Source organism: Fringilla coelebs (genome assembly GCF_963513975.1).
Source record: "Fringilla coelebs genome assembly, chromosome: 2".
Taxonomy (NCBI): domain Eukaryota; kingdom Metazoa; phylum Chordata; class Aves; order Passeriformes; family Fringillidae; genus Fringilla; species Fringilla coelebs.
The window spans coordinates 75,470,309-75,542,397 of record NC_140029.1 but is presented as its reverse complement, the minus strand read 5'-3'; the positions used below and the strand labels follow the sequence as shown (position 1 = coordinate 75,542,397).

At 38.1% G+C, this 72,089-nt stretch overlaps 3 protein-coding genes across 3 annotated transcripts; 1 reads left to right on the top strand and 2 right to left on the bottom strand.

Annotated features, from left to right (window-relative positions):
• Positions 1-3,356: 3,356 nt before the first annotated feature.
• On the bottom strand, positions 3,357-11,503 carry MSANTD4 (Myb/SANT DNA binding domain containing 4 with coiled-coils). The gene is made up of 3 exons (XM_084226291.1): positions 11,471-11,503; positions 7,043-7,671; positions 3,357-5,293 (listed from the first exon to the last, which is right to left on the bottom strand). Exons 2-3 carry the CDS (start codon positions 7,502-7,504, stop codon positions 4,718-4,720), a joined length of 1,038 nt encoding a protein of 345 aa, XP_084082417.1. The 5' UTR covers positions 7,505-7,671; positions 11,471-11,503; the 3' UTR covers positions 3,357-4,717.
• A 6,483-nt stretch (positions 11,504-17,986) lies between these two features.
• Positions 17,987-24,055, bottom strand: KBTBD3 (kelch repeat and BTB domain containing 3; the record flags this gene model as incomplete). The annotated part of the gene is made up of 3 exons (XM_084200976.1): positions 23,921-24,055; positions 22,348-22,589; positions 17,987-19,607 (listed from the first exon to the last, which is right to left on the bottom strand). The coding sequence occupies exons 2-3, from the start codon at positions 22,569-22,571 to the stop codon at positions 17,987-17,989; spliced, it is 1,845 nt and encodes a 614-aa protein (XP_084057102.1). The 5' UTR covers positions 22,572-22,589; positions 23,921-24,055.
• Positions 24,056-31,638: 7,583 nt separating this feature from the next.
• On the top strand, positions 31,639-61,529 carry AASDHPPT (aminoadipate-semialdehyde dehydrogenase-phosphopantetheinyl transferase). Its single transcript, XM_084227089.1, has 6 exons — positions 31,639-31,796; positions 32,612-32,837; positions 45,905-46,026; positions 46,767-46,928; positions 53,453-53,530; positions 57,706-61,529. Exons 1-6 carry the CDS (start codon positions 31,653-31,655, stop codon positions 57,874-57,876), a joined length of 903 nt encoding a protein of 300 aa, XP_084083215.1. The 5' UTR covers positions 31,639-31,652; the 3' UTR covers positions 57,877-61,529.
• Positions 61,530-72,089: the final 10,560 nt, after the last annotated feature.

Sequence of the window (72,089 nt, the reverse complement as noted above, 5' to 3'; positions counted from 1 at the left end):
TTGCCCCCAGGCCAATACTAAAGGTGTGCTTTGCTCCTTGTATTTGCTTGAAGCATGCATCTTCCAATAAGCTGATTATCTGGAAACAAATAAAAAACAGGTGGGAATATATTAAAAAATGCAATAATTTTTCTTTTCTTCTCTTTTTTCTTTCTTTTTTTTTTAACTTGGATTAAAATCTTTCCATAGTCCTAATACCAACTAGAAACATTCTGAGCCCCTGATGCAAAACAAACTCACTATCCTACAGAATAATCCAGCCTACTCATATTTCATCTTAATGTTAGCTGCAAACTTCAATAGTGTCTGAGTGATGCAGGTATTCAGACTTACAGTGATACACAGAAAAGAAAATTAAAAAGATAACAAAAAGAGAAAAAAAAGAAAAGAAAAAGGAAAAAGAGAAAAAAGGTGAATACTATTGCATGTGGTGACATTTTCTGACACAGTCTGGTTTAAATTCACTAATTAATTTCAGCAACAACAGAGAAAAATTAGTCTTTCCTCCTCCCTCTTCTCCCACCTATCACTTCTGTCAAGGCTCCTGACTGACAGAGAGTAGGATTTTTGAGGGTATTTTTGTATTTGTAAAATATCAGCCCTAGGTCTGACTCCACCTCCTTGGAGCACTCTGTGCCTTTCTGCAGGGAGCTTTTGGGGGCGAATGAGCCAGAGAGGGTACTCATCACTGATGCTCTTTTGTGGTAACTGCATGAATAGTTCTGTGAAAAGGTGAAGAAATCTAAATTACAGCCTTCTGTTCCCACTTGCAAGGGGGCATTTAGAAACTCCTCCTCTCCTGGTTGATAATTCTCTGGCTAGTAAAAATACCTTGAGGTGATAAGGATACAAATGCTTATGAAATCCTAACCATCTCTCGTTTATCTTAATAAACTAATATTGTATACCTTGTGTACTTTGCTTGCAGCACATCTTTATGCACAATGAAAGTTGCTCAAAATGTCCTAGAAATAACATAAGACCACTGACTCAGGGAAAGGAAGTTGTCTTTGAATCCTCCTGTGCTTTGTCAGCTGTGTCCCGTTGGGATGCTGCTCATCCTGGCCTGATCACAGGTTGGTAAATCAAGCAATTAAAGTTTAAGGGATTGCAGGTTAGTAATTAAATATATGACATTTTAATACAAATTATCACAAAATTACTGCATTTTCATTATTAAAAAAGCAAGCTATAAAATAGATGCATTAAACTCCGTAAATTTCTCTAAATTTTATACTGAAACTGTATTTTCAATGATTTATCTCAATACTTTATTTCATCATTCAGTATTTTCCAAGACATTTTCTATAACCAAATGATGCATCATTTCCCTAGGAGGCTGAACAGTTGTTAGGAAAAGTATTTGTTTACATACAGCTCTATTAACATTTGGAAAAGTGTTCAAATTTCTGAAACAATTAAGAATTCAGAGATGGTTCAGATTTATCTACCTATTTTTCCCTAAAACCTTTAATGCTCTTGGGGTACAATTCTGAAGACATTAAATGTAAAATACAAATCATTATCCTAATGGATAAATGGAGTAATTCACGAAGACAGAGGTGCTGGGATCAAGCAGCAGCTCAACTACCTGTCAAAACAGGAGCCAGAATCCACATCTGCTCTCTCCTGGCAAGACACGTCTTCCAGATAGGATTGTAGGAATGTTCTCTCTCCCCTGGTTCAGTCCTTCTGGTCACTATCTCTTGCAGAGCTGACTATGTTGCCCCTTGTTCCTACTCTGACCTTCTTTGGCAGTCAGGATAGTTTTCTAGAAAGTTGGTCACCTCAGGGCACACAGTCATAAAATCCATGCTAACACACTGCCATGGTCAATGTCCTATGCACTAGACACCTGACTAACTCCGTGAATTCTGCCTCTTTCATGCTTTAAAAGGAAAAGGTTTTCTCCAAATCACAGGAAGTTAATTTTTATATCAATTTGCATGATGCATAGCATGGAGTTGCCAATTTGTCCCTTTCTTTTGGCGTATTGGATTTGTGAAGTAATGTAGCAGGAGGAGCTACAGGGGTGGTTTCTGAGAGAAGCTGCCAGAAGTTGCCCACATGTCCAACACAGCCAATCCCTGGGGGCTCTAAGATGGACCTGCCCCTGGCCATGGCCAAGTCCATCAGTGGATGGTGCTAGTGACACTGGGATAATGTATTTAACAAGGGGAAAAAGCACAGAAGCAAATGCAGCCAGAGAAGAATGACAGCATCCAAGCAAAAAAGCCCCAGACACCAAGGTGAGTGAGTGCACAAGGAGGGGCAGGAGGTGCCCCAAGTGCTGGAGCTGAGGTCATCCTGCAGCCCATGGTGCAGACCATGGCAAGGCAGCTGTGCCCTTACAGCCCATGGGGGAGCAGAGATCCACCTGCAGCCCGTAAAAGAGCCCACCTTGGAGCATGTGGAAGCATCTGAAGGAGGCTATGACCCTGGGGGAAGCCTGCACTGGAGCAGGCTCCCAGCAGGACCTGTGGAGAGAGGAGCACACATTGGAGCAGGTTTGCTAGCAGGACTTGAGACTCCACAGGGCACCCACATTGGAACAGCCCGTTCCTCAAGGACGGCACCCTGTGGGAACCACACCGGAACACTTCAGTAATAGCTGCTGCCTGTGGGAAGGACTCCTGTTACAAAACTCCATGGAGGACTGTCTCCCATGCGAAGAACCCCATGCTGGAGCAGGGGAAGAGTGTGAGGACTCCTCCCCTTGAGGAAGGAGGGGAAGAGACAGTGTGTGCTGAAGTGACTGCAGTCTGCAGTCCCCATTCCCCATCCTCCTGCACCCCTTTCAGGGAGAGGTAGAGCAAATCAGGAGTGAAGTTAAACCAGGGAAGAAGGAAATGCTGGGAAAGGTGGTAAAGATTTGGTTTCATTTTTCATTACTCTACCCTTAACTGATTGATAGCAAACTAATTTCCCCAAGTCGAGCCAGGTTTGCCCATTGTTGTAATTACGGAGTGATCCCTCCGGGCTCTTATCTCCACCCATGGACCTTTTGTTACATTGTGTCTCCCCTGTCCAGCTGAAGAGTGACACAGCAATATTGGTGTGCACCTGGCATCCCATTGAGGTCAGCCCACCACACTTAGGAACAAAAAAACTCAGGGAAACCTTCCCCAGGGCATTTTTATCTAAGTGGTTGGTATCTCCTTCCTTTTTCCCTTCTCAAGTCCAGGTGGTTTACGTCCAGCTCTGAGGTGCCTCATCTTTCTGACTCACTACACAGGGAATACAGGCACCAGCAACTCTGGGGTGCTGCAGTGTTCGGTATCCAGGTTTCTCTTCAGATGTAGCCTCGTTTCTCTGTGAAGAAAGCCTCAAGAGCCATTTTGGAGTGTAGTAGTCAAATTTATTTCCACTGTAGAATCACACTTGTTTCAGTAATAAAAAAATAATCTTTGCAGAATAAAAGTAAACCTGTAGTGGTATAAATATTATTTACTGGCACACGAATTCACCTAAGTCACTCAACATATATTTAGACTTAGTATTCCCACAGTTCTACATTTCCAATGGAGTTAACAAGACAGTTACTTGCAGAAAGATGAGAAAGGTGAAGTCTGGCTCAGTTGCGATTTAAACATATATGAAATAATAGAAAGCTTCCTTCCTTGGCTTTTTTTTTTTTTTTGCTATATGTCTACATTGCCTATGAAAAATACTAACAGCCTTCAGCACTGACCCATTTCTGTTTGTCTAATTAAAATATATTACATAGAGAGCCACAGAAGCTTCTTCTGGCTGCCTTGCAGCCAGACCTTGGCACTGGCCAGGCAGAACCAGCAATGAGTGCAGAAGTGTTCAAGCTCAGAGGCTCTTAGGCTGTGCTCAGTCTCCATTTCTGAGATTCCTATCACCAGCTACTGCCTTCCAAGATCAAACAAGGTCTAGCAATTTCCTTCAGGGGGTCATCACAGACTCATTAGACAGCATGCCTGATCAATCAGTAAATCCCCATGCTATGCTAACACAGGTGCTTTACCCCATACAGCATTATTCATGGCGAGGTGAAACCAACAGGCCAGCTCACAGTATGTATGACTGATGTGCAACTTTGCCTAATATGAATACATCACCCAAAAGAAAAAAAAAAAACACCACAAAAACTCAAACCTATTTTCTGCAGTCCCATTCAGTTCAAGCCATGGAACAACAGTAAACACAACTGCAACAAATTTAACTTGCACTTTAACTTCTAGGCAACTTGTCAACTGTTTTTCCCAATTATGGGTGTGGAGAAAAAAAGGGGGGGAGGGAATAAAATTTAATGAATCGCTCTCTTTATTCCTGTGTTCTGCCGAAATTATACTTCTTTTCCATATAGGCTATTGTCAGCACCATGTCCTCACAGCAAGCTGATTTATTCTGATCCTTCCTTCCTGTTAGTACAGTGACAAAAGTACAAGGTTCAGCCTGGGTTCTTCTCAAGGCCTCTATGAGAGGAGGACACCGAACTAATACAGCACAATACTGAAGACAAGAGAACATAACACTTAAGTTCTGATACACTGAAAAGCAATTTCACACGTAAGATCATTTATGTAGGCACACTGACATATTGAGCACCATTTTTTTTTTCAATTTAACATCAACATTCAACTCTGAACAGAAGAATGTTAAGCCTCTAGGACAGTTTCAGTATCAAGGAAAGAACTACTTCTAATTTAGAAACATCAAAACACTAATGTTGACACCTTAGCTGAGATGTTCACTGCAAGTGACCCTCTCTCTGAATTCGAAGGCGCTCCTTCTCCACTTGCAAGCGCTCCTTCTCAATCTGCAGCTTTTCTGACTCAAACTTTAGGAACTGCAGCCTCTCTTTCTCTAACTGCAAGCGTTCCTTTTCAAGTTTTAACTTTTCAGTTTCTAGATCCAGAGGCTGCATGATGGGTTTTTCAGTTTGGGTGAGGTCATTTTCCAGGGCAGGTTTTTCAGCATGCAGAGTCTCTAGCCTGAGTTTCTCCCACTCTATCTGAAGTCGCTCCTTCTCAATCTGCAGGCGCTCACGCTCCAAGTCAACGTGGCGCAACCGCTCCTTCTCAATCTGCAGGCGCTCCTTCTCCACTTGCAACCTTTCGGCTTCGATGTCCAGTCGCTGCTTCTCCAGCTCCACCTTTTGCTTCTCCAGATTAATAAGCAAGTGAGAATCTTCATAGGCTAGCCTAGCTTGAGCAGAGCTCAGATTTCCAAACTCTTCAATGTGGGGGAAGTCTGGTAGGTCATTTTCCTTTTTTGAATCTGGCAGAACTGATGACAATATTTCTTCTTCTTCCTCAATAGGAAACTGCAGAGAGGAATGCAACAGACAAGAATTACATTCCAGTCTTCATGCCAGAACAAATTTGTTACGTACAACTTGACAGAAAAAAAATACTGCATTTTTTTCATCATCTTTAAAGCAATTCAGAAGTGTTTAACTTATATTTTGTGAAATAACCATGCTACGTCAGAAGATTTTTTTATCATTACACAGGAAGAGAAACAGGCTTTATCTGCAAGTTAGTATCTGGTAAGGAAAAATGGAAAATCTTGTCAGTGAACATACAAAAACATCCAGAAAATACACCAGAGTAGTTATTACAGATAATTCAGAACAACTGATAAAAAACTGGATCTACAAGACCATATGTTGTTCTTACCTTTCATAGAGCTGAGTGACATTTATGTAAGCCACCAGGCATTTGTTGTGACTAATTATTTATCAGAGCAGATGGATCCATAGGCTATGTGTTATGTAAGCTAGCCTAACCTTCAATAACTTGGGCTCTTCCATTCCTAAAAAACATTTAACACTGACATTTTTCACATGCTCCTAACTCTTCCAACTATATTAAGTGGGTCAACAAGCAGGACTTGTTTAACCATTTTGTATTATCACATTTGCTATAAAGCTATTTGTGACACATTATGAGGTGGTTAGGACCACTGCTCTCAGCAGACTGCAACATTTTGTGTAGTACCACAGTCCTTACAAATTCATAGTACAAAAGAGATAAATTGTCTCCCAATATGCATGCTGCAAGAGAAAGGCAAACTGAGGAAGGCAAGCATTCAGAAAAGTGTTAGGACTAGGAGAGCCACTGCCAGTCCTCTAGCATAGAGAAGACACACACTGCTCTTCAGCACTGTCTGACAGCAGTTCTCACTACCATCTAACAGCTTACACTGGTTTTCTCCCAGTATACATCTCAAAGGAGTTAAGACAGGATTTGCTTCCCTGCTCCTCTGACTCAAAGAAAAAAAAAAAACACCTCAACAAAAAATCTCCCCCACAAAAAACCCAAAGCAATAAAATATCCCAAACAAAATTGTCTGAGTACCCCTTTTGGAAAAGACAACCATGTATTTAAAGAAGAACAGCAAAACTATCCCTACATTTGACTGCACTCCAGCTGGTTGACTATCCCAGGACAGTCACAGTACTACTAGGAGTATCAACTTGTCTCCAGAATCTACTACTGCTTGCCAAATTCACGAGAAAATTCTGACAGAGAGGAAAGACTGAGTGACTAATTTAAGTAATGTTTTCATCTCCTGTAGGTTCATTTCAAGAAATGCAAGCAGTATCATATTTCTTTCTGCATCATATTTCTTTCTGTATTCTATTTCTTTCTGTAGCTGCAGGTAACATTTACTTTCATTTGTTAAAGATGGGCACTTCTGTTCATCCATCGAGGCACTCTGAATACCAGCTCTGACCAGTTTCCTTCAACAGCATATTTTCCTTCCATTGACTCAACTAACTCTTATCTGTGGCACACACAAATGGAAAATACACGTGTAAAGACATACTCAAAGTTTAGGGATTTCAATTAGTAATCAACATCCAAGACCTTACAGACAATTCCAAGTTGCTAGATTTGAATACCATGTCTCTGAATTATATTTACTTCGACAGTTTAATTCACACGTTCAGAAAAAAACAGAAACAGATGCTATGAAGAAAGACAGTAAAAAGCCTTATGCTTTTGTAAAGCAAAGCAAATGAAGCAAAGGCCATATTGCATACAGCTCATGTATATCAGTCACTCACTTCAAAATTCTGTGGGTCTTCCTCCTCTTCTTCCACTTTGATTTCTGTTAAAGATCCCCCAGCTTCTCTGAAGTCAGTGATATTTTGCCACTCAAAACTAGATTCAATTGCAAATCCCATTTTCTCATCCATGTCTTCATTGAGAGAGTCATCTAAATTGGATGAAGGAAGGTGAAACCCAGCACCTACTACTTTGATGTTTGCATTCAGACGTTTTCTCTTCATGAGCGCTCTCCAGTCAAGGTATCGCCTTTTCACTTCTGTCCCTGTTCTCTGCTCTCCTTCACCTACAGCATTGACACACTCTGCTATTTCCTCCCAAGCTTTCCGTTTCATCTCATTAATTGTTGTATTAAGTTGCTTTGAAAAGAGTACTTCTCTCCTTTTTCTGATTTCCTTAAGGAGAGTTTGAGTTTCCTGAACACTAAAATTGCTTTTTCTTTTTCTTTTTAACTGTTTCATTTTTTCCAGGCTTAACCTAGTAATTTCACCACAGCAGACTACAGAGATGATCTGACACTAATCAGCTACTAATAAAAATAAATTTAAAAGCAAATGAAAGCAGAGCTCAGTTCTCATGAAGTAAATTTTCTCTTCACTTTGTTGTATTTTTCTATTTGTCAGGCTTCCTAAGAGAAAAAGAGCAAACAAGATAAATCTCCAAGATATACACCAGATATTTTCATTTATCAACTTGACTCCTAAGTCATCATTTAAGGAATGCATATTTTGAACTAACTGTTTATTTGATAAAGGAAAACCATTTTGCTAAACTTTCAATACAAAGTAGTCATAGATACTTCCTCTAATCTCCTATAAATTATACAACCATGGATATATTAATATATCCATGTCACAAACTGTAAAGGTTGATTTGGTACTTCCATTACAAAACTACATATACTTTTTTTCAGCTCTTAAGAGTTTTGTCAGTCGGGATTTCCTTAAGACTGAAATTTGACATTTCAGTTTGAATACTCAACTATTTACAAAAGAAGCTGCAATTGTTATATCATTACTTCAAAAACATGAAATGTTTAGGGGACTGAACATTTTAAATAAGAAACCATTTTCATTAAAAAAAAGTAAATTAATATGAAAAGTTGACATTTTTGAGGCTCTTCTAACTTAACATAATCATAAAAAAAAGAACTGGAGCAATCCTGTTGAATGTCATAAAATAACTACTAGTTAAAACAGATGTCATTCATTAGAGACATTTTAACAGAAACAGATTTAAGTCACTATATGCCCATGGTAAAACCCTCCCGTGTCCTTCTCAGGCTGCTGAACATTCCTGTCAAATACCATGGCAGCATTACAGTTCATCCAGTGCTCTACCCTCAGCACCAGCTGGTCCTGTGCCTGATGCTGAGGAGAACACGAACCCCCTAACTCACCTGACAGACTGTGCGCAACTCTGCAGAGAAGTGGAGACTGAGTGGGAGGAACAGGGGACTATTAACACAGTAATGAATATTATTACTGCATTAATAACAGATCATATTACCAAAAAAGACCCCAAACAACCCATCAAATCCTGAAAGCAAAGACTAAGAATCAAAAATGGCTCTTGCTCTCTTGCTTGGCAATAGGTTCAATTTAGGATTATTTTGAACAGTCTTTTGTACCACATTACCTACCACTGCAGGTAGCTTTAAAAGTCAAGTGGGCCAGGGATTCAATATACACTACAGGCAGCTTCAAGGTCCTGTTTGTTCACTGTTCATGCAGTAGAGACATTGGTCCACCTCAAGGGAAATGGCTTCCAGATTATAGATTCAATTGTTACCAAGTAATGGACTTAATTATTAAATAACTCCCTCCCAGCTATACAGGATTCTTAAATCATTAAGTATTTTTCCTCCTATTGCTCTCCCTAAACTTGATTAAAGCATACACAACAGCACACCGCACTATAACTCCCCACCTGGGGAATAAGGTCTAGTAGTTTAGACATTGTGCTTCATCTCTGATACACTACTGACTGTAAATAAGTGGCTCACTTGCAGTTTTCCACGTCCATGTTTTCTTTCACAGCCAACAAGCACAGAAAAACAAACAAAAAATAAACTGTGTTTCCAAATCAAATTTTCATCATCTTCCACATACAATTCTACATCAACATGGAAATGCTAACAGGTAAGCTTTCTCCTTAGCTCTGAAGAGGGCTGAAAGTTAAAACATAAAAATGTCAGGCCACCCTGTGGGCTAGCCCACTGCTCCTCGCACCAGTGCCCTGCATCACCTGACTGATGTCCCCAGCCATGCTTTGTTAAATGTCTATTCTGTTTTGGATTTTATGCCATAAGCCAGAGATATGTCCTTTAAGAACTACAATACTAACTTGGAAACTATTGGCATCCAATTCCTTTACTAGGTGAAGTTTTCTTTTAGACTTTTATTTAAAACTTTTGCTAGAACACATCTGACACAAGCCCCTAACTTTCCCAGTGAAACATCAGCAAAATATATATATTTTAAAACTCATGACTACCAACTTCCAATTGGTAAGGACATTGTGCCTCTTTAACTCTTCCCTTTTTGAAAGCACATTGCTTTGTTAAGGACAATTCCTTTCTAATTACTATAAATGGAGTTAGTGAATTGTCTTAACTTTGTGTTTACTCCCAAAGATGGCTCTGTGTGCCTACCTGATATATTAACTAAAAAACATTATTATCTAACAAAAGCTGAGGTTTGGGATATTTGGTTCTTAGCCATTGCCAGATGGTCTCCAGGATATTACTCCTTAATGAGGAAAAATGAGCTGTTACATACTCAAAGCATCTAAGAGATGGGAATGTAAATAAGCTAGGATTTGTACACCTTGTAGATAGCCACGTGAAAAAAAACTAATATTCCAAACCTCAGCAGCTGGGATAGCATTAATGCTCATCCTAGTAGCTAGGACAATGCTGTGTTGTTACCATAATGCTGGCAACACACCAACGTGGTGGTTGTGGTTAAGTAGTGCTTACTTTAAACCAAGGACTTTTCAGTTTCCCATGCTCTGCCAGTGAGGAGGTGCACAACAAGCTGGGAAGAACTGCAATGCAGAATGCATACTTTGACAGTTTGGGTAGAAACATGAAGTGCTGGCTAAAAAACCCCAATTCTGATGACATCATGAAGACTTCAAGGTCTTCCAGAAAAGATGGCAACATGGAGCTTCAATTTTGGGCCTGTCAGGCCAAAAGCAACCTGTGATCAAGAAGGCTCTCATCACTGCACAAAAGAAATACAAACTGTTGGGGCTGAAAAGAAACAAGCACTGTAAAACTAAGCTGGAAACTCCAAAAGCAGAATATGCATACACTGAGTCCGTCTGGCATAATTATTGACAGAAGCATCCTCATTCTGCCTCTTATCTGTCTCTTTTGTCTGACCACATGTTGGACCAACAAAAAAAAATTAGCAAATGCACCAAACAAACAGTGAAGGAAACAAAAAGATCCATGCATTCACCAGGAGTGGAAGACTGTTGCTAGCATCAAACTTGAATTTTACAAAAATCATTACTCTTTACAAAAGATGATGTCTTGATTTTATTTTAGAAAAAACTTTTAGGGGTCATGCTTGAATTAAAAAACAAAATTCAAATTAGAAGGACCTACTACCTCTTAGTTTTCTGAAACAAAATTAGAGCCTTGAATATCTTTTACCTAAGGCTTTCTAGAAGACTTTTTTGTGATTCCTAAGAGATACCTACATCGGTTTGGAGCAACTTTATGCTTTTGTACAAAGGTTTTTACTGCAGGAGGATCTGAGCGCTCAACACATCAGCCCTGCAAGAAGCCTGCGGTTTACACAAACTAAAAAGCAGGCACAGAAGGGAACCAACAGCACCTAAAAGGATAATTCAACGAAGCAGGGAGAAAGCGTGGAAGATGGGAAGCAGCTGAGGATTCAGGCAATTGAAGGCACAGACTAATCAGGCCGAAGCCCCCGTTTCCCTGGGCGAGTCACAACCACGAAGGGGAGCAGAAGGCCCCATCCCCGCGCGGGAAGCGCACCGGGAGCCGCGGCTCGGGGCTCCGCGCGGTCCCACCCGGAGCGCCGCAGGGAAAGCAAGGAGGCAACAAAGGGAGGCGGGGGCACGGCGGGCTGCCCGGCCAGCACAGCCCAAGGCCCGCGGAGCAGATGGGCCCGTGGGCCCTGCCGCAATCCAGGGCCTCTCCGGCCGGCGGGGCCCTGCGACTCTCCCGGGAGGAGGAGAAATAGGAACGGGACCTCGCCGTGGGGAGATAAGACGGCGGGCAATCGCCTCATCACCCCCAGGGGCCGAGGGCGGCGGAGCCCCACGGCTGTACTCCCGCGGGGACGGCGGGGGCTGCCCACACGCCGCGGGGGGAGCGGCCGCCCCATCCCCGGGCCGGTCCCGCCGCCCGCCCCGCCCGGTCCCCGGGGGCCGCGCGCACGACTCACCTGCGCCCGGCGCTCCCCTCCGGGCCGCCGGCCCTTTAACGGCCACCGCCCTCCCATTGGGCGAGCCGCCTGCCTGTCACTCTTCTCCGCACGCCTATTGGTGCTCCGTGTCTGCCGCTTCCACCGCCCCGCCCTGCCGCGCCAGGCGGGCCGGAATTCCCATCGCTCCTCCGCCGGCGGGGCCGCGCCGCGCGCACCCGCCGGGCAGCCATTGGCTGCAGCCGCCGCTTGTCTTCCCTAGACGTGCCGGTGATTGGCTGCAAGCTGGGGCGGCCCGCCCCCCTCGGCGAGGGACCCTCCGCGGGGTGGGCGCGGCGCTGCCGCTTCACCGGAGGGCGCGGCGCGGGGTGGGGCCGGTGCCTCCGGGCGGCAGCTTGCGAGCGAGGCCGAAGCAGGGGCAGCCCGAACGAGCGGGATGGCCGTGCTTAAACCACCGGTGTGGCCGCCAGGGTTTTGATGCTACTACCCAGAGCGAGCGCACGGTAACCGGCTGTTCGTCCTGAACTTCGCGGTTTATGATTAAAAATAGAGAAATGACGTCTATCACATCCTGTAGTGAAAGAAATAAAAGTATTTTTCGGGAAGAGCTGCCCCACGCCACTGATGTGGGTGAATATACACGTAAAACGCTTTCCTGGAGCTTTCCGGCTTGGGGCTCCTCGTCCCTTCCGCCACACAAGATGTGTCTGGTCCTTGCCTTCTGTGTTACATCCTGGTTCCTCGATGATGTAACCCTGCTTTTTCGAAGTTCGGTACCTCTAGGCTGCCGAACCTGATGTGTGCATTTAGTACTTCACATATTGGTTAACAGTTACTTGCTCAGTCTTTCCAAGTTTTCACTGGATGGGTAGTTATTTGATTAATACAGCTTTAAGCAATCATAACTGTGATGAAACTACAAATCTCCCTAAAATGGTATTTTCCAGTTTCAGCCGACCATTCATTTACCAGTTTGCTAACTGGTAAATGATAGTGATAGTTTTGCTGCCATGCTTGCCCACTGTCTACTGAAAATCCAGTTAAAAAGGAAAACGGTGAGGAGTAGTGTAGCAAGACCATGCCACATTGCTGACAAATACAACACTGGGGTATTTCTTACTGAGACCTGTGCATGAACTCGGCTTTACATTATTACCAGTATTTAACTGGTAATAATTTTCTGGTGTTCAGAAGTAAGATTCAAGCACACCATAAAGGTCTTGCAAGCTAGTTCCAACTAGATTCAGGTGCAAGTTGGAGGACAAATGATGGAAAGGGGAGGTCATTAACAGTCTGATCCTCTACTAGTCTGCAAAAATAATTAGTCCTATTGAATATCCTTCTTTTATTGTGACGGACAAACCCACTAAATATGATTAGTATCCATTAGAATAATTTTAACTAGGAATCACATGATTTCCTAGAGTAGCTGTCCACATAAACCTAAATAGCTCTACTTCCTCCCAGAATTGTTACTCTACTTTTATGGAGGTTGATCACTGGTGAAAAATTCTGGTATGTACCAGATTCCTCCAACAAAAATCCTTGGACCTCCATCATTTATGTGAACTGACTTGATTTTATGTGTAATGTATGTGTATTTTAATCATTAAATCTAGATGCTTTCTTGCTTGGTTTTGATGACAGGAAGAAAATCCCTACCATATGGTCTCCTTCAGATGCAAACTGTTTAAGTCCATGGTGATTTCCCTGGATCTGTAGAACATACATATACAGTTTCCTTTTGATTGTGCACAGGGTTATTCAACTTAAGCTCTCAGATTTTGTCTGTGAATCCCTTCCTCGTTCAATATAAGCTTTTAATATTGTGAATGCTGCTGGAATGCTTTGCACATGTCTCCAAAAGGCTTTTGCTAGCTGAAAGGCTTTTGGTGCAAAGGCCTTGGAGTGTTGGACAGTTAATTTGTATTGCCGTACAAAACAATACAACTCTAATCCATCTATAGAGGAGTCTCGGGGTTACAGCATTTTAAGTTTTGGAAGGATATAAGACAACACTGGGCTCCATCACTTTGTATTGATGCCATTTCTGCAAGCTTTGGCATGCAAATTTTGGACTCTGTAGCTTTTATCTCCTTCTAGATAAAGCTCCTTCTACTAGTATGGAAGGTCCATTTCAGTAACAACAAACACCCAATCATTTGAAATACTTTAACTCTTTAAAAAACATGTATATCAATCTAATTTTAAAAAATTATACCAATTTAAATGAGTATCTTACAATGGTAAACTTAAGAACTTTTCAGCAGACAATTAAAATTAACATGGGAACAGTAATTCAGTGTGCAAAGGAAATACAAATACAAGGTCCAAGGTTAATTATAACCCCCCCCCCCCCACTGCACTTTTTCATCCATGCTAACTGCATTCTTGGTTGTGGCATTCAGAATGTTCTCCAATTGAAGAAAAAAAAAACAAAACAAAACAACAAACACCAAAAGATATTACCTACATTAGAAACGCTGTAGAGTCTCTGCCGTTTAAAACTCACTGGAAAAAAAAAAAAAAAGAGAGAGAGACCCAAGAAGGATTCAGTTGCTCGGTGCTTTATTTCACAAAAGAATGAACATCTCAGCAAATGTGTAGTATCGTACTTTCCACATACCAGCAGAGCCCAGGCAGCAGCGAAATGTTACTGTTCTCTATGCTTTACTGGGTGTTAGAAGGAAAAAAGTAAATTGAGCATAATGTTCAACTATAAATATTGTCAAATACATCCCTGTTTTCAGTCTGTTTTAATTAAAATAGATCTTATGCTGCCTCCTGTTGGCCACCTACAAACAGAAGCATCTAAAACTAATCTCCACATTAGGAACTGCAGTCAGCACATTCTATAGCCTATACCTTACCTACTACCCTATACAAACCAGAGGAGGTAAACAGTTTTCTTCACAGAGTAACACCATAAATAAATCTGACCCAGAAAATCTACTCCATTTTGTGAACAAATTTTTAACAGCAGTAAACTGACTTACTACAAATGTGTTTAGCGTATAGAAAACAAATTAAATTAGTCCTTAAATAATAATCATCAGGTCTGTGCAAACATAAGCAATAGAACACCTGAATAATTGATATTTATTATAACAACTAAACCAGTATCATAACATTACCAAAGTGTCATAACGTTTTGATAGCATTCTTTAAAAATTAGGATTATCCAATATAATCATCACTGGATATTAAAATCCCACATACAATATATATTATCTTAGTGTATATTATATTGGTCATGCTTATAATGTATTTCGTGACATAAAATAGAATACTATTAGAAATGTTTTGGTTACATAATTTCAGTGCAAATAGTAGATTATAATCTTACATGCATTTTGTATGTTTAAACATCACTCTATTTCAGTGAGAACATATGTAATCATTAATCTAGTTACTATTTTTAGAGGAAGGTACTTTTTCATAAAGCTTTGATTCAAAGAGCCTTGAAAAGTCATAAAAGATATTAGAAAAAAATCACTTTGCATTAATTTTGTGACTTTTGTTTTTAGTTGCATAAATGCTCTGTAGACTGAAAAATCTGTTTGATCCAGACTACAAGTTACTCATGCAAGTAAGATTTTTTTTTTTTTTTGTGTAGTCCACTGAGATTTCTTACATCTTTAACAATTAATCACAGGGTTTGGAACATAGGTCCTTTCTTCTATGATAAAGCCTTGTTTTTAAACATGACTTTCTAACACTTCTGCTTCTTCTGCATTCAGTTCTACCAGATTTAATACTTTGTATGTGGAAATGTAGCAAATGATCCTTTTTCCTTCTGTGAGAGCTGTAGTACAGGTTTACCTGCATAACTGCAGAAAATCAGTACCATTTCACGGTAACTTTTCTGTAAGCAATGCTAGAAACTAACTGACATTACTACATTATTTCCTGATCACTGAGTAAGAGCTCAACTCCCTGTGAAATCCATGAATGATTTTTCAGACTGGAACTGACATTAATTCCTGCACAAGTATAGTGTAGTATATTAAAGAAGCATGTCTATTTTTCCAATTCAGCTTCAGTCAGTTTTCACTGTCTATAATTCCTCTGTACTGAGGAATTTCTCACATACGTTCATTGCTCTGTCTGATGTCAGATGCCAGAGTCTTATAGCAAGTAGCTGGGTGGAAGACTGCCAAAAAGATTTGCTGCAGGGAAAAACTTAGAGGAAAGAGCATCACCTGAATGACTAACTCGCTTGCTGTTTATGTGACCCAGCAATCTGGTCATGACAGTGGCAATTAAAATACCCTTGCAATTCTCTAGTCTCTTCCAATTTGCATAGCTATTTATACCCATGTACTATGGGCATAATATGTTACTTTTCTCAATGCATAAATGTGTACTCATATTACTCAGGTATAAACACAACACAAATACATAAGCAAAGGTGAATTGGGCCTTGTATTCCAATGATGTGACAAGTAGCAATAATTAATGGTTAATGAAGTCTCTATGCTATCCTGAGTAGCTTCATTAAAACTAAAACTACCATTTTCCTATGTGTTTGGTTTTTTCCTATTGTTTCAGTAACTAGGAATAGTATTCTTCCTCTCTCTACTCAGTACATTATCTTTGCACTAACAAAAAGTAGTTGTGTCCCAATATAAAAATACTTGCATTTCTGCAAGGTGATTGTAGGAGTCACCTAGCTACATTTTGTTAAAATATGATTTGGAGAGTTATTATAAAAAAAAACAAAATAAATGTGGAAGTTGCCTGAAATACTGTAGCAAGCTACTTACTTCTACAGAACTGACACATATATTAATATACAGAAATTACTTAGTGGAAGGGTCTTGCTCTATTAACATCTTCTCCAAATGTACACAATTTTATTTTACATACATATGAAAATTGTTATGACGAATGTTATCTAAATTTGTAAAGGCATCTCATAACAAATTACAGAGTCAGTCACAGAATCAGAACCTTCCATTGTTTACTGTTTAAAACAGAAGCCTGTTCTAGGCAATATTAAGCTTTAAGCATTAATATTCAGTTTGGGTTTTACAAAAAGTACATGCAGTAGTGATCTGATAATGAACTTAACACAGTTGTCTCAAGACACATGAAAGATGTCTCTGAAGCCTCGCTAAATTTTATTCATTATTTAAACTGCTTGAAAAGATGTGATTAAATGTTTAGAACCATTATTCTGTCTGGCAGAAGACAACCTTACCGCTTTCACAATACTTATTTGGAACATAAGGGCTCTCAGTGTCTTATCTCGATACCTGGTAAGAAAGGAAGTTCTCAGGCTGTGGAAGATTACAAATTAATTTATGAAACCTAGCTAATTTCAGGGTCCTCCTGTCAGAAAGAAGACTGACTTTGTAAGCATGAGATCAAATTTACTTCAGAATGTATGGCTAGACTAATATTAGCACTAAAAGTCCATTACAATTTTAACATTATCATAGCTGACTACTTAGTTTATCAAGCAATATATTTACTGCGTAATATTTTAACATCTAAAATACAGTGAAGTTGAAGATAACGTGTTTTAATTAATCTAAACCACAAGAGATGATTTCTCGCCTCAGAAATACTATTTACTATTGACTTTTAATATGGGGGTGTAGTTTTGTAACTTTGTATTTGATGTATGACAAGATAACAAACTTTTCCCATAATTAACGGAAGCAACAGCTACGATTCAGTTTACAGCTTGCTGCTATAAGCAGCCTAGTGACTGCTTAGTAGGTAGCACTGAAGACTTCAGAGATGAAGACTTCTGTTAGAAAACATCCTGAAGTGTTTTTTCTTTAGTTAGCAACATGACTGAAGCAAAGATATCACATGAATCATTTGTCCTGTAGAAATCTTACCTACCCTGCAGCATGTTATTGAATTTTACTTTGCCACAGTTAATGACATGGAAACAGAAAATAAAGCTACTACTAAGGCACAAGGATGGAGAAAAACTGGTAAAACTGAAGAGCTGAAGTAAGATGACAGGAATTATCAATCTCTTCAAGTTAGATACCTGGTTTTAATACTGTGAAGGTCACTTTGGCTCTTGTCCTTGCTAAGGTCATTGTGGTAAGATAAAGCTGACAATGAACTCCTCTTACAGGTTTATGAACATAGAAAATCTAAATAACACTAATGAAAATGTCTTTTAAACTTCAGTTACATAGGGAAAACAGTATCACAGTCAGTTTTCTCATTTAGCAATCTGTCTGTTGGGACAACTGTGAATATTACAGAAATAATGACACATATTACACAACTAATTCCTCATTAATATTCTTTTTGGAAAATTAATATTATTTTGAAAACTATTTTGATAATTACAGAGAAGAGTTGTATATAAAATAAGGTATATAATACTGTCTGTATAACAACTAGCATGAATGACATTTTAATGGAGTCTTTCAAAAGCAATCCTACAGCATTTAATCTAACCTGAAAATTTAAACAAACGAGTATATATTTCTCCATCTGTAAACCAATACTTAAAAACTGTTCTACAACTTGTGCATTTAAATAGACTCTTCTGACTTGGGAGTTTCAAAATTCTCCAGAGCAAATTGTCAGTACAGGTGACCAGGGGTCCCTATATTTATTAAACTGAATGACCTGACAGTAAAATTCAGTTAAGGCTCTTGGCATTGGTGAGACTTCTTCCCACTCAGACCTACTACTGTGGTAGACTTGAACTTCATCTGTGATTTCTTCTGGAGCATAATCACCACCTAGTATATAAATTTTGTCTTCTGTCCCAACTGCCCCTGCATTAAAGCCAGCGCATTCAAAAGATCCTTCCCCTTTCCAAACACAGGTTTCTGGGCAAAAACTGTAAACCTTGTAGGTGGAGAGATCACATATGTACAATGTACAGTTCACTGGAACAGCTTTGATTAGAGTTGCGTGGAAAAACTGCCCAAATTCTGCAACAAGCTCAGACCACTGATCAGTCATAGCGTTATACTTAAAGAAACAGTCAAGGGACGGATTAAAGGCATCAGTAATCTCTACTTCTGAGCCAAGGACATAAATTATATTCTGGCATGCACTTGCTTCTGGATAGTAGATACCTCTTGGTAACTGGCTTACAGATTTCCAGTCTTTGGAAAGAGGGTTATAGGATTCTACATCCAAAAGACTCCGAGTTTCTTGAGCTCCTCTGGTCTTTCCACCTATTACAAAGAGCTGATTTAAGGTTACAACAGATGTGTGCATTGTCCTCGGTTTTTTCATAGCTGACACTATGGAGAATTCATTGCTGACGGGACAGTAGCACCAGGTTTGGTCAGTGGCATCATGAAACGGTTCAGCAATATGAAGCCTGACAGTCCTATAACAATTACCCTTGCATCCTCCAGTTATAAATATTTTTTCTCCATAGCTAGACAAACTTGACCCTGGCAGATCAATCATGTGTGTATGTGGTAGTTCTTTCCATTTATCTGTTTTGATGTTGTAGCAGAACGTATGTCTGTTTTCTCCATCTTCATCAGTTTTATGGACAAAAATATATTTTTCTGTTGTTGAAGGACGTGCATCTGGAAACAATCCACTGAAGTTCTGCACACTTTTAACTGCATCATTGATTATTACTGAGCAATTAGCACTCTTAAGTAAGTGTTCTTCAGAATGCAGAAAGTCCTGCAAAGTCTTTTCAGGTAACTGATGTAATCTCACTTTTTTAATCAAATTAGGCAGGTATTTCTGCCGTGTTTCTAAGTTGTGTTTGGTCCATTGGAGGACAGCTTTCAACACTGATTCTTCCTCAGGGACATCTAGTTCATCAGCCTCAAGACATTTTTGTAATATCTCAAAATTCATCTCCAAGAAGTCACTCGATCTGAGCAGCAATGAAAAGTGGTGTTGTACAAAATCTAGTGCATGATCAAACAAGCGGACAGACCCATAACTTTCTGATAGAGAAAGCAACTGTAAGCAATTCACAAGATCAATACTTTTTATTAGGAAGTCACTACAAGCTTTGGAAAGGAGTGAAACTTGAAGAAATGACGACAGTTGGAAGAGCATTTCCACATTATCATTGGTTATCTCTGTTTTTCCTGTGTAAGCATAATCAAGAAAAGCTTTCACTGCCTTGGGTGATAGGTTACTAATAGTAACATTGCCATCATCCCGTTCTTTCATATTAACTTCAAACATGGCTCTGTGAATAGAATACAGAAGATATACACACAAATTAAAGATTCAGCAAACAGATGAAAACACTGATGTGGAAGGAGACAATCAGGGCATGTAATAATGTGGCTGGTCTAAAATATGGAAGTTCTTATATGACCAATGAATTTACTTGGTGTGTTTGAAGAAAAAAATGATTGGCGATAAGAACATATTCAAAGTGATGGTTTAACAAAATCATAGCAGCACCTGTGTTTTGTGGATTTTCACAAACCATTATGAAGTCTGCAGCTCTCAGCGTGAGAGAAAATGTGAAATTTTTCAGGACAGCATCAGTTTCAACTTTGGCAAAAAAAGCCTGATTTAAAAAAATACATAGTAAAAAAGCCCCATGAGTTAGGTCATGCAATGTGGATGGGTACATAAAATTATGTGAGGAAAAAACCCCCTTCCAAATTGCAGGCTGAGCAAATGGCCAGACAGACGATGGGTGTAGTCCTCAGAAATAAAAGTAGGTAAGGAGTAAATGAGGAGAAAAAACAGAAGGAAACTTAATTCTTGCTTTAGCGTTGACAGGGAGATGTATGAGTGCAGGCCAATGTCAGAGAAAAAATGAGATTTTGATATGATTGCATGACACGATGAAACTGTGCAGAAAGTAGATTGTGACTGAAAACAAAGGTGATGGCTGAAATTGTGGAATGAACTATTGACCAGAAGATTTGTAGAAATTTTATTACAACTTTACCTGCTTTATTCTAACTATGTAGTAACATTTAACCCTTTCACACAATCTAACATGGCAAGATAAAATAATTAAGGTTTTACAAGTGGGTAAGTGCTAGCAACAGAACAGTACTGCAATATCCCTTGCCCTACCCTCCGAGAGACTAAGCCTCAAGCTAGGATAGCAGTGGCTTCTGAATATGACACAAGATAATAGTGGAGGAAGAGCTGAACAAATCACCAAATGCGAAGTAGAGAATCTGGATATTAATACATCATAGTTAATTCATATTAAAAAAAAAGTGTTATAGTTCAGTTATACACTTAGTAGCTCTGTTGTATGGGATTTTTAAAATCTCACTCTTTTCTGAAGCCAAAGAGGAAAAAAAAACCATCCCTGTGTATACCACATACTCTTTGGGATGGGAACATCTGTTAAAGCAGGACCTTGTCTGACTTCCCGAACAAGAACATAAAATTACAATAAGACACTTGTGTCCCGAAGACCTCTTTGCATACTAAGTCATGACCTTTATAATCCTTTCCTCATTAACCTAGGAGCTATGAAATCTCTAATTAGGGAGTAAAATAGCAACTGAACAATACTAGTAGAAGAAGAGCAATATAGGCAAAGGCTTTGACTCTGAAAGCTAACAAGTGAGAATCAAAATGTTGCTGATTGTTCGGTTTACACAATGAAGCCAAAACTAAGAGAAGTCCAAAGGCCAAGTAAGACAAAAGGTGTTCCATTTCAAAATGTTTGTAGTGGACCTAGGTGCTTTTTACTCCATGAAGGTAAAAAATGGGCCTTGCATTGCAGGACAATTTATGAACCTGATGGCTGCTATTATCCAGCACATCAACTGTTAGGAACAGGGAGAGATCTCTCCTGCCAGATTTTAATCTGAAGAGTCTGTAGGTAATGAAAAGGACTCATGTGTTTCCACGTGCTTAACTTCAGTTCTAAAAATTACCACTGGAACCTATTTCATTCTAGTATTTCCTTCTACCATATCATCTTGGTACTGTCAAGCCAAATGAAAGTGGTCCTGTATGTCAGAGAAAAAACCAAATCTGCTCCTACAGTGGAGAAAGTGCTCATTTCATCTGCATTTCTTTTTTTCAGTAATTCTTAGAACACATCTAGCTATCTTCTGTCATATATCGCAGATTCACTTAGACCATGGGATGTTCCAGGACATATGAAAAATAACACTCACCTATGTATGGGCAACCAAATTGAGACTATTAACTCATTCCCAAGAGTCCATTTTTTCATTGTTAGGGTCTTAGCTTTGTTTTTAGTAAACTCTATTCAGAAATACTTTCAGTGTGGAACTGCAAGTTTGAACCTAATAAAAAGGTTAGCAAGGCTTATTTAGAAGTTAATATTCTGTGTGAATGAAGTCTGTCGTTTAAGAATACATAGCTTTAAGCACAAGAAGGAAGATCTATTTCATGCCGAAAGGCTGCAATCTGTAGTTTAGGAAAAGTTTAAATACCTCTGAAGACAATTTCTATTATACTGACCACTCTTCTTGGACAAACAAAAACCAGTTCAATTCCAAAGTCATGTACAATTTATCCACAATTGCTCAGTACAAGATGTATTTGTAATCAATCGTTTCACAACATAAATGTGTCAAAGTACATAGACTATTATATAAAAAGTCAAAAAATATCCTTGCGGAACTTCAAGTACTGATACGAGGAACAGGCAACTCTTAGACATACGTAACATGTGTCAGTTCAACCTAACAGCAGAACCACACATTTATGATTTGAAACTTGTATTACAGTTTCAACTGCTGTTGGAATCTGATTCATAAAGTCCTCATGGCTTTCTGAAAATACAAAGAACCATAACTGGCATACCCTAAAACAATGTTTGAATGCTGTGCTCAAAAATCTGCAGATATATGTAAATTGTGATCATTTTTTTAATGTTTGGATTGTTTCTTTTTTTTTAATTCTATTCCCTCCCTCCCTCCCAGAGAACTTAGAATCTATTTCCTGCAAACTCACACCAAAATTAGGTTTACCTGAAAAAGTCACTGCATGCTGCCAGTACACAACGATGACAGGGAATTATTTCATCTTTCACACGAATTTTAAAATCAAAAAATATATTTTGTTCTCTGAACTTTTGTAGTACTTTTAGAATTTGTTGTCCATGACCTTCAGCCACTAAGGAATTGATTTTATTTTCAGGAACAGAAATTCCATTGCAAATAGGTCTGCTAATGTAATCCCGTTGATTGGCCATGTTTTCTTCAATCTATTCCTGAAATGGAAAAATAAGTAGTTGATTCTACAGTCTTATTATTAAAAAAACCAAACAAAATCAATACACCATAAAACAAACAAAGAAGTTCCCAGCATTGAATTTAGTTTGTATATCATATGCACAGTTAAAAATTTGTGTTACAAGTGATTTTACACTGAATTTGATAATGCTACTACTTTGTAGAATTTATTCACGTGGCAAATTTTGTAAAGTAGATTATCTGCCACATATCAGAGAACAATTCTACAGATAATACCCACCTGTAGGATTTTTTTTAATAAAGTCCACAGGAAGCACATCAAGGAGTGTGTTTAACTGTCATTAAGAGAAAGGACTAGTCCTAGGCTTACCCTCAAAAAACCCCAAATTCTTATAATTTTGTGTAAAATTAAGATGGAAAAAGAAAACTTTGTTACATATTTTACATTCCAAAAGGCTGATCACTCTACATCTTGTAGTGGAAGGAAGACACAGGCTATTAGACTGCATCCTAAGTGGATTCCCATCAGGCACTCTGGACTGCAATAATGGAATACAAAACACCAAGAGCCTGGCTGAATAACGCTGAATAACAGGATTGCTGGGGCTTACCAAACAGGGTCCTTTAGAGACAGTTTGGTGACAGTACACCTTTGAGTGCTTAAGTCACTTGATACTGATTTTGTCATGTACCTCTAGTCTTGTTAGGAAGCTTTGTGTTTGCCCACTCTAAGTTTCATTTACAGTGGTGTAAATTATCTGGTTTTAGAACACATTTAAATTTAAGACCATCTCCCTTTCAGCAGCCAAGTTTTTCTTCTGGTGAAAATACCTACACTGAAGTGAGGTTTTTTTCTATGGTAAATTGGTTTGAAATGTTTTTTACAATTAAAATATTTTATACCACTTTGTCAATATAAAGAAACTTTAAACATGAGTATATTTTATTAATACCTATTTAAAGAACTATTTATATATTGCACATGCATAAACTGCCCTTACTGCAAATCAAATCTGAGTCAAGAATGCCTATTTTAAAGCTTAAAGAAACGTTGCAATTTTTTTTTTATTTCAGGATTTTGCTTCCACAATTCCAATTAAAATCAGCAACAGATAATGGCCCACCTGAATTGACAGGGGACAAAATATTCCAAACAAAACCCAGAAACAAGAAAATACTGGTTTTGGTTTTTAATTTTCTGAAAAGGCTCATCTGATGACACGATATATTCACGGTATATTTAGCAAATGAAACCATCAGGCAGTCTTCTTCATGTAAGGTACTTTCACACTGATCAGCAGACTGATCTATACTTTATCTAGTCAGGTAGCTCCAACCACAAATAGACCTCCATGTCTCCTGGAAGAGAAGAGATCCAGTGATCTTGCTGCCAGCACTGGCACCCTTGGAGCAGGCATCTTCTCCTTCCCATGGCCAGACAATCTCAACGTATTCACTCTTTCCATTCTAAGCCTGAGGAACTAGGAAAATACAGAAGAACAAGACCACCATTTATTCTGATAATGTATGGCCTCATAAACCCCAACTTCCATAAATCATGAAACTTTTTCGTATGTCAGAATTCTCTAGAATACCCTTTTCTTATGAATTTAAAAGCCTGCTCCTTAAAAGACTGAATCTGCAAAAGCAGAGTTGCTTCAATAACATTAGTTTCACACATTTGAATGAAACTTTTTTTAAATAGTAAGTGAATTTCAAGGTTTATTTGGCATCACTTCAAATAACCCTTCTAAAGGAAACATAAACCTTTCTGCAAAATTCTGGAACTGACAATTGATACTAGACATCTTTCTCCACTTACATGTAATTTCTATGGCAAGCTTCAACCTACAATGTGCTTTCTGATAATAAAATTACCAATTTCAGTAATATGCGCATTTGTATTATGAAGATGGAAACATCTACTGTAATCAAGTTGAACTATGCTATTTTAGGCAAGACACCATATGATCACTTTCGCACAAGCAATCAATGTTTCAGAAAGTTTTCTTTTACCACACTATTACCACAAAAACTCTATTCCAGTACATTGGTGTAGAGACTGTAAACCTCTAAATTACACATCAATTTATTAATGCTTACATCTATCTGTTCTTCTGTTAAAATTGTTATTTGACTTAATTTTCCTTTGTGTATTTCCTTTTCCTTTGTGTATTTATTCATTCTTACAATTATCAACACTGTTGATATCCTCTCTCAGCTTTCATTAGAATGAATAATTGTCAAACTTTCTAAGGTCCACTAATAAGGCTGAGTTTCTGGTTTTCCTTATTATTGCTTGCAGTTTTCTCTTTACTCTGGTTTGATCCTAAATTTCTTTCACTGATACAAGATTTGTTGTACAATGTTACGGTTCAGACCTCATCATTGTCTCACTACACCAATTTCCAAGTCATCTAGTGCATTCTAATCCTAATCTCTAATAGCAGTATCTTCTTATTTTCTTAAAAGCAAAATTCAGCAGTGTATCTTTAATGTTTTTTGTCCACGATGAAGGAATGTACTAATGAACACTGTGCAATGACTTAGCCTAATTCACCCTTCTCTCCATTAAAAAAATACATATTAATAAATTCAATTTCCAGCTGTCTTGTAGCCAATTCCTGACTTACTTTATATTTTTGGTATTAATGTACCACTTCACAGAATCTGTTGATGATTTTAGAGCCCTCCAAACCCTCTTAACAATTCAGCTAAAACTTGGTGTGTTAAACAAGGCATTTATAATTATTTCATACATTCTTCTACAAAGCCATATTAATTATCAGTAGGGGTTTTTATAAATATCTGATCAACCCTGACAAAAGGGTAAGAAACGTAGGGGGTGCAGATATATGTTGAAGAGGCTTGCAGCTCAGGAATGCAGGGGAACACCCCTCCTTTTATTTGCTCCATAAACTCCCTCAGGATTCCAATTATAAAGCCTGTCTTCATGTGGATTACCAAGAACCAAGCTACAGTAAATGGTTCATTAGAACTGGGATCTCTTACTTTTGCTTTTTAAGACACGTCTGTGAGAAACAGCTACTCGCTTTTCACAGCTTAGGAAGGTTTATCAAACCTTATCAAAAATACAAGAGAAGACTGAGTAGAGAAAAAAGACCAGGGCGCCAGGAGCGAAAGATTTCCCCCACCATGTGCTCTCTATCTCTCACTATGGAGGTTTCCCCTTTTAACCCTTTAACCCCTCCCAAAGTTCTGTCCATCAACCCCTTCTTTGCTGTCCAGTGGTGGAGATCTCTTCCTCAAATCCTGACTGGAGGTCAGATGTCTCCACAGTGACAAGCTGGACCTCCCAGATGTCCCAACTCCAGCTGTCCCTCGATAACCCCGCCAGGGGGTAGAACATAACTATAAATCTATAAAACTTTTCTTAACCTATGTACATGATATTTGTCCATTAATTGTGAGAGTCAATCATCACATTACTCATCTATCACACGTCTGTGTGCTGTTCAGCAACTGGCCTTGCAGCCTCTCCTGGAACATGACACACGTACTGCTGAACGTGATCCAATCTCTCACCACTTGACAAAACCTCCCTACTTGCGTACTAGACCTTTACAGTCTCACACTGGCAAATGCCCCCTTAGCTATTAGCCTGCTTTTCTGAAAAAAAAACCAAACAAAATAACAAAACAACAATTGGTTGACAAAGACAACTGAAATCAATTCCAAAACTAAACTCTCCTAAAGTTAAAATTTAAATATTTGCCCTGGCTTATTTTTATTGTAAGACATCTCAATCACAAGGTCAGTTGGCTACTACAGTGAAAACTCTTACAAATATCACAGTTATTAAGGCCAACCCCATATAACACGTGTAGGGTACATATATGTACCTCTCAAAACTATCTGTACAGGTGTCCAGTTCAGGGGCCAGGCATTCTGCATGCCTGACAGTCAAGTGGCAAGCAATGGCCAGTCTGTGTAGGGCCACAGAGCAGCCAGTAGTTGAACTGAAGGCTGGGGGTAGTAAGCAACTTTTGGTCATTATGGTGGATGAAATAAGGGACCCCCTGAGATCTCAGAGTGTAATAGCATTCTTATGATCTGTCACAAAATCTAGTAATAAGGGCCCAGACCTCATTAGCTGTGCTGTTTATAAGACCCCTCTATTGTAGAAGCATAGGTTTGGGTTGGAAGGGCCATTAGGGATCACCTAGTTACAACCATTTGCCAGTTTTAACGCTGTCCTTTTCTCAGGACACTAAGGGACAGAACAGTCTAGAACATAATGAGCTTATTGACCCAGATGCCAGGTAACCACATCGAGAACTCTGATAAGACCATAGACAAAATATGAGATACACACACATTCCTCTTAGTATCTAAGCATTTGTAAAAAGCTACAAGAAAGTGTTTAACTGATCTTGATTCCATGCAAACAACTGCCAAAACCTCACTGAATTTCTAGTGGAACTTTCCACTTCACCAGTGCTAATGCTTCCTTTCCAAAGATATATGGAGGATGTAACATATTTATGATTGTCTTTTAGTTAGCACCATCAACAATCCTTCTTAAGTGTTCCTATACTTCGTACCTAGAAGACACTGAAACGTGTAATTTATTTTCTTATACTTTTCCTTTGGGAAGTTCAAATGACCTTTAGACATGAATTTAATAACCTGGATATATGTTGAATCCTAGATACTATACTGGGAGACTATAAACACAGCATACCGTTAAACTCATAAAGGAGACCAAAAACATCCAGGACAGACATTTTCAGAGCATTCAGGCATACACTAAAATCATAACCACTGCAATAGACATCCAAGAAATGACTTTCACATTCATTCCACCAGATCAGAAACAGTAAAGCAAACAGAACTGTGAGGTGACCTTTGAGCAGAGATGAACTTTTGTTTGTGCAGAATCTATTGTAGTTCCTACCAAAGCACTGATGGGAACATACTCACATAATGTACGTATATTAATAAACACTTTTGTTGAAAACATTTTGCTAACCCAACAGTCTAAATAGCCTTGGGCTATTTATCATTTTATTACAACTGATAAATAAAATGGTTACAGAATTTTAAATATGCTAATGAAGTTGAAAATGGTGGAAGATGTGCAATTATTTCTTGGTGAATAACCAAGGAAAAGATACCAAACTGCGGAGAGGATGTGTAATAACAGTGAAGGATGAACAGCCGAATGAGGGTCCAGGAAGACAGTGGCAAAGACATCAAACTGTTTGATCACTTTATAATAGTGAGATAAAAATATACATACAAATAAGTGTGACTTTGAAATAGCCTAGGGAATTCTGTTCTGTGGAAGCACTGAGCACACATAAGTATCACACATAGCTCAGCTTGTTCTTTGCCAGGAAAAGGCCCTTAAGGCTGTGTCTGCCTGACAATAAGCAGGATCAAAGCCTTGGAATGGGACTGAGGCTCCAGACTGTACCCGGCACAAGGGATTGGCCATTCATAAATTACAAGTACCACTGTGCAGGTAGACATGCATGCATGAAAGAGTTCTCTCCTCTTCCAACACAGCTGGCAAAACCAGTCTAAACTCAACCCTGATTTGGTACTTTATTATTTACAACCAGTTGTAAAACAATCTATCAGCTTTTATCTGAAAGCACAATACAGCTGTGCGAGAGCACTTGCCAATTAAAAAAAAAATTAAATCTTCATACTTCATAGCAGGTAACTTATGAGAAATAAATTGTTCTTCAATGGAACATGGCCTTCTCCCAGCTTTGATAGTACATCTTACTAAGGACCAGGATTTTAGAAAAGGGAAATCTAAGAGCTGGTATTTTACAGAACACTTTATGTACCTAGGATGAAAGAATTAAGCACAGTGAAGATGAAGTAATTGTATCGATTTCTCTAGAGAACTTTCAGGGGGTGTTTTCCATACAAAATATAACGGTGCATTAATATATGTTTTGAAAAGGTGAAGATCAGCATTATAAGATCTAATATTTAAAGTATTATATTATTGAGTGTACTGTATACCCATCAAGATGATTTGCTATTTTCATTCCTTGTCCATTCAAAAGGAGAGAAATTAATGACTTGTTAATAAGTTTTAAAGACGCCACTCTACCCTATGTATCTTATTTAACATTCAGTAAGATGAGTATGAGCGGATCACATATCTGTAGAATTTGGTGACACTTCTAATGAACTAAAAAGACTGACTAAAAAGACAAGAGTCTTTGAAAATGTAATTAAACTATAAATACCAAGTACAAGTTCTGTGCTTTTATAGTCCATTAATGTGTTGATTGTCACTAATTGCCTAAGATTGAAAACACGAAGAAAATTCCAAGTTCCTGCCTGGAAATTTCAATGCAACTGAGTCTCACAGGTTTTTCATAAATAACTGAACTTCAAAGGAAAATAATATTCAGTCAATCATTTTAGCAAGCAAAAAAAAAAAGAGGACAGGACCTGTTGAGACATTTAATCCACAAAAATGACATTTATCAATAATAAATGTTGGGATATTATTCTTAGATTAAAAGGTGACACAGAGACTTTAAAGCTTTGTGTTCTTTAGAAGTGATATAAAAAATTCAACATGGAAAAAAACCTAGCATGGTATCAGTAGGAAGTAAGGAAATCACAGTAATTCCTGGAGGCATTTCCAAAGTGGAAGATTCCCACTCTGCAAGCAGTGATTATTAAGTGCATGTTCCCTGATAAACACACGAACCCATTAAAATAAAGCAGTAATCCCTTAAAAGAAGTAAAACTGGCTGGATTTTCTCTTAAAATTAAATTTCTCCAATTCATCAAGTTACTTTGCAAATTATTTCCTTAGCTAAAAAAGATCAAGTAATGTAATTTTAATTTTCAGGAAAAAATGGAATTAAAATGACACACTGTACTTCTAATTCTGCTGAAAATAACTGCAATTTCTGTAAAAGAAAATGACAGCTTTTAGTGGCTTCTGTAGTCTGTCACTTTTGCATGTGATTAAAATGTGGGTTTTATCAAAACACACATGAAATATTGAGCATCTTTAGAGATTAATTTAGCATACCTTATTATAATAGCATGTTTTACTTAAAAATGTGTTTTTATATTGAATACATCCATAATTATATTACGTATTATACAATGCATTTTGAGCTTCAGATTGCACTTACACACGAAGCTCATTTTAAAAAAAACATTCATCCACTAGTGAAAAAAAGTGTTTAAATCTCTTAAGTAGAGAACATGAAAAAGCCAAACCTATCAATCAAACCAGAGGGTTTTTTTTTTTTTGGAACCAGGAAAGATCCACAATTCATTACTATTATAATCTATCAGTAACTTAATATACAAACTGCCACAATTTTCTCTTCAAAGTGCACCAAATACAATGTTTGAAATGTAAGCCTCAGCTACAGTTTGATAATCAGTGAAGAGAATTTTCCTGGGATTTTTTCTTGACCGAGTTAAATCCTCCTTTGCTGTCAGATAACTTTGTCTATGGCTTTGGATAATGCATAAGGTTATGCCATTCCTTGCTTTATTAAATCATGGAGAAAATAGGAATAATATTTTGAAATAAATCAAGTACCCAACTGATTCCTTGATTAAACACTTTTTTATTCAATGTTACTTCTGTGTTTAAAATATTTTGCAAAGACCAATCTATACTCAGCTATAACTGAGACTTATCCTGGACAGAAAGACCTTCTGGCCTGTGCAGAAACAGCAGTTTTCCACATTAACAGTGAGCTAGCAATGGTGAATAGCAAAAAGGAGGATTGTAACAAATACCTGCAATAATACAATTTTCAGCATGCTTACATCATTTGTACATGGTCAGTAGAGGATGGATGACATGTAAGTATTTCTAAAGGCAAGCAACAAAAACAGACGGGTTGTAAATTTTCAAATAGGCCCTAGTTTTTTAGCTATGGCTCAACTCCAGAACCAAAGGGCAAACAAATTTATTGCCTTTTGAGGATTTACAGATGGCCTAAAATTGAGAATAAAGGGGAATCCAGTTGACAACCACTGGCATTCTTAACAGAACAATGAGCACGGGATACAAGAGGCTTTTGTTTGCAGAGATCCTTAGGAGCCAGAACCCTGCTAGGGTGATGCAGCGCGCTGCATCTGCTCTCGGGACAATCAGCTCCTCTTCATAGTCAATAAAAGGTACAGAGAGCCCAGCCCGCAGCGACAGCTCTGCCAGGGGCCCGGACGGCTCTCCAGCAGGATGGATGCGCTGGCACCTCAGCAGGATGCACTGCTGGCAGAGATGGGCCGCGCATCACCTGTCCGCAGCGGGGCGCGCTGCCACTAAGGACCACCTCCCCCGGACCCCCTCGAGTGCCAGTGCCGCACAGGGCCGAGGGAGGCGGAATTTAGCGGACACCTACGCTCCTTGTGCCACGGCCACGGTTATCGGCTGCCCCCAGAGCGACAGCAGCGACCGCCATCGCCCCCGCCCCGCCCGGCGGGGAGGGCAGCGCCGTCAGCGCCCCTACTGCGCACGCTCAGGCGCCCGCGCCTGCGCCCCGCGGCGGCTCCGTTCATTCTAAGGGAGGACTAATTCCGGCAGGACGGGCGGGATGGGGCAAAGGGACCCCCTTCCCTCACAGCGCGACCCGGCCGCGGCATGCGCCGCTCCCCGCCACTGCCGCCTCTCCGCAGGCGGCTAGGCGCCAGTCTCCCCTGAACGTTCCCTCCGAGCAGCGCACACCCACCTGCAGCCAACACCCGCAGCTCACCGACCGGTCTGGCCCACCCTCCGCAGCAGCCACGCCGGCAGATTGGCTCCTTCCGGCGTCATTCTCCTGCTCCTTGCTCTCGGAATGGCTCCGCCGGCCGCCACTCCAGGTGAGAGCCCGCCTATCTGTCCTCTCTGACGACACCGCGGGTGCAGCTCCGCCGCAGGCACCGCCTTTCCCCTGATAGGTCGCTTCCTGGCGCATTCCGCTGTCACTCACAGAGCGCTCTGACACCAGGTTGGTTATTACTCTCAGGGGCGGGGCCCTCCGCGCTTTCTTGACGCCGATAGGCTCCCGCTAGGCCTGAGGGGGCGGGCTGTGGCGGCGCGGGCCGGGCGCCGGGAGCGCGGCCGGGCCATGGGCAGCGTGCGCTGGGCCTTCCCGTGCGGCGCATGGCGGCCCCGCCGCCGCGAGTGGCTGCTGGCCGCGCAGCTGGTGCAGCCCGAGGAGAAGGAGCGCATCGGCCAGTTTGTCTTTGCCCGCGATGCCAAAGCCGCCTTGGTACCTGGGGAGCCGGGGCGCGGTTGTCTCTCTGCACAGTCAGCGTTGCCCAAATTCCTGATTTGTCGTAGGAAAACGTGCCGTGCCAGGGAGTTTCAGGGATGTAAAGCTAAAGGATAAGGCTTGTATAAGAGTATGAAGTTCCGTCTCACTGCGGAGCCAGGAGGGACGGCAGGCTGCTGTCAGTAGTTACTCTGAAAGACTTCACAACTTCTAAGTCGCCATACCAAGTCAGGAGACAAAATCAGCGTACCCTGAGGGACTCTACGTAGGACATCGGGGTAACGACTGGGAGAATAAAGCTGTTTTACAAGATCCAGGCCCTAAAATCTCACCTAATAACATAGTAATACATGCCTGCTGATTAGTCTGAAAGGAGTTACTCATCACTCTTAGCTGCTGAGCATTTAATTTACCTAGGTAAATTTCACCTAGGTGAATTAATTTACCTAGGAAGTAAATGGATGTACTAAAAGGAAGGCTATTGAGATAATTTCACTGTTTAGCGTGGTGTAAAAAGTATTTATTTGTGCCATAAAGTATCATAAATAAGTTACTAAGGTAGAGAAAGGAGCTACTGCGATTTGTCTGGGCTGGGACTTAATGTTAGTTGTGCTAATAGTGACCATGCGTTTGATACTCTGATGGACTCTTCTGCTTAACCTTACTTGACACAGCTTTTATAAAAGGGAGGAATTTAAATTATTTGGCTAAAATACACTAATTGATATCGACAGTAATAAACCAACATTTTTTAGATGAGGGGTTTTCTAGCACAACAGATCTGTATGAATTACTTCCATTTTATTTCATAGGCTGGTCGCCTGCTGATGCGGAAATTAATTGCAGAGGAGCTGTGCATACCTTGGAATGAAGTACGCTTGCAAAGGACACCAAAAGGAAAGCCTTTCCTTGCCAATAACTTACTCACTATCAACTCAAATTACAACTTCAATGTCTCTCATCAAGGAGATTATGCAGTCCTTGCGGCTGAGCCTGAGCTTCAAGTTGGCATTGATATTATGAAGACCGATTTACCAGGTAATTCATTGTGGTGACTAAAGCAGATTCTGCAGTGTTTGAGTACTGAACATTTTCACATTTCCCAAAGAACCAATCTGTGTCCTAGAAATGTAGTGCAGTTAGCAGAGAGTGTGTGAATGTATTGTGTATTGGGATTTTTAGCTGTTAAATGCACTCCTCGTTGTTTATTTTGGTGTGCCTTGTAGGACAGATACAGATATATTTCTCATTTAGAGAAGCAGAACTGTGGGAAAATAAGATTATTAATCCTTCTGTCGTATGGCCAGCATCTGCAGATACTTTAATTATGGATTTGCTCTGTGTGAGGCAGAAGGAGGAACATCTTTCCAAATAGGGACAATGGGATCCATCCCCATGAGAACTTCATAGCCTGTGTTACTCAGTTGTCCCATATGTGTGGAATTTTATGTGTCAGCCAACTGGCAACACAGATTTGCTGTGAATGTGCAGTAATCAATCCTCAGTGAGAGGGGATCATGAGGAGGGAGCACATGAGATGGTCTTGGAAAAAGACTAGACTTTACAAACTTTAGCTATTGGCCTGTTTATTAGTATGAAATAACTGTATAAGTTAGTGAACTTCAGGATCCAAATTAGGATTGTAGCAAAGTGTATTTTTAAATACAGTTTTATGGAGATGATTTAGTTTGCAAATGTTCATCAGCACATAGTCATGGGTTAAAGAAGAAACATACTGGGATTTATGATTCACTGGAATTCTTTTTTTTTTAGAATCTTCCTTAAACATTTAACCAGATATGCAAGTAGTAGTTGTGTTCTTAGAGAATCTTTCTCTACAGTTTTTGGAGTTGCCTGGCATTTTATGCTGCAAAATATGTTGTGTTGTAAGGGAGAGATTCAGGTAAACCCTAACTAGATAACTTTCTGTCTGATCACTTTACACCTTTTTAATGACGACTACCAGTGTACATTTTTGATTGTCACGTTTAGCTAGGATGCACAGAAGCTTTGCTGCATTCTGAAGTTCATTCCTGTGACTCACACCTGCTGTAGACCCTCACTCTGAACACAGTGGTCATCAGGTGAGGCCCCAGGACAGCCTTTGGAGCACCCTCACCAGAGTTGTTGTGTGTTTTGTGACAGGAGTTGTGTCCAGTGGGTAAGGCTGCTTTGGTACAGGGGCATACCTGACAGGACTGCAGGTAACACAGGGCCCAAATAACCAGATTAAGCTTGAAGTTGGTGCTTTTATCATAGCTCTGTCAGGCAAAGCAAGCATGGCGGTGTCCCAGCCGTGTCTCCTCACACCATCTTGCACATCCTCATCCTGTTGTTTGCTGGGGGAGCAGAGTTACAGAGAAGGCCTTGATGCTGTGGAAACACTGCTGATATTGGTGTGGTATCAACACAGGGTTAGGCATGGACCTAAAACACAGCACTCCACAGGCTGCCAGGGAAAAGGTAACAACTGGACCCAGTACCCTTGGAAACACTCTGGTTGGGCTGCCACTGGCCTTACCACAGGACTCACTAATTTTAATTCCTCATTCCAAAAAGTTTCTAGTTTCAGCAGGTAAATAGTGAAAATCAAAACATTCAAGCACTTGTATTTGAAGCTTTTCTTGGGAACTGCAAAATTCAAATTTATACAGAAAAATTAAAAAAAATTATATGTGGAAGTCGGGATATATTCCATCCTCTGCTGGTATTTTATGCAGATGTAAATGTAGCTGGCATTTTAAAGGCATGTTGTCAATGTCCAGCTGACAAGTTTTATGAAGCATGTTAAACTTTATTTCTGAAGTCTAAAGGCTAAGTAATACTTGGAGATCTGATACAGACAGACTTTAGTGTTTTTGGGAGATGCTGGTGATTCCAAAAACTGAACAGTGAAAAATGACTCATGGATCTTCCTTTTTGTAATTATAATTTGTATTTTTGAAAAAGAAATAAGATATTAAGGGAAATGTAATAATTGTATGTTGAAAATAGAGCCAGTACATAAGTAATATTAAGGTTAAAACTTCATATTACAGAAACTATAATTTACAGCTGGCCATCTTATCACCTGGAATTATTCTGAGGAAGATTTTTGTCTTCGTAGAATCGCCTGCAACTCTTTTTTGTTGCTGGGCTATGAATAAGTAGCACTGACTTTACCAGTATTATTTTCTCTGATAGTTCCACTGAGTGGTGCTCTTGTTCTGCACTTGCTAAGCACATTCTATTCCTGAAAGTGGATCCACTATAAATCTCTTTCCTTGGAACAGCTACAAGGACAAAGAGTTCCCTATGAACAAAGTACGTTTCAGTAGGTTTGTTTGTTTTCTTCAAACACTTGTTTAAAAACAAAGTTCTTCATCTTATGATGTTATTATCCAACAGCATCGTGATTGAAGTCTGTAGTATTGTAGCTCCTATATTGCTTTATTGTTCAACCAGTGAGCATGCAAAATCTGCAGTGCAGAGATACAAGAGTATCATGCAGCTGAAAGTTTTGAGAAGTCTGCTGTTTGTGTGCTACTATGTAACAAGGAGTCCTAGTGCACATAGATTTTTTATGTCACTTCTTAATCCCCCCTATGTATTTTTGTTTTACTTATTGCTCTTAAAAAGCTGTCTCTTTCCATATTACTTGTGCTTTCTTATTAAAATCTGAGAAATGAAGCTGCTACAGCACATAGCCTTCTTCAAAGGTGAAGGCAGGGCACACTAGAAGCTATTCTTACCCCTGCAAAAAGCAGCAGTTCCACAGATGTGCAACAGTTTATCACCTTTTTTCCTCTATTCTGATACTGAAGTAAATACTGTAGTGATGGTAGAAAAGGAAAATATCCTCTTCAGGTAGTGTGTGTTGCTGCCTTTTGGTTATCTGGCAGGTCATTGTAGATTTAAATAAATCTTTCAGTTTAATTGTTTTTGAGGAATTACTGAGATCAATGGTTATTTTTCTTCTCTTTAGATCAGTTTAACATGAACTCTTGAGTCATTTGGAAAAATGCACACTGTCCTGTAAATTTGTTTGTAGAAGTGTCTGTGGACATTATTTGGCCAGGTAATGCATATGAGTTTATTTTAAACTTTTTCAAAAAAGAAATGAGAAAGATTCTCACAGTACTGTTAACTCCTGTGGAAAAAACTGAGCTTGTGTTTGACTTTTTAGCTTATGGAAAAGAAATTTTGCAACAAGTGTCAGCTTGGTTTGAGTGGTGTGTGGGATGTTGATTGACCAGTCACTTAAGCTCTGTAAAGTAGAACGTTTTCAGTGACTTAGGAAATAATTATAGCTTGATAAAGATTGCCTTGAGCATTTGAAAAAAGTTTAGATCTTAGGCTCAAGAGCTTTCCTGCTGTGCAAGTGAATTTCACTAATGCAATTTTTTAGCTTTGATGGATTTGCAAAGATAAATAAATTAACAGTTCATTCCATATCTTTGAAAATCAGCCTGCAATCTTTCTTACATATCCCACTGTATTTACTTTGATCCAGATGTCTCCAATCTCAGTTTTATTCTAGAATTAAATATTTGACATGCAGTAAAATTAGCTTTTCTCATTAATATTTTGATTTTATGCTAGGCTTGCTTGTTAAAAGACACAAAAGGGTAAATTATCTGCATGTGAATTTCACAGAAAAATTAATTTGATCTAAAAATACTCAAATAAATGCTTTTTTAAGAAAGTAGGCTATTATGTGCAAACACCTAATTATTTGAAACTGGTTTTCTCTGAGGCGAGGAAATATAAAAAAAGATCTTGATTCATTTTTCTCTTTTTTTTCTCATTATCACATTGTTGAGGTGAGGTAATGCAAGAGATGATGGAGTTCTTCAAATCAGAAACAGGTCAAACATGTATATAAGTCCCACAGGAAGAAGCTAAATACCGTACTTCAGTCTAGCTAGTGGAGGAAAGCTCTCTCTCCAGACAGTTTTAAACTTTGTGCTGTTAATTTTGGTGTATTGCTAAGCCTAATTGAGTTAGGCTCACCTACATCATAGTTCAGATATTTGGCATGTCTTTTAGCTAGCAGCCATGTTCAATTTTTTCTTAATTGCAATGCTTCTTTAATTGCTGCATTTCAGCTTTTCAATAAGAATTTCCTGACCTAGAAACAAATTCCAAATCAGATTATTCTTTAGAGTGCTTTTGTCCTTAGGGTGGTTTACCTTTACCTTAAATGAAGTTTTAACTGTTTCTGTTTTTATTGTTGTATTTCAGTAAATCTTATAGCAGTAATCAGTATCTAATCTTTTACTGCTAGAGATAATAATCAAATTGTTAGCTAATGTTACAGCTTTAGGTGTGTAGGTGCCCTGCTTGGAATGAAGAAATTAACAAAGGGTTTGATTTAAATGTTACTTCTTTACAGATCAAAGAAATCATAATTTATCAATACTTCTGTAAGCACATCATTTTTAGATGTGAAGGATGTTAAAACAGCTGATATCCTTGCTGAGCTAAAGAATCACAATGATGTTATGCACTTACACTGGGTAAACAGGGAGGCATTTCTTTGTTCTTGTTCTGTTTGCAATTGGGAAGAAACAGCCATCTTAAACATATTCTTAAAGAATGTATAATATGTAGCAATTTCATTGCTGTGCTTTATTCATGTTTCTAACACAGTTTTAACTGGGAATCACACAATTCTGTAATTGATAAAGCACCAATGCTTGATAAACTGTGAAAGAGATATTGATATTGTGATTAAATCTCCTCTTTAAAGGAAAATTTCTTTGTTTTTCAAAGAAGCACTCTTAATCCTTCATGACTATTTCTTTAATAGAAAAGTGTAAAACCATTTGGATTTAAATATAAACTGATGTCAATATGCAAAACTATAAAATTACGCTGTGAAGAATATATATTTAAAATGAGGGATAAACTAGCGATTAGGAAAAGAAAAATCCTGAACTAGGGGCTTTTATTAAAAATAAGAGTTGGAATAAAGAGTAACTATAAAAATGCTTGTCAGATTTTTTTGGTGTTGTGGTATTTTTTCATTCTGCACAGTAATCACAATTTATTACTAAATTGGTGTTTTGGGAAATTAAGTTGTACAGTCACAATGAGCAGCTAAATAGAACTGATTTTTTCTTAACAAAATGAAAAGTGCTTCTCAGCCTTTGACAGTTAGCTTTGGCTTCCCAAATTAAGAAAGTGTACCAGAAAAATCTGATCCAAGGACTAAGGTTATGTAATTACTATGTAGGTGCTAAAAAATTGCCTTTTGAGGAGTTTCTTGCTAACACTGCCCAGTTCCAATAGCTTCAGCTCTACAGATACATATATTTGTTGCAAGACTGCAACATAGAAGCTGACTTTATTTCGTGTTATTACAAGCTTATTTGGATATTGACTGCAGGTATTATAGTTTGGAGCCCTTACTGTTTCAAGGTTGTGAGACAGTCTTTTAGAGACAGATTGCAGATTTTTTTTATACTGACTTATGAAATGCTAGGAACTTATCTTAAATATTTTACAACTCTTCTCCATAAATATAAGAAAAAATAGCCTCAGCTGTATTTGCCTGATCTATTTGCTTTCTGAAAGAAATTCTTATTTTCAACAAGGCAAATATTTTTATATTTCCTAAATAAAGATGACAGGTTGCTTATGTTATGTCAGGTTTTCAGGAGCGTTTAGGATTGGGAGACATTTGCTAGTTCCATAGGTAGATATTTTCTTGCCATTTATTGGGTTGGTGCTGGGAATTCTAAGCATTCATAGCTCTTATGTGCTGTGTTGTATTTTGATAGAAAATCCAATTTTGTAGTGTATTAAAAAGTTATTTCTTGCCCTGCACAGTTTTCTGGTTTATTCATCAGACTTGTTGGGTTCTGTGTTAAGCATGTATATCTTCCTTTTTCTTTCTTAGTAAAAAGAAATTTAATAAAAGCAAAGCAAACACTTGGAGATGATATCTACAAGAGTAGATACAGCTGATACAGGTGAACAGACCATTGAAGTTCATCAGTTTTTTATCTGTGGGCCTCTGGTTTTTCATCTGCTTTTGCCATGTTGCAGCATATTTATCTTCCACTTGCATCTTTCCTTGTATATTTTGGCTGGATAAAAGACAGCTCCTGTAGTGACAAAATTTAATTTGTGTGATGTTAAGGGGAGGGGTATGGGGTGACAACATGCCAATGACTAGCTGACTGCTGTCTCTTCGCTGTGGGAAGACCAAACAAAGCTAAACATGCTGGATTCTAGCTGTCAAGTGGGGCAAACAGTCTTTCATCTGCTGGCAAGCCAAACAAATGGCTTTATAAGGTTTTGGTTTTTTGGATTTTTGTTCATTTGTTTTTAAAGAATGTCCTTATGGAGAAGAGATTGATTGATTCCCAAATTTAAAACACTAATACTACTTCTGTCATCATGTGGGGTTTTTAGGACTTCATTATGAAGGCAGGAATGATGGTGTACAGAGGTGGGAAAGCTTTAAGTGTAAAAATAAGGGACATTTTTACTGCATTCAGCTGTGCAATTCATGTTCTGGAACAGGCTTCTGTGCAGTGTCCTGACTTCTGCCATTAAAGAGCAACTCTCAGCAGACTTTTTCAGGGAGACCAGCTCAGTTTGAATCAGCTTCTGCTTTCTAAGGTCACAGAGCTTCCCATGAAAAATTTGCTTTAGTCAGAAGGAGGTGTTAGAAAGTGTGAATCATGTAGTTAAATTCATGTGGAAGATGAGGATGACTTAGGTACTGAGAATTGGCTCCCCCTCTTTTATCCAGTATAGTATTTTATATACCAAGTACCAACTGGATTCCAATGCAACCCAAGGTTCTGCAGTGGTGTTAGCTTCTTAAAGATGGGCCTATGTTCCCTATAATTACACTGTCACTAAATACCTAACTTTTTCTGCTTGATAAACTGTGAAAGGGAGATCTGCTATTGGGATTAAATCTCCTTTTTTTTTTTTTTGCTTGTCTGTTTTCATGGACTAGTAAATGATATGAAGTTGTAGGTTTTCTTTAAAATGTTCATTTTAAATCAAAGAATTAATTGCCAAAGATTTCAGTCAATTTCTCTGAATGTGTAAAAAGACCTTCTAGTATATTACTTCATAAAATATAATAAAACCTTTCAGAGATCAGGTGGCTTGGTAGTACTAGGTAGTCTAAGGCTGTAGGTGGTCAGAACCCATCTGGACTTTTTTTTTTTTACATCTGTAGTTGTCCTCATGACTTGCTTTATAAAGGAAGGTGTATTTTTATGTTTATTTAGATTTTGGGGGTTGTGTTTTAGTGTGATGCAGCATAACTTCCTAACTGTTGAAAGGAAGTAGAGTTCCTGCTGTTTGAGCAATGTAGTGATTGCTGTAACTGTTTGATATATGTTCTATAATGAAAAACTGATTAAAATGTCTTTTTTGTGGGGTAATTTTTTCTTTTGCTGAAGTATTATGGCTACCTAGAGCTCTGCTAGCTGTGGTCATGCAACTTCTTACAAAGGGCTTAAGCAAGTAAAAGGTATAAGAGTTGACAAAACACAAGTTAAGAAACTTCTTTTTTTGTTACTTTTTTACTTCTTTTTTTATTTTAGTTTTCTTATTTGCTATCACTTATTTAGTTGTAAGTGCATTTTTCTCAAAGAATTTGAGGTCCCTGATTGTCTTAGTGATTAAGACCTTTTGTATTTTAAATGCTTTTATTTTCTCCACTCAGAAGTAAGCTAAAACCATGAGCTTGCATCCGGGTGTGTTTGACTGCAAGCTCTTCAATAGCAAGTGTATATTCCAGCTGAATGTTTGGCATGGTAAGAACATGTAGAAATATTCTGGAGTCTGAACAAAATTTGAGAGAATCTGGATTTTTTTTTTCAATTTTCAGAATAAATGATGAAAAGCATGAATCTGTTGCAGACAGTGTGCTACTTGTCTTTAAATTGATCAGCTATGCTGTTAACAGCTTTTAATTTTATTTCAGGGTTTTTTTAACCAAGTCATAGCTGCTGTTTTTCCAGTCAAGTTTTAGAGTTAGATCTAAGCCATCATGACTCTACTTCCTTTTGTTTTACATTGACTGTCAAGGCAGCTTGCTTAAAGCTTCATCACTGCTGTCAGACCCAACCACATTAATGCAATTGAAACCTTAGCAGTTTCTCTAATATTGCAGAGACTTAATGATGCTATCTGCAGAGAAAATATCAAACATTATCAAATTATTTCAGTCTCTTTATGGCTGAATTTTCCAGATTGACATTTTTATAATCTGGAAAATGTTGAGTAATTCATAGGAGGAGATGTCAAATTTTCAGGCATTTTAGAGTTAGTGCTTCTCTGGGGTATGCCAAGATAAAACACATCGATGTTAACATGATGAGAATAGATGTTTAACATACATATAATTGGGAGAATTGTGGGATACTGACAGGAAGTGTGGAGGTCAGAGAATGTAAATCCAATTTCCAATTCACACGAAAGCTGTGTGAGCTGGTAGATTGAGAAAACATGCCTTGTTAATGTTCTATCTGGTTCTTGTAAGTTACTCATTTATCTCACTAATTATTTGCGTTGTTTCTAAATGTCTGCACAAGGGTTAGTTGGTATTAATAAACAATTAGGGCTTGGGCATCTGTTGCAGCAGAAATGTTTTCTCTGTACCAGGTTACTTTGGTTTCCTTTAGAGACGGTAAAATGTGATCAATTAGGGTCCTACCCTAAAAGGATTTTCAGCCCAAGAATCCAGGACTTAAAACATTCATCCAGTAGAGTTGGTTAGTTTAGAAGCTTCATAGCTATCTTGTGTTTCACATGATTAGGTAGATTGAGCTGTTCACGCTTCAGTTGTTTGTTTTCCTATGTATGAGGTGTCACACTGCCACTTTAATGTTTTCCATCTGAAAGTGAACTATTGATTAGATATTAGCTCTTAGTCACTGACCTGTTTCTTTTATGCAGTTCAAGTTGGTGAGAAGGCTGTTCACATTCTGGGATGTGTTTCATATTTTTGTTTTGAGTGTTTGCTTTGAGGGTTTGGTTTTGTTTGTTTGTTGTGTTTTTCAGGAGATCAGTTGATCAGTGAGCTGGCAGTAGTAGCTTTATAAGCTAGTTTGTTTGTATCTGATCAAACCAAGTTGAAGACTGTAAACTCATAAAACCTGAAGTGGAGATGGTCATTCATCTACTCTTCTCATTGTTTTTGAGAATGCATGGCATGGTTTAATAATTTTTGGTACAAGTTTGCACCCTGCCTTTGTGAAGCATACACTGTATTACCAAAGCTGACTTAAAATTAACCTGATGTTTGTAAAAATGTAAAAAATTTTTGTATTAGCCTTATAGGTAGTAATTTTCACTATTAATAGCATCAGAGTTTATATAGATCTTAATTCTGATTGCCTTTATCTTCTTACAAATGTAGCTTGTTGGGATTCTTTAGCAGGCAGAAAAATGGGGGGAAATTACAGTGTATTTATATGCTATTTCTACAGTGCATTTGCAAACAGGACTAGAGAATATAGTCTGTTTTCTTATTTTTCACTCCTGCCTCTTTTTAAAATCAGTCTTTTATATCTGGTCTGTGGCATCTCTGTTCTACAGGGAAAATGCAAAGCATATTTTTGTCTAGTCTTTAAAAAAATGTAAGAAAAACTCAGTTGTCATTGCAGTGGAAAGCATGGCATTGTATTAATGTAAATAGCTCATGCAAAAAATCCAAAATGCAGACATATATGCACAGATAGGAACACACACACTTACCTGTACATAGTATGTGTACTTTCCAGGCTTAATATTCGAGTCTTTTACCCAGTATTACTCACTATTTCCTCTCATCACTCTTCCTGAAATTTCCAGGGTGTTGTGTGCTTTTAATTTAATGAAGAAACTTAACTCAGGGTTTAGGGTTTGTTTTTAACGACTAGAATGCAACTTTTGAAAGATTACTCAGTTTATATTCTTAAGGAGCTGATGTACTTAAAAGTTGATTAACAAGGCATGTATTTTAAAATCAGAGACAGCAGTATGATTAATGCTCAGCATTAAAAGGAGTTAGTTTGTTATTTTGAAGAACTCTATTTCCTGACATAGGCAAGTAAGACGTACTTACTTAAGAAGTCGGTTTATTTCTGAAACAAGTTGACAAGGGGGAGCTACTTTAGAAATGCAAATTTAAAACCAAATAATTAATTGCTATATGGACTTGTTCCAATTCTTTCAAATGAAGTTTTTTATAAATTGTGCCAAGTAGTTGGCCACAACTTGAGGCTGATTTTTTAAATCAAGCTAAAAGCAAAAAACATAGCATTTAAACATAAACTTTCTACTGCTTCTAGTTTTGTCCCCTTCATATCTCCTATGTCATGAGAGACATGGGAAAATTGAAGGGGGTTTAGCAAAGGGCCACCAAAGTGATTTAAGGGTTGGGGAACTAGACTGATGTCGAAATGCTGATGGAGCTGTATTTGTTGAACCTGAAGAGGTGAAAGTTCTGAAGAGGGGAATCTAATTGCAGCCTCCCTGAAATGTAGCTGCAGACACAATGTTCATAGTTGTCTTCATGAGGGTGCACAGGAACAGGGCAAAAGGCAGCAGGCTCAGGTTGCTTCAGGGGGAGTTCTGTCTCTGTAGAACAAGTCTGCACCATGAGAACAGCAGAATACTGGACTAGGTTCCCCAGAGAAGGGGTGAAATACTCTGCTTGACACAGCCCTGGAAAACCCAGCATAAGGCTCTGTTTTTCAACAGAAGGTTAGACCAGGTTGTCTCCAAAGGTCTTTTTCAACCTACATTTTCCTCATGGTTCTGTGAATCTGTCTTTCTCTGATACTGAAGCAAATACAGGGAAATGGACTAGGCAGGCTGTGGTACTGCAGGTAACTTGTGGAGAACAGGAATCCTACATCCTCTGATCCACTCCTCGGAGCAAAGCAACTGTACTGCATTAAGGAAACAGGGAGTGTGGGCACTTAAGGACAAAGTGGTACCCAAGCTTTTCATAGGAGGAATGTGACAGATGTGGCAGTGGAGGGGAAAGTACTGTGTGAATTTGAACTTGAGTGTTGAGAAGGGTAGCTGAACAGTTGAAGAAACGTAGGACTAGGAAGGGTGAACACTGAGGAAGAAGGCAGTAGCATATGGGTTTGATATGCACTTGGTGTACTAAATGGTTTAAGCATCAAGTATATTCACCACCTGTGATGAAGCTGGGATGCAGGACTGACAAAGCAGGAGCCTTTATATACCTCTATATGCTGAAGGTAGTGTGGTGTGAATAGTCTTGGGTGGTTTTCTCTGGTAGTCCTGGAGGACTATTGAAAGGAGAACTCTCTGAAAGTCATAGGGGAGGAAGGGTACATCAGGACATTCTGGAATGTTTTGTAGTTTGAATCACAAGAATAGCCTGGAGCCTCGCTATGGTTGTCTTAAATATTTGAGAAAAGAGAGAAGGGGGGGGGGAAAGGTGGATTGTCTAGAGCAAGTATTAATTGAGTTATTTGAGTGTAAAATGGGCCATACAAACACAGAGGTGAAAGAAAATACCTTTCTCCAAGTTCAACAATTTTTTCCTTTTTTTTTTTTTTTTTTGTTTTTTGTTTTTTGTTTTTGTTTTTGTTTCAGGGAAGTTGGATTGTGTAAGTAGATGGATATGGAATTTGCGTCAGTAATTCATCAAGGCATACTTAACATTGTGGTTCCTTTTTTCTTCTACTGTTATTTTTTCCAGAGATTAGTCCGGTCCTTAGACTGTTCTGGATCATTCCATTCAGAGCTTGGTGCTTCAGCTGTCAGTAAAATTCTATCTTAAGGTGTTCACTTTAAAATGCAATTGAGGGCATCTCTGAAATGTCACTGCCATGTCTTGTGGGATGTGTATGTCAGACTTTGCAGTGTGGTTTGGAAATTGTGAGAAAACCTGAATGTGTGCTTTAGTGAAACATTGGTTTGTTCAGATCAGTTATTGCTGCTGCCAGTACCTGTTTTAATTTATTGCTTAGATATCTGTAGAAGACAACCACTTTATAGAGAAAGCTTGATGCCTTTACACCTGGTTTATGATGGGGAACATGAGTACAAAAAAGGAAAGTTCCTTGCCCAGTCAACTCAAAAAATTACTGGCACAACTAGTTAGAATCTGCATCTTAAGCAATAATTTAGTGAGTGGGTCCTTCAAAGTAGTGTGGTATTGGGAGGGGGAAAATGTTTTGGATTAAATATGACTAATACTATATTTTTAGTAAGAACATTGAGTAGCCTATCAAAGAAGTTGTCTCGTGTCTCTGTCCAGATTTTTATTATCCCTGCTTGTTTTCTGCCATTGTCACTTTAGCCACCTGTAAGTCCAGTTGGACTTGTATGCTTGCATGGGATTCTGATTAACATAGCCTGTGGGTAGCCAAGCTTGTAACAAGGTCCATAGATTTTAATGAACTATAGAAATGCCATTGATCAATATAACTACACACTGTAGTGTCTTCTATAAGGTAGTAGGGAAAAGTGGTGTAGCCCCCAAAGAGATGCTGCAGTGCCACACAGCTGTGATTATCTTTAGAGGAAGCTTAAATTTAATCTAAGGATTTGAAGGTTTGGTAGTTTGAGGCTGGGTTTTTTGGAGGATTTTTTTCCTGTTGGTATATTTCTTACTGTTATTATGGGCGCCTCTCTATCCCCATTTTCTTCCAGAATAAATCCAATTCAAATAGCTTAAGGTGTGTGATAAATTCGGAAGACTGTGCTTTTACAAGTGCTTAAAAAAGTGTTTCTTCTCTATCCCACCATCCAAGGGTGGGAGGCAGAATAGCTTGATAAATTTTGACAAACAGCATGCTATTTTATAAAATGTTACTAGATCAAGCTGTCAGATGCCAGAGACTGTATATCCTGCTTTTGCAGTTGAATATAAATTTTTTATGTTTATATAAAATTACTATTGGTTCAATACTTTGCCTTTTAGAGAATGCTGGATATACTGCATCCTGAACAACCATCAGCTCACTGCTTTGAGGCTGTATAAATTCAAATCGTAGAGCGCAGTTGGTTCATAATTTTTTTTTTCTTACAAGTTTTTTCTAGAGCAATAATATGAGGTAATTAATTTGCTTATTATTACTACACTGTTAAAATTTCTGTAAATATCTCTGTCTGATTTATAGGTAGTAGCTCAATTCCAAATTTCTTTCACATAATGAAGCGACAGTTTACTGAAACAGAGTGGGATGTAATCAAGTCCATGAGTAATGAATGGATGCAGCTGGATATGTTTTATCGGCACTGGGTAATACTTCTTTTCCTGTTTAAAGTCTGCAAATGTTCACATTCTTTTCTGATGTTTTCATTATAGCAAAAATGTATTTTCATTATATATTTTCATTATAGTAAAAATGTAATCTTTTTATAATTGCATAGAATCATAGAATGGTTTAGGTTGAAAAAGACATCTAAGATCATTAAATCCATCACTAAACTACGTCCCTAAGCACCACCCCTACCCGTATTTTAAAGAATTTCAGGGTCACTCAATCACTTCCCTGGGCAGCTTGTTCCAGTGCTTGAAATGCCATTTGATGAAGAAGTTTCTCCTGTTATCCAGTCTAAACTCCGCTGGTGCTACCTGATACCATTGCATGTGAAGATATTCATGAACTTTATATTTCAGTGGTTATCGTAATATCAGAATAACTTTGAGAACCATGGTACAGCTGACATTTCCAATGGGATTTATTAGTAGTTTTAAACACATAGCCAGAAAAAGGTAAAGCATTCATATGTATGTGCCACTGAATGATTTTAGTTGCATATTTATTTTAAAGCAGCAGGTTAAGCTCAGTATAAACTATGCTGATAACTTTTTCTCTTGATAATTTCATCAGTCTACCCTCACATTTACAGTAGCGTAAGTCTTAAATTTATTTTATCTGCAATGTGTGCTCAGAAGTAATGTTTATAGAGCAATAAATAGCAGTTTAAAAAACAGTTTGTAGCCAGTATAAATAAAATACATTTTTGTCTCTTTAGGCCTTAAAAGAAAGCTTCTTAAAGGCCATTGGAGTTGGAATTGGCTTTAACTTGCAAAGAATTGAATTTAATGTGTCTCCATTGCAACTGGAAATAGGGAAGGTGTATAAGGAGACAAAAATGCTTGTGGATGGAGAAAAAGAAGAGGAGTGGACATTTGAGGTAAAGAAAATATTTTCACTAGTGATAAACAGTCTCAACTCCTTATCGTTGCATTGCATGTTTGATTTTTTTTTTTAATTGCAATTTCGCATCTTTCCTCTGTAGAACCCCACTGAGCTTATATTAATAAAAACTTAGAATATAAATCTGCAGCATTTTTAAAACTTTTTTAAGATTGCAAAGACATCCCATAGATGGATTAGTCATAATGTCTTTTTGTTTTTTCCTGTGTCTGGAATATATTTCCTGTACTCTGGAAAGGACATTCCTATGCAGGAAGTTCACAGAAATATATTCAGGCTTGATTTCTTGAACAGGTCTAAGATTTTAAAGTTCTTCATCAGAAGGTCTAGTCTCAATAGTCTTTTGTTTTCCTTCTTCAAAGTTATTGGGGCTTATCACTAAAACATCCATCCTTTCAGATTTGGTAAGAAATTATCAGTATCATCTTGTGTAGCTTAAAGGATATTGGGGAAAAACTGATAGGGACATATTTACTGATGGACCTGGCAGTGCTGGGTTAACAGTTGGACTTGCTGGCATTGAAAGTGTCTTCCAACTGAGATGATTCTGATTCATAATGATCTCAAATTATTTAATTACCTAAAAAACAAGCTTTAAAAACAAAATAAATGACAATACCGTATCTCTGCACCTAAGAGGCATGTTTGTTCAACCCCTTTAAACAAAGCAAAAAATGGAACAAACTGTCAAGTGCACTTTTCAGTAAGATTATTCTGTTTCAAATACATATTTGCATTTTGAAAATGCAAATACCTGTATTGTTGGAGACAGCTGCTCCAATAGAGCTGTCTGAATGACAAATTTCTGCTGTATATTTGTTTTCTTTAGTTCATTCCTTCATTCAGCATTCCATTTATGGTTATGTGTTACAAGTCTATGCATACTAAATCAGTCCTCTTAATCAATTCCTATATTGTATAGCAATATCAGTATGTCATGAAATTTACTAGTTGGAATTACATTGGCAAAGGAAGTTATTGGGAAAGGCTCTGGTAAGTCTTGTACCAGAATGCTTTCTGTGTTACTGCAGTGTCCCTTGGCCAAGGGAACAACTGCCTGTCTTCATTGAATTCTGGAACTCCTAGTTTTGGTCTTCGATGTGCCTGTGGTTGATTGACAGAAATAGCCTGAAGATGATGATGCAGATAGCTCCCTGCAATGCTTAAATGCTTTCTAATTGTTTGGATTTTTTTCCTATTACTTAGTAATTACTTCTAGAACATTCATGCAGTTTTTTTCTAAGGAATGTCTCTACTTCAATGCTTGCCCACCTGCTTCCCAAAAGTGTAGTGTTATAATGAGGCAGATTCTTGTGCTTCAAAGAAGGGTCGTCTTGAAACTTGATAATATCGAGTTTCCTTTAAATACAAGCTCAATTGGGATATAATTTCAATTAAATATCATCAACATTCATTAAAATTAAATAAATAAAATGTTTTTCAGTTACCAATCTCTGGAGAGCCAAAAATTAAGCATTGCTTTACTTTTTTGTCTCTTCCCAATTTTTTTTTTTAATTTTGTGTCCGTTTTCTTACTTAGAAAAGTCTTTTTTTGTCTCATGAGATTTTTGAACTAACTTTTTAGTTGAAAACACTAATTCTGAGAAATCCGAAAGTGTCACTTGTAAGACTACATATTACTGATACAGTCTTTTCCTTAGGTTCCCTGTTGTGCCAATTTTACTTTAGGGAGCTTTTTCTATCAAATAAAAAGTATATAATGACCTCACTTCTACATTTCAGAGCTGCCTATATCTTAGTGAAAGGAAATGATCAAAGAGAGCAAGGCTGTTTAAAATTCAGTTATCACATATTTTTGATTGATTCATTTCAGTTTTAAAGAGAAGCTCATTTACTAAAAATGGAAGAAAGAAATAAAGGAAATTTTATCCATTTAAACTACACAAAATATTCTGAAATCTCCTACAGAAAGTACCATGTAATATGAAAAAGATAACTTTAAATTCATAAAAACCAAGAAAGATCCTCCACCTTATACTTGTCGTGACTTAAAGGTCAAGAGAAATACTAATGAATCAGAACGAATCAAAGTTGGCACTATTTAGACACCCTGTAACTGTTCACAGTCAGAGCAAAGCCAATTCAAATTGGAGATAGAATTTTCTGTGAACAGTGCAGAAAGGTTTCTCTTATTTCATTTTAAATACCAAATTAACTACTACATTATGTAGTTGACTGTGTGTGGTCCTTTTACCAAGGGCTTAGATTTGCTCGAAGCCCTCATTCACACCCCCGTTTTTTGGCTTGAATGGAAGGCAGTTGATCAGAAACAGACTCTTCTTTTTTGGTCTTGATGGAAGGATTTAGTTTCAGGGTCTTGTTTTTGTATATTACCCTAGAGATTGCTATGCAGAGTCCCTTCAGCTGTTTTGGAAGGAGTTGGAGGAAAAGAATGCTTTGTTTAAAAGCATCAATTTAATTTTAAGATGTATCTGCTATATGTGTTGAATATGTTTTATTCATATAGACAGTACATGCTTTCCTCATTTTAAAAAGGTGACTTTAGTTATTGCTAAACAAAGGACAGCTAGCCCAGTGAAGAGTGATACCAGTATTTTGTCAGGGTGTTGATTTAGGATGGAGTCATTATGATGATGGTGATGATGATGATTATTATTATGGGTAATTCTATATGCTCCGTTTACTTCCTTTGAAGAAAATAAATTTGGAAGATTGTCCTAGTTTTATCTCTGGTACAGTTAATTTTCTTCTTAGTAGCTGGCGTAATTGTTTTGAATTCAGGATGAGAGTAGTGCTGTTAACACATTGAAACAAAGCCAAGGACTCCAGTTCCTCATAGTACCCTGCTGTGTGGTATGAGCTGCCTACTCCTATGACAAGAATGAAGTAGTAGTTCATTCTAATAAAAACAAAAGAAGTTGATTGAAAACAGTTATAACAAGTTCTATAATTTAAAGAGATCAATGCAAGTTTACAAGATAGACAGATTTGTAGCAGATCTTAAATATGGAAAAATATATTGGCACAGGAAAAGGTTTCCCAGAGAAGTTATGGATGTCCCATCACTGGAAGTGAATAAGGCTAGATTGGATGGGGCCCTGAGCAACTTGGTCTGGTGGAAAGTATCCCTGTCCAAGGCAGGGGTGTTGGAATGGAATGATCTTTGAGGTCCCTTCCAATGTAAGCCATTCTGTGAGATTATGAAAAATAAATTTCTAGTTAGTGATTTGCAAAATGTTAACTGTATTCTTGAGCCTTTCCTTATTAGTCTCAGTTGTGTACAATTGATCAGGAAGAATAACTGGCTAGTACTTACTGGAATCAATGTTACAGAAGAATCTTGAAAGAGACATAACACATTTGTTTTTGTACCTACCTCAACTTTGGATGCAATTATTTTATACAGGAAGCATGTGATTTATCCTTAACTTTGCTCTGGGATTAAGAATCACCTGGCAGGACTGCTGTTGCACAGATAACTTTTTGCATTTTTTCACAACAAATATTTGCTTGATCTGTTCATATGCAAATAAATTACTTCCAGAATATGAATTTCAAAGAGAGATTACCTGGGTCAATTTGAAACATATTTAGTAATTGCTGCTGTGCAACTGTAGTTGGCATCTTTCACCCTCAGTAAGAGAAGTTAATCCTCTTGCATTGTCAGGAATAAATAAGAATAGAAACTTTTATTTCTAAGACTAGCTAATCCAACTGGATTCACTCATCAATTAGTTCTGCTGACTGGGAAGGTACAGATCCAGCATAAGCTGTCTGTTGTTGAGTGAATTCATAATGATTTGAATTCCAGACACATCATTCTGCCGAGTCTTTGAAATGAGATCATTGTAAATCTCTGTGTGCTCTAGTAACACTTTTGTTCTGTGCAGACAAAAACAAATTTTGGTCCATTATATGACTTCTGGTTTATAGAGAGGAATCTTAACAGAACAATCTCTCTACCCTGAAGGAATTCTATAGGATTACCCTCTTTTTGTTAATTATCTGTTTCCATTTAAGATACTAATTTTATAAGCTGGTATAGCAATATCTCCAGGGAAACAAGCTGATCCACTGTTTTTTATAGTTTCAGTATGTTTCATTAATTTCATTGCTTAAGGTTTTTGCTGGCCACTAGTAAAGGCCAGGAAAGATGTTCCTTTCTGTATTTCATCTGGATTTACATTGCTCTGAAACAGCAAAGATAGATGAAGGGCATAGTTTGTGTTTTATTGCAAAATGCTGAAAACTCTCTTGTGACCACAGAAGATGTATGAAATAAATGAAATGGAACCTTTTTCATTTACTGTTCATTGGGCAGGGTCTCTGCAGGGAAGGTCTATCTAAACAATCACTGCCTTTTAAATGCAGCTTTGAACTGAAAAAAACATTATTTTACTAACAATATATGAAATAGTATCTATAATATGTTTTTAGTTGATTAAACAAGAAGTGATATAAGTTGACCTCTCAGTTTACAAAAAGAAAATTCTGTGCTTAAAGCTATTTGCAGATTTCTGATTACAGATGTAAGCCACTGCTGAATGTGCTGTACTGTGCCCTCTGTTCTGATCTTTGACCTCTTAGACATGCAAAAAAAATGAAGGGTGGAAAATAAAGCAGTTAAAAAGGGGATATAGTAATTTTTCCATCTAAAAGAACACAAAACACTGCTACCCCAGAACTGTAGAAATGGTTTAGCAACACCTGATCAAGCATCTAGTATTCATAGTCGTTCTTATTTTTGACGAAGTTACGGAAATGTGCACAGTGACTACAAGTGGTTACCTCTGAGACAGCATTCTTTATGTTTGACTTACTTTCAGTTTTGTATCCTAGTAAAGGAGTGGAAAACCCAGTAAAATACCCCATAGGAAGTAGATTTCTAATTCTTGCAGTCGTATAAAGTACTTCTTATTCTGTAGGTTTTTTAGTTTTTCTTATATAAAATATTTTTCTTAATCTAGACAGAATTGAAATGTTCATTTTCTTACTAGCACTTTGCAGAAAGGTATGACAACATGAGCTTGATGGAGTTTTTATAAGTAGGTGAGGTTTCTAAAGTTCACTGCTAAAGCTGTCAAATGGGCAGAGTTTTGGTGCTGAAGAGATCAAAATAAAAACATAGAGATCAAAATAAAAACATAGCTCTATTTCCTCACCAGCACCTCTCAGCCAAGGCACCACATTTGCCAGACACATCCTTCAACCTTGCAGTTGTACTGGTGCTACACATGACTGTAGCAGCTGCTGCCTTGGCTGAGCTGGGCTGAGTAGATTTGAGCTGAGCAGCTTGGCTTTATATATATATATATATAAAAATTTATTTATTTTTATATATTTATTTTTTTTATATATATCTATACATGCTCAGGGCTGTTTTGTAATCACAGAAATGGTATCCTGGCAATCGAAGCCTTTGAAAATTCTGTAGTGTAGATGAACTGTAGAAAAGCCTGATGCACACTGACACCATTGTTCTAAAAGACATTTTGCTTAGATTAAAAGGGGAGAAAAATAAGCAACCAACAACCTGTGAGAGGAAAGAGGAGGAAATGATGGTGCTTTCTTTATATTATAAAATAGTGCAGTTAAAATATTTCCCAAGGAAGCCAAAACTGGAGATTCAATCTTAAGTTCCAGGAGAATATCCCAATGACTTTTTAATTTTCAGATTAATGGCACTATGGAAATGGGTCACCTTCCTAGGTAAAATTCTTGTTATTCTTGATTTCTGGTTTAGAAAGGGTGCAGAAATTACATGAAAACTTTTGAATAAATAAGCAGGGAAAATTTTATTTTGTCCCCTTAGATATATATATTTAAAAGTAATGGAATTATGGCTTGGCTATAGAATAAGCATTATTCAGAAATAGTAAATGTCTTTGGGGTTCTTTTTCCTGAAATTGTTTAGGATAAATTTTTAGTCTTTCTAGAAGAAAACACTTTCAAACTAAACTGTTAAATAAGTGGAAAACTATATTACTAAATATATAGTTATACATCTAACAGTGTTGATTCTTATTTACACATAGCAGTACTCAGTATGTCAGGAATTCAAAGTTGTGCTCTTACATGCTGTCCGAAGCTGAGAGGGAGAGAGTCATTGGTTTAAGTTTACACTGACATCATTGTTTTTCAGAATACCTTCTAGAGTTCACAGTTCATCTCACTGGAAAAGGATAGCTAAGATGGGTTATATGGTTTGGGACTTAGAAGGGACTGGTAAAGGAATGCTTAGATCACAAGCTTGAATGCAAATATCTACAAATGGATAAGGTGGTGGTAACCTATAGTAATCTGTCCTCAGCCCTGTGAACATTTTAATGTGTCTGCATCATTGAGCTCTCCAACAGAGCTGCTAAAACATACTATTGCTTTTTGAATGTCATTATTTTAAAGTATTTTAAATGATCTTATGCTATTGTTCTGAACCATACTCTAAACATTTATATAGTCTATAGTCTGGAAACAGAAGAAAGAAAATGCATTTACATTGCCATTTTTCATCTTTACTAGGAAACCCGCTTGGATGACAATCATCATGTTGCAGTGGCGCTTGGGAAACAGGAGGGATTTGTACAGAAGGATTCTGATGTAAGGAATTGTGAAGTAGTTTCATCTCTTGGTGATCACTTGAATATAAACTTATGGTGTAGCTAAAAGTGTGTCATCTCATATACAGGGCCAAGAAGAAGGTTTCTCCTAGGCATGGTATTAACCAGAACCAAACAGTGTTACTGAACTGTTACTGAAGTGTTTCCTCTAGTTCTGCTGGGCCTATTTCAGGAAAGGTCTGTGAAGGAGAAATAGTTTCAGAGGACAGCAACAGATAATGTCTAGTCTGTAATGCATGTATTTAATGTGTTCATTCAAGGGAAGATTAAGTGATTTTTGTCACAGCCTGCTAGTACTCATGTGGGAAAGATGGTTTTCACAGAGGGAAATGGAAACAGTGAGCCAATCTGGACTGCTAAACTTGTGTGACACCTCACCACGTTGATTATAGTGGGGGACTGTCAGCGTACGTATCCCAGAGCAGATCTATCGCTCAAACACCATTATGACAAGATAACCCTTGAGACAAGCAGCAAAAACCAACAGATGGGAAGAACAGCAGTGTTAGTCTTCATTCCATGTGGTGTCTCTATAGAGAGAAAGAGAAAAGCTACTTAAAAGCTTTTCATGATTTTTCTGTGTAATTTAAAAAAGACCTCAGTCCTGAAAATAGCAATAAAAGTGAAATTTAAGGGACGGGCAGATTGGCAAGTTGTAGCCAAAACAGCCAGACAGTCAGCAAATGAGAGTGTGACAAATTGCCAGATTTTTCTCTGCTGTTCTGGTAGCTCACAAGAAAATTGGTTACTTGTTTTCTGTTATTTAGATACAAAGATTCTACCAGGAACTAAAAAAAAAAAGAAAATTAGTACAGAATGGATAAAAGCATGGAAGTGGTAATGCACACTATCTGTCATGGTAACAAAGTCTGTTCATGGATAACAAAGGCATGCAGACCTTTTAACTAGTATTGGTTAGATTGAGAAAAAGAGAGGTTAAACTACCTTTGAGGATTTACTGTGATAAATCAGTGGACAAATATTTTTTAAGAAATTATGTGCATTTTTTTTTGAAGGACATACTTAAGTTAATTACCCAAATATTCTACAGGAATCCAGTATTTTTAAGTATTGACCTTCACCATCATGGTCACCTACCTTAAACGTACCATAGAAAAAATAGTCATGATATCAAATGTTATGATGAAAAGTCTTTGAATCAAGAGTCTCAAAGGCTTACTTGTCTGCTGACTAAATTTATGATGGCCTCAATTTCATTATTTCAGTTCAATGAAGAAAGGTCATTTTGAGCAGAACAAGAGAGCATTCTGAGACTCCCCAGTAAGGAAATTAAGTGAAAATTTATGTACTGTTGCATTGTGCTTTTTTAGGCCTCCTTCTAACAGGAGCATGGAGGAAATGAACCTCACCTTCTCTCTTTTTCAAAGAACCATAAAAATTATTCTATTTATTGCTAGATGTGTTGAAAGAAAAAGTTGTTAATTCTAGCTTAACATGTGTGTAAATGTTACCCACTTGCTTTAGGATGTCAGTGTTTGTGTCTGTTCCTTCTCTGCAATCACAGGAGTAATTCATTATGGCCTGCTTGCAGAACATCTTGTTTTCAGCTTTCTTCACAAAATGATGGCATGTGCCTGCAATTCCCAGGAAAGACCAATTGTTATGTCAATGTACTGTAATTAAAAATCTCTAGTGTCAAGAGTCTTATCAAAATGCTAGTGACTGCTAAATGCTTGAGGAAACAGAACGTTTATCTGTGCTCTTCACCTCGATATAGGCATTTATCTGAGGCTAGTCTCAATAAAAGATGGCTGAATTTAAAATTCTTTATAAATCCTGTGTAGGATATAAAGTGTCTTCTATTGCTTGCTGTACTGCACAAGAGTTGTGATGCATTCCGTTAGGACACACTTCCTTCAGACAAGCACATGCTGAAGTTCAAACTAATCTGTTAACAACTACTTAGCTCAAAAGCTTGGTTCATATTTGGCATGCATCTGTTATGTTGCTTGCATGGCTCTAGGCACCATTCCTGCAGCTTTACCTCATCTCCAAAATGCCACATGAGCAGAAATGTCTCAACACCATATCACTTATGTAAGGACATAAAGTGAGAGGCAGCTCAATCTTTTTCACTTTCAGTCTGCATTGACAACTAAGAGTTCTTCTGTGTTGTTACAAACACAAATCATTTTGTTGTCTATGCATTTATTCTTAATAGTAGCCTATTGCTCAAATACTGAAGTGGAGAATTTTTGCTTTTTGCCTATTTACTGACCTACCTTCAGTGACGTGACAGAAAGGGATAACAAAATCCTCAAAATTGACCTTGGACTGAGTCACTTCCAGCACTTGGATGTAAGCAAGGAAGGGTCTACAGGGCACAATTGTGAACAAATTCCCCAAATCTTCTCCTGAAACTCAATGTGCTGGAGTGCCTCTGAAGTGCCTGTACACCAGTGCACTTAGGATGGAGAATAAACATGATGAGTCACAGATCTGTCTGTGGCTGCAGGGTTCCAATAGCACGAGATGGTGGAGTTCAGGATCCTAGGGCAGTGAGGAGGACTCACAACCCTTAACAAGAGGAGAGGAAACTTTCTCCTCCTTGAAGGACAAAGAGGGGTTCTGTGGGATAAGGCCTCAAAGGAAAGCTGAGACCAAGAAAGCTGCTTAACATTCAAGGGTCATCTCCTTTCCTATCAAGAGTGTTCCATCTCACTGCATATGAAGTCAGGTAAAAATGGCCAGGAGGTCTGCATGGAACAGGGAGCTCCTAGCTGAACTTGGACATAGAAAGGGAAGCATACAGAGGGTGGGAGCAAGAATGGGTAACATGAGAAGAATACAGAAATATCTGAGCATCTAGGGATGAAATTTAAAAACATAAAGCCTAAATAGAATTTAATGTGACCAGGGATGTTCAAATCAACAAGAAGCACTTCTGTAAGTGCAAAGAAGCCGTAGGGGTAGGGTTTTACTCAACCAGACAAATGTTGAAAGAGGCTGAGATGCTGAATGCCACCTTTGCATCAGTGTTTATTAGCAAGGCTAGATGTCAGCAATCCCAGGTTGCAGGGATGAAAGAGGAAGGAGCAAGATGCGCCCTTAGAGGAAGAAGATTAGGTCAGGGAATGCTTGAACAAACTGGATGGGTGTAAGTCAGTAATATTTATGGGATACAGCTGGTATTGCAAGGCCCCTCTCAATAATCCAAAGATTATTGGGGGGGACTGGGAGAAGTGCCCAAAGACTGGAAGAAAACATGGAAGAAGGAGGACCTAAGCAATTACAGGTCTGATAGCTTCACCATGACTGCTGGCAAGGTGGTAGAACAGCTAATTCTGAACACCATTTCCATGCACAGCAAGGACAAAGAAATCATCAGGACTAGAAATATTAAACATTAAGAATAGGTCGCTCCAGCAAATGCCCATTTAGAAGAATCAGCTATATTTATGTTTGATTCATGCAGGCTGTGCTATCTGCCCTGCTGTCTACAAACAATTACATTTGGAGATGACATACAGCAGGCTGCACAGTAATGTGCTCAAAAAAAAGAAACAAAAAAACCGACCCAAATCTTTTACTTCTTTAAAATGTGATTTTTTTTTTTTTTTTTGGGGGTGATGAACCTAACATGGAGACTGTGACACCATCGTCTCTAATATCTCAGTCCACATTTAATTGGTTTTAACATGGGGAATTGCAGGTTGATTGTGACCACTTTAGTTTTTAAGTAGCACTTGAGTCTGAGAGAAGCATGCAAAACATCAGTGACTACTGGTATTAAAATGAGTTCAAATAGGCACACCTAGTGGAATAAATCCTCACACAATTGTCTCAAATAATCTTATCTGCTGAAGAATGGAGTACAATTTGTTTGATAGTGGTCTTTCTCTTCTTTACTGGACTTAAACTGTTATTCTTTCATACTTGCAGCATTCCATAGCCCTTGTTCCATCAGTTTTATGAACTGTGTTTCAACAAAAAGCTTGATTTTTCTGTGTGGCCTGTTACATGCTTCTAATAGTGACTGCATAGCCTAAATGAGGGGAAGTGACATTACTCTCAAATATGGACTGTCTCCTTTTTTCTTCAGTTAGCACTGTGTAGTTTAAATGTGAGAGAGAATGTTGCAGGAAAAATTTGATATTTATTGATTCATGTTATGCTAATATGTGTTTTCTTTAGGTCCATTCCATGGAGCCTAACCAACCACAATTTACATTATTGACTTTTGAAGATTTAGTTGCATCTGGTATTCCTGTCACACCTGAGGATTCTGCATATTGGGACAATTTCTGTTCAAAGCAGGAGGGTCCAGTGAAACAGAGTTCACATTCAAGAAAAGACTGTGTATAAGGAAAAGAAACTTGACAAAGTTCTTATGCTGTTATCCTGTTTAATTTGAAGTGCACATATGTAAATGAAATGCGTCTTTCTCTATTTAACCTGACAACCTGATTTTCATGACACTGCATTGGAATTGTAAGGAAGACATGTTTCCTTACTGAAGGAATCTGAATGAGAAGCCTAAACCAACATGCCTTTTTTGCATCTCCTTGCCTGTGGTTCTTACACTTCAGTAATTATCCAGGCTAGGAATAGAAAGCAGCTGTACAATAATGTTGTTTATTAGTGAACAAGTGTTTAGTATATAAAAATGTGTTTCCATAATAATTTATGCTGAAGCTTAAATTATGATACCGCTTTTTCTCTTACAAAAATTATTCATTTATTCTCAGATGGATGAATTAAAAAAATGCTACAAATTCTTATGCTGTACAACACTGGTGTTTGTGTAATGCCAGGCTGTAAAGGTCTGTAGTAGTCTTGGAGCTACACGTGTGCAAAAATAGTTTGAGACAGGGAATTAACTTACAAATATTTCATAGTCTTTTCACTTCTTATCTTTGTTTATTAAAGCTTCCTGCACACAACTTAGTATTTGTCTTTTAACAGTTCTTTTCTGTATTTTTTTCCTCAGCAATAGATGCAAGCCAAGCAGCAGTTCAATTTTCCTAGGCTTGCCACTTGCATCAGTCATGGGGGAAAACCCAAAGAAGAAAAGAAAGCTATTTACTTTTTTCTAAATAGTCTTTAATGTCTGATGACAGGACATTTTGATGTCCTAACATCAAATGAAAGTTTCTGGAAAATTGGAGATCTTGAGTGCACATCTAGAATATTTTGTCTTCTTTTTCAAAATAAACTCTGTTTTGTGCCATTACTTCTCACTCTTCTTTCTAGAAATCATAGATGTAATGTGGTCCATCTAAATTTGAGAAAACATACTGAACAGAATGATCTTTGCACAAAAATAATTATCTTCTGTCCTACAGTTAAACATAGATCTTCATTGAATTTGGGGTTGTGTACAACTAGGCTGCACCCTGTATTCTGGTGTACACAATGAAAAGGAGAATCTACTTGAAGTGTAACCGCTGTATCCATGCCTTATTACAAAGATGATGAAAATTTTGTGAGAGAGGATGATTTTTACAACTATTATACAAGCACTAGGAGTTCTGAACTGCATTGAATAATTCTGAATTCAAACATGCTGCTAAACTCTCCTGCTTCCAGTGCTGATTAATTTTTTTTTCCATTTCTATGAATCTCTCATTCTGCATGCTAATGATAGTTTTTAATGTTTTGCTTTTTTTCCCCTCCAAAACTGCAAATGAGTGAAGCAATGACTCTTCCCTCCAGTCTCCACAGGGGCAAAGTTAGATGTTCAGTAACTTCAAATCTGAAGTTTAAAAAAATACAGAATATCTTATATACAAATTCTAAGTCATGTATTCCAGATTGTTTGTCTTTTAGAAAAATGAAATTCAACTTGCAATAAATAATTTGCAATCCACGGAGGTCCAGTATATGCCAGTCAGTCACCGGACCCATCAATTGCAGCTTTGCCAGACAGTTTGAAGTTGTCAACCTTTTGCTAGGCCAATGAATCAAACTGCAAATATGGGATGAGCTGAATAAAAAAATTTCCAATCTAGATTTCTGGGGATAAGAGAATTAATTTTGTATTAGAGATTAGTTATTTTTGCATGGAAGCAGCGTCACAAACCAGAAATTTTCTTTCATTGGAAAGAGTTTTAAAAGTATTAATTAAATTATTTCTAATATTGTGCTTGCGTAGAGGACAGGCCAATTTTGTTAAAGTAGAAAATTGGGCTTGGTTTTCTTGCAAGGAATGTGATAGTTTTCAAGACTGTATCTAATGAGTGAGAGTTTCTTTTAGTTAGTTTTCCATGAAGTAAAATCTTAGTTTAGAGTGGCTCATAAAGAATTTTCTAGAAGACTGCAGTTTCTCATGATGTGGTTTTTTCTGTGTCTTTTAATTTACACTGAATTGTTTGAAAAATAATATAATTTTTAATTTTAATAGCAATAAGGTTAGGTGATGGTAATGCTTCTTGAAGTGCCACTTGAGTCAGGTTGTTTCATGTCAGTGCAAATGGACACAATTGTTATACTTGCTTTTACCTCAGTGGGAAAGAGCAGCTGGATCGTTACGGAGTTTTTGACTAAAAGCATGCTGCTAAAAGGCCAGCAGGACATTCTGACTCCTTAGGAATGTGAATGATCCCCCTTAAAGTCAGAAGTAAGTTTTTCTGGATATCTGTGCTGTGGAGGCGCATACTGAAATAAGTGTTGTTAGTGTGTACAAATAAATTAATGTTATTTCACAGTTCTAAGATAAATTTCTTTTTTAATTCACCATCACACTTTTTGCTGATAAAAAGATAATTGAGCCTTTTATCCACACAAGGCCACAACACTGACTTACTTGCATTTCCACAGAATACAGGCCACAGAGTCCCTCTGCCATTTGAGAGCAGCTCCAGCTTCCCTCACTAGGTCAAGTTGTCAGCCCAGTCCAGGCTAGGTGAGCTGACCTTTGCTGTCTCCCATCATTCTTCTGTCCCATTTACATCTAAAAGCCTCAGGGCCTTTCGTTTCCTTCTCCAGAGCTCCATTCCTTCCTCTGTTTTGTTTTCTACATAGTGTCCTTGACATAACTGTACCACATGCCTGTGAGGGTAAGAAGCTGTAAAAACACAAGCTCTGTTCTACATGAGCCTTTCCCAGCAGTGGCTGCAGCTGGGTAGACTTTTTCCCTATGGAACAGCATTGACTCATCCTCCCATTTCTCAAATTCTCAGATTTCAGTCTTAGATTAGATCTGCTGTCCTAGGTGGCATATCAAAACAGTGTTTCTGAGAAGTATTTCTTTATAGTCTCTGACAAAAAAATAAGTTTTAAAAGTTTTGGTCTTCAGTGAAAAGATTGTTAAAAGTGAATAGTTGTGTTTTAGTTTGGAGTTTAGTTCAAAACTTTTTGTATTTTACATCAAAAATGGTCAAGTGGATTAGGAACTTCAAGGGGTAAAACTGGGTTCAAAGCAGTTAGCAACTGTGTGACAAGAGACTGGTGACATTTGATGTGAAAATCTGTAACTGAAAAGTGGCTCATGTGAGTTCACTCAGCCTTTTACAGAGTCTGTGAACTTACACAAGATGTAGATTGTTAGTATCTTATGGGCTCAAGTCCACTGATGTTAATCAAGTATGCTCATCTTGACAAGAAATCAGAGATGCATCGACAGAAGTAGTGTATAGTGTATATATGGTTGTTCTGTGTGCTCTGGGAAACATCCAGGCAACAGCTCAACTTTAAACAACCATCTTTACCCAAGACACTGCAATAAGGAGATGATTTGTGAAAAAGTTGAAAAGATGGTTATGCAAGTCAGGATAGAGTGCCCTTTGTTAGAGCTTTACAGGATTATAGTGCTACATTCTACAAAGAAGATAAGTGGTTCTTGGCAAAATTGAAACCATGTCTAAAACAGCAATTGAGACTGTCATCCTTAACTGCTGCCTAATTCTGCAGGTGTGCTTCATTATCCTCCAGAATTCAGTTAGTTTTGATTACTTTGCTCTTTGTAGAAAGTGTAAGCATGAAAATAAATTCGGAATTTTCAAGGGAGACAGCATTTGAAATAAGGCTTGTTTCAAAAGTAATTTTTTGCAATATGTTATTTTCTTGCTGTGCACATATTATGAATCCTGTTTCTTGTAAGATTGGGTATAATTTCTTTACTACAATAAAATGTGGACTATTTTGTGTTTGTATTGTCTGGTTATTATTTTATCTTGCTATTACTTAGATCGAGACAGAGGTAAAATTATTGAAACACTTGTCTAGCACTCCTTTGCTATTTTAGAAACAAATTATGGGACCATGAAACTGTACACTCTTAATGACATTCTTTGGATGAATCACGAAGCCAAGGTCTGGACCAGTTCTCCACTACTTAGCTTCTTCCAGTTTTAATTTTATAACATGCAACCCAGTTTCTGATGGATAGGATGTAATATTGGTGTATTCTGTGCTGGAGTGTTTCTCATCTTGTGGTCGAAACTGGCATAGTGTGAAGTTTAACACTCTTAGGAAGAAGCACATTTTCAAATACAAGACTACAGTACTGTCCAGTGTTGCTTAAAATGAAATTTCTGAAGATTTGTTTTTTAATTAGGACATGGAACAAAAAGGTTTTTAGGCTGTAGTAAGAGCTTCTTCACACAGAATAAAGCTCTTTTACTTGCCCAAGATTTTCTGTAAAACATGTGAAAACCTGTTTTGTATTTATAAGTGAGTTAAACAGTAAGGAAATGGGTATTTCAATTGAAATGCATCTTCTGTGTTTCAACACCTCTTAGAGTACTTCAAAGGTTTGCCAGGATGCTTATCAGATATGTCCTAATGATTTAGTGATTCCTTTTGACATTTGGAGCAGGAACACCAAGATTCCCAGCATAACCCGGATTCAATGCCAGACCAATAGGCAATGCCAGAACTTGGAAGGACTTGAAGAGCTTTGATAAATGGTAATGCTATACTTATAAATAGCAAAGCCATGAAGGGGTTGTATAAGAGTTTTCTTCAGGTTCATACTTTTAAAGTTGTATAAATGTCTCACTTTGGACTTGGTAATTACCTCATAAACATAGGCATTTAAGTCTAGTCATATTCCACAAGAGCACTGAGATTTTCATTGCAAACGTGCCCCTTTTTTGTTAAAGCACCTGAGTAGACAGGTGCCTCATTTCTGTCCTGTTTCTCTGTGTGTTGGTGTGCCTCCTTGCTGTACCTCAGGTACTTTTGCTGCAACAACTTTCAGTGGGGCTAGTCCCAGCATGCTGACAATTCCTGCTGGAAAATTTGTCTTTGAGTTGAGAAGAAAATGTACTGCTACCATTACCAAACTCTAGTAGATTAATAGAAAATAAGAGTAAAGAAATTACATGTAAAGACTTCCATGCTGTAGTACAAATAATGAAAGGTAAATGTAAAAGAAAAGGTATACTAATGCTATCTTTTAACTCACAGAAGTTCTTAGTTTTGCTTTGTTCTAAGTTCTCAAAGCTGCTGAACTTGCTTCAATCCTATTATTTGGGTTTGTGGGTTTTTTCTCCTCAAGGTTAAATTGAAGCATCTGTGTTACAACTTCAAAGTCCCGGTTAAGATTTCCTAATTGTGGGTTTCTCTCGTCCGTGTAGCTTAATGTTTCCAGACGTGGTTCAGTGTTCTAAAAAATAGCTTTCCTTTAATCATGAAATAGGCTGAAGTTCACCCAAATAGCCAGTCACATCCACTTAATCCCTGGGAATCTTTGTCCAGAGACAGAAATGAGGAGCTTGGTGTGCCCTGCTTCAGCAGCCTGGTGCTGCTTGAGCAGGCAGTGGTTTCTCAGCTGTTTGCTCAGAGGAGGAGAGGACGTGCTCCTGCTGCGGGGGCTCTAAAGCTGCCTCCTGGTTTCTGGAATTACCTCGCTCAGCTGAGTGATGTTGCTACTTGATGTCACTGAATAGCAAACTCTCCATGGTGTGACTATTTTGATTTTTTGTTTTGCAGTGTTGGAGTTAAACATTCTGCCCCATGAATTTGCTACCACTTGTTTTCACCACTGTTTTCAGGTTTTGACTTTGTATCAATATACAGCTGGTTTTGGCTTTAAGGTATCATAGACAGCAATCTTAATAACTAGTGCAGAAAGGAAATGCAATAAGACTAGCAAAATATTAATAATCTTAATAAAAATGATTACAGATTTTATATGTATCATTGCATGTTATATGTAGTAAGCTGTGTATGTAATATTTTACAATAATAATTTAATAAATGTGTTATACATTTATAAATGTGGACTTCTATATATATGCACACACTGCTTATCTTTCAATTAAGCACAGGTCTGTATTTTCCTCTGCAAATAAATAAGTACACAATTATCTATACATAGTTGAAATACTCATTTGTTATTTTTCATCATAGGGGTGTTTTGATATATTTAAATTATTCCCTATTGAAATTACTTGGGGTTTGCATTTAAAACAACACACAGGCAAAAATCAAAAGATACTGCCTTCAACATAATACCCTATGTTTTCTCAGCTTCAGTAGCAACGTTTTCAGTAATTTATCACAGCTGCCATCAGGTGAGTGGATTCTCAATCCTTGTAGCTGTTGATTGTACAATGTGCTCTTCATCCTAATTGAGAGCTTTTGTGAAAGGCACAGTGAACTGCTTATTCAGTAAGGTCACTGGTCTCTTTGTTAGAGAAATGGAATTTTCCTACAGTTATTAAGTTCAAACACTACTGAATAGAATAATATTTTCAGCAAGCAGTGTTTACTACCTGCATAAAAGCATTTTGTTAGTCTTGTGATGGTTACATGGTCTACAATTAATTAGCTGTAATTAATTACAATTCGTTAATTAAATAGCTAATACAATTAATTAGAAAAATGTATTAGATTAATTTTGTATAGTAAAACTGTGTCGGTAGAGGTTGTACTCTGGTTTTGTATTTCCACATACCACAATTACTGTTCTCATGTGAGTGAAAACAGCGTATTACAAAGACACTGATCTTTTTGATATCATTGTTTCTGCCTAATTGCTTGTTAGAATCTTTAGATTATTTGCTTTGTTAATTTAGAATGTTTTCCCTAGAGTGCAGTAGGATATTTATTTGCATTTCAACTCTACCAGTCAGACAACTCCTGTTTGCAGAAGTCATTGTTATCTCTTGGTTGCCTTTTGGGATAAAATCAGAAAATAACAAATTGCTGATTGCAGTGGAAGCACATTAGTTTCAGTTGGATTGGATAAAGTCAGATGTGTTGCCCATAGGGCTATATAGCACTGCTTGTGTAAATGCCTTTAAGAAATCAGAAGATACTTTTGTTCTCTGAGGCAAGCCTTCCGTTAAAAGAAGGAAGGAAGTAATGTCAGATGAAGGCAATAATTTCTCCTAAAGGACTGCTGAAAGAGTGAAGACCTCCTGAAAGTCCTCCTAAAACACATACTTATTTATAGATGCCAATCTGGGGACTTCAGACGTCTTCTAATAGAATGATTATGGTTGTGGTTTTGTTGGGTTTTTTTTTTTTTGAGCAACAGCAGTTGGAGTGCAGCATTGATTGGATTGAGTTGTTTAGTTTGTATAAACAGGCTTTTAAAAGGCAAATGAAAATTCAATTGCATTAGAATTTAAATGTGTTGATGCAAGTATCTGTTTGCTATGTTGATACAGATATGTTGAGTACACACGTATACATATGCATATATATACACGCATAGTCGGCCTTACAAGAATTAGAAACCCACCCCATCTTTATTAATTGTGTGACCAGGAAGTGTCAGACAAGTGCTCCAAGAGTGGGTAGTACAAATGGTACAAATAAGCTGAGAAATAAAAAATAGTGCCTTGAACAAATAGGAGAAGGAGCAGATTAATTTTTTTTTTTTCTGTTGGAAGCTTTTATTAAAAATACATGAGTTTAAATACTGTGAAAATGAGTGAATATAGTAGGTAAATATGTACTTTCTTTATCATTGAATGATTGGTACTTTGTATGAAGGAAGTCAACAGGAACTGAAGAAACTGCACTGAATTTATTTTGCTTTAGTCCATTGCTCTTAAGGGCTTTCCCAGTTCAACATTCAGTGGGACACAGGAAAAATCCATGGTACCTTTACAGTACATGCTTGCAATATTTTTGAAAAGGAGAGACCAGATGCAACTGTTTCAGAAAACAAATGCTTCTGAGAAAGAGAAGCTCATGGTGGCTTGGCAGGTAGAAAAACACCTGTTAATTAGAAAAACTGGTGGGCACATCACAGTGAAACAACTACAATGTCCTGCTTTGAAGAGATGGTTTCATGGTGCTGGTGTAAGGCAGGGTATCAGAAATGCTGTCTACATCTTTTTTGTGCAGTACAGGTCCTTAGGACTTAGACAAACATGCTCTTAGTGTCTGCAAAATAACATTATTGGTCAAAGAGTAATCAAGAGCATAACTGTTACTGGAAGTCTGAATCTCAACTCTAGTGAATTCTTCAATCCTGAGCTTCTGAGAATGGACACCTGTTATCTTTTGTGTTTGATGATTCCCCAGCTCTAAAGTATCCCATTTCTACCATAGGACACTGAGTCGGATGTTTGTCCATTACAGCATGCAGGGCTTCCCTCCTGGACTCAGGAGGGTCTCTGAGAACTCACATAAGGTGGGGAAATTGGGTGAGAAAAATGAATTGAGCCAAGCACTGCAAACCAGTCTAGCACCTGAGCTGACATCAAACAAGACTTTGGAAGAAGAAGCTTTAATTCTTAAGGTAAGTACAAAAGCAGCTAAAACTGGAATCTCTAGTGTGCTCTTTGTGGTAAAAACTACTGTTCTAGGATTTATAGAATCTAAGATAAGAGCCCCAGTCTGTCAGTTTTTCATTATGTGTGTCAAAGCATAGACTTTCAATTACTAATAGTACAGGACAATAGCACAGTGGGGAGATAAGAATTAAGGAACTTCCAATTCTGGTGATAAAATATTTTTTAAGGAGTGTATCAATTCTGGTGGTAAAATATTTTTCTCCATTACTTTAGCTTCCAAAATGTAATATTTCTGCATGTCTAACATGCATTTTCTTGTTATTATGATATATGACTTTTTGTTTATTTTATTGGTCTAAAATTGCCTTTCTTCCATTTTAACTATTGAAGGGTATGTAGTTATGTTTTAACTGGATGTCTGCTAATATAAAAGTGTCATTTAAGAATTAGTGTCTGCTTGCTGCCTGTATTTCTGTGCAACCATAGTAAAATCTCTTCTTGTTGCCTCTGTTTTCCCTCTGTCTGTGTATCATCAGCTGAAACTGCAAGCCCCTTTTGAGAAAGAAACTTTCTCCTAGTAAAATGGAGGCTTGGTCCAAGCTGGAGCCCCTTTGCATTACTCTTCCATAAACATTGCAGGAATAATTGAGTCCCGCGGATTGCAAAGCTAATAATCCAGCAGCAGCTCCTTCGAGCTCAGATGATGTTGTTGTGTGTGGGGCTGTCCTGAGTGCTGTGCTGATACAGGAATGACTGGATGTTTGTCTGCTAATACACTAAAGAGATGAGCAAAGACCTCGGGTGGCTCCTGTGAGTGAAGACATTGCTGCCACCCTGGCACACTGCGTTTCTCTGTCTGAACCGGAGGTGGGTTTCAGATGAAATTTCCAGCTGGTTTCATGCCTGCCTGCTCCTCCATTTGAATTAGTAAGTCTGTAATGGAATTATAGAATATCTGTGCCAGTAATGTTTATACAGCAGGCAGTATGCCAAAGGCTTGACAATATCATAACTTAATTAAATGTGAGTGTATGTATGAACAAAAAGATAATTCAGTTGTGCTTAGGGTATATAGCCTCTGTTTGTCAGGCTTTTCTGCTTAACCTACAACTTCTTGGACAGGATATTTTTATCTTCTGCTGGCCAAGGTCTCTTTCGTGATGCTGCTTACATCCCAAGCCAGTTCACAAATACTTTGTAATCACAGCACATTACCAGCACTCTCTTCCTCCTGCTCCTATTCTTTTACCCATTTCAGTTTAATTTCCCTCTATGGGGGACTGAGTCTGAGTCCCTCCTTGCAGAGGAGATTTTCCTTCCCTTGACTGCAAAGGCGTTCTGAGCAATAGACTCCCATTTTGTACAAGTGAAATTGAATACCTGCAGTGCGAGTCTGGATATTTTCTCTCCCACTTTTATAATTTTCCTTTTTCCTTTCTCAGTTCCTTTTTTGTCTCTGAATATGTTTTCCTCTTCTTCTATCTAAAGCCTCTTCTGTTTTTTCTCATAGACCATATCCACATTTTACTTCCCAGTTTTCTCCCTCTTCACAGCCTGAAGATCTCACACTGCTGTGTGCTGGCAAGAGAGGTGGGGAAGGTGCATCGAGTTAGACTGACTCAACCTGCCCTGTGACACTGTTTTCAGACAGGAGTAGAATCTTCCAGGTCCTGGCATAGATGATGTTCGCTCTTTTTGAACTGCAGTCATACTAGGATTATGCTGATTTAATAAATATTTTTTATTTTATCTTTTTGGAGCAGGATCTGAATCTATAATGAGGCAAGGAAGGTGTATGGGTTTGTGCCATATGGGTCTCACTGGCATTGGTTTCCTCTTTACAGGGGACCTGCATCAAGTTATCAATGCTTCTGCTTCCTCACGTGTAAAATGGGCTGAGACATTTCTATTAACCGGCAGTTTGATTTGTTTAGTGCCTCAGAGCCCTTGGATTCAAGCTTTTTAAGAGATGAAAATGTCCTAAAAAATTGTTATTCTGGTTGGGTCTATAGGTTTTGGAAAGATATCAATGGATTTTAGAGGCTTTGGTAGCTGTGTTCAAGCAGCATAATCCACTGTGGATGTTTCTGAGTGCATCCACACACACTACCAGCAGATAAGAGTTAAGTTTTAGACTATACCTGAATGGATTTAGGTGGCAGCCTACTGCTTTCTTTACCTCTAGCAGTGCAGGCAGAGCCAAAGAAGCCAACTACACAGCCACTGTGAGCCCTCTGGGATGCACTGAGTCACTGCTGCTTCTTTGCACCTCCCAGGCTGGTCCAATCTGGCATCGAGTCAATTAAACCAAAAATGTTCAAATTATCCATTTGATGGAAAGGATGAAATCACACACAAAATCATTGTCTCCTCGCTGAGGTGGCTGATACCCGCCAAAAGACTGCAAAAAGCAGATAATCTCACCAAAAGACTTCAAAAAATAAGTACCCCAACAGTGTGGCGAGTCAAAAAAGAACGCTGGTTTCCTGTGGTTTGTGTAAGCAGACTGAGTGCAACTGGAATTTTTGATGAGATAATTTACATAAAGGGCATATAAAGTTTCATTATAAGTCTTAGGATATTTAGAAGTTTGTAAGGATAAAATTATTTCTCAGAGGTATCAAAATGTAGCTGGAGGTCACACAGCTAAGCTGTAGGAATTGGATAAATGTTCATTTAATGTGACAAGTGAATAATTTTATGTTAGCTTAATGTTTTCAAAAGCTTGTTTTATATTTTAATTGCTTATCAATGATTTATGTTGCACACCACAGGAACAGAAACAGTGACTAGCTTAATTATGCATAAAAAGTAAAATGCTTGCGAGTTTATTATTTTCTGCAGTACAAAATAAGTTTTCTATTGTTTCCCCATGAGAGAAATATAAATATTTCAGTATATTTGAATATATTATCCAATAAATACAAACTGAGCAGTTGCTTCTCTTCAATCTTTGTCCAACAGACTTATGAGGTCCAAATCCCTCATTATGTCATCTGTGATAGAAACTCGTGTATCTGGGCATTCACTTTCTGGCTGCTGACTTGTATTGGACAGTGAACAAAGCTGTAACCAAAGCAGCATTGAAACTTGACATATAACTAGTTGTTGCTTCTCTTCATATATAAGTCATAAGAAATTAAGATTGTCATTGTGGGAATAGCATGAAGCCATTTAGAAAAGATACTTTTGAGGTTTTAAAATACCAGCTGTTCTGGTAGGTTTTAAACATCCTGGGGCAACTTCAAATGAAGATCTATGGAGCAGCCATGTCCAAAAGATGGATATAATTGGGAATGAATTTACCCTGAATCAGCAAAGGCAGATATGTGGGCAGACCTCTCTGCCACTGAGGTGTGTCAGGCTCAAAGGCTCCCAGTGGAAACGCTGGGTTTGAGTTTCCAAAGGATCAGGAGCTGTCCCTAGGAAGAGCAGGGGCTGTATCCACTCACTCTAGTTAAGTGTGTGCTGTATTTAACTTTTTGTTTCAAATTTATTTTCAAGTCGCATCTTTTGTACAATTGTTTCAAAATCCTTCAGCCAATTTCCACCAGATTATAGTTTGGCCCAACATTCTGGAAATAATGATCCCATTCAAAATCCACACCCCGCCTGATGTTTTCAAGGCTGGCCTTGGTTTGAATGTAGAAGTACAGGGTGCCTAAAGCAAATCTAATGATGCATAGAAAGTAACTATTTCAGCTAAATGGAGCACAGCATTTACAACTAGAAGCCATTTAAGTATTCTCAGAATCGCTACTATTTAAGCTGTGTTTATAATGTTTATCTAAATGCAAATGAGAACACTGCTGTTCATATCTGTGTTAGTCATTTTGTCTCAGTTTGTCAGGAAAAGAGCTTTGATAAATTTTCTGAAAAGAATTCTTACAACTTTCTAAAATAAAACTTTGGTTGGTGCAAGAAACAAATGCGGAGGTTTTTTAAATTATAACTCTTTGCCTAAAAAAACTGCTGAAGTTTTAAGGAAATGTTTTCTGTATTAGGTGTTTAGAACAGGTCCTGTACCTTGGTCTATTGCAAAATAATAAATAAAGCTAAATCAATAGATGTTCATCCAGTTTGCCTCGCTTTGCTGTAAAAGACCTCCTTCATCCGATTCATGATTCACATGCTTAGGCTACTGTCCCCTTTTCACTACTGCAATCCATCAAGCAAAAGGTTGAATTTGTCACAATGCTGAAGAGCTGAAGTGCAATGAGATGCCGCCTCTAAAAGGTGCAGCTTGACAACACCAGTCAAACACAAAGCGTGTGTTGCGTAGGTGTCCTCCAGAGAAGCCTGTGGATTTCTGGGGGCACAGTTTTCAGCTGGCTCAGTTCCCTTCACCACGGCTTCAGCACTGCTGCCTGGGAGGGGAGGTTAGGTGGGAGAGGACAGGGCATAGGGAACATTCTCAATCACAGTCTCTAACTGCTTCTTCATTTATCTTGTGCAGGCTTCCAAATGACATAAAGGCCCATTTTTAAAGGTCAACATTTATTTCAGCACGAAACAGTGGTGAGATATCCCCGCCTCTTACCTCATCACTTACATCTTTTCATGTTGTAAAAAGAGTACTGGTGGAGACCAAGGGTTCGTGTTGAAGCCCCACACTTATTGGTGAGCTGTAGTTGATGTCTTGCTCTCCACATGGATGACAAAAATTTTGCCTGAATTTTGGTGTGGGGGATGCTCCTTACGGAGAGCAGAGTCTGTGTACCTGCTCAGCCCAGGAGTGGGTGGTGACTGCAGTGCCCTCAGCCTGCTCTGTGGCTTGTAGGGAACAGCCAACTGCAACTGAACCTGAGGGATTAAGCCCATCCTTCACCTTTTACAAGGTACTTTTCTAGTAGTGGATTTGGCTTTTCTTGGTGCTGGAGCTCAGACTCTAGAGAGGAGGAAAGTTTGAAAAGTCAGTGAGGTGCCTTTACCTTCAGCAGTGCTGAGCACATGGGTGTCTTTGGGGAAAGACATGCACCATTAAATGGAATCTGTTGGTGCCCAGCACTGGGGGGCCTAAGTGCTCTCTTGGGCTTTAAATGCTGTCATTTGTGCTGTCCAACACGAGAAGGGTGGCTGTAACTTGCTGCCTGCTTTCCTCATAGATGGTGAAAGAAGGCTAATTATTTAGCCAGATTTATTGGTACTTGGGGCTTTGTGAATTTATCATACGACTTGATTAGTTTCCCAAAGAGATGCTCCAAGTTGTTTCCTTAGGGGACAAGCAATTTGTGGGAGCTCCTTCTGAGTATCTCCCATTCCCCATCCACCAATCCCCACCCCAAAATTGCACACTTTCTCTTAGCACTCAGCTGTTGATCAGCCTGGGAGCAGCCCCACCTCCCAGGTTACTCTGCCTTCCATGCAGCTCAGTTTCTAACCACATTAATGTGCAATGTGCTTTTTGGGCAAAGGCTCCTCTCATTTCTTGGAGGTACTTAGCTGCTTTTCAGCTTTACTCTGAGTGAAAGGTGAATGTTAATGTTCTTGGCTTTGGGAGTCTTCATCCACCCTCCTGGTTAAAAAATGTAATAGTGACTTACCTAAACAAGGTGGTGCCTTCTGAGCAGTTAATGATTAAGAGCTTGCACAAGGTGTGGAATGTGTAAAAGCCTTTACATCAGCAACAAATGAGGAAAACAGTAATATCAAAATTATTTTAAAATATTAGTATTTAAGTGACTTGCAGTACATTAAAATCTATGATATTGTATTATATATGATTAAAACCCCCCCTAAGAAACACAACAGATGTAAGGTTACTGCATCATCATTGTAATTTTAAGAAGCATGATTATGCTTTGTGCTTTGCACAGTGGTGCATTGGTGACAGCTCAGAGAATTACTTCAAGAATGCAATTTCATTTGTGTCAGACAATT

Coding starts and splice junctions, on each gene's coding strand:
- MSANTD4 (XM_084226291.1), bottom strand. CDS start 7,504: ATGAAACAGTTAAAAAGAAAAAGAAAAAGCAATTTTAGTGTTCAGGAA. Junction 5,294..7,042: donor AAGACCCACAGAATTTTGAA/GTGAGTGACTGA, acceptor TCCTCTCTGCAG/TTTCCTATTGAGGAAGAAGA.
- AASDHPPT (XM_084227089.1), top strand. CDS start 31,653: ATGGGCAGCGTGCGCTGGGCCTTCCCGTGCGGCGCATGGCGGCCCCGC. Junction 31,797..32,611: donor GCGATGCCAAAGCCGCCTTG/GTACCTGGGGAG, acceptor TTTATTTCATAG/GCTGGTCGCCTGCTGATGCG. Junction 32,838..45,904: donor TATGAAGACCGATTTACCAG/GTAATTCATTGT, acceptor TCTGATTTATAG/GTAGTAGCTCAATTCCAAAT.